A 72,089-nucleotide genomic window follows, 5' to 3' on the forward strand; every position below is an offset into this window, starting at 1 on the left:
AAGATTCTCCAAAATTTCTCTTCCACTGTCTACGTAAGGTCAGTACCCAGGGGAGGGTCCATGTGGGCCATGCTCCCCCCTCGAACCCTAAAATATTTAAATGTGAACGTATAAATAAATAAATACGAAAATAACATCGTCGATTTTTGAAATGTGTAAAAATTTCAATTTTGCTCTTGCATAAATGAATCTGTTTCTTGCGCAAAAGTCTTCAAGCTGCAATATTGGGTGGTTTTAGTTTTATAATCATTGATGCAAGGCTAGCAGACGTCCGATTTACCGATTTAGTCAGGACAGTGCGTTACTTTCAATCCCTGTCCCGACTTTTTCGAACTGCAATCGTGATGCGAAAATGTCTCTTTATTATTGTTTTTTTTTGTTAACTCACAATTAGACATGTTCTTTATTTTATGAATAATTCTAAGTACGCAACATAGAATTATCATGACTTTTTAATGGCGCTCGCACTATTTGAACTATTTTGTAACATCTGTCTGTCTGTCTGTCTCTCTCTCTGGTCTACGTCAATGACAGAAATACAAGCAATATTCTTATTTATTTTTAACGCAATTAAAGGAAAGTGTAAGCATTTAAAATAAATAAGAAAGATCATCACTGTTGCTCTTCCTTAGAAATTGTTGTTCTTCTAGTAAGAAAAATTAGAAGGATTTAGTCCAGCACCTTAACACAGTGTCCCACGAGTCTCTCTTGACTAATACTGTCAAATGTGACATGATTTTATGAATAAAATTTTCCGCCTGTTTACGTATAACGTTGCACAGATTTGGTAGTTCGCAAACGGTGTAATTATTTCGTGTTACCTTACGCAACAGCAAATACATTTCATAACACTGTTCTGGACACAATACTTGCATCAGTAAACAAGCATTTTGTCTGTTACAGTATCACAGGAAAAGAACATAGTCCTGTAATGTTCAAGCCTCTAGATATTTTCCATTAGTAATGTCTAATCACCATAATAAGTTAGAAGAAATAACTCGCATTTTCACAACTACCAATATTCTCGTTTTTAATTACTTCGAAAATTATTTCTCGAAGATATCGGTTATACTACAAGAAAGCAAATCAAAATTAAAGTAAAAGTTCAACTACACGTATACCAAACGACATTTACAATAGTAAAGGGACAGAATACTTAGAAAAAATTGTTGTTTCATTCGAAGGTAAAGGCGTGGTGTAGCGGTTCTTCTACCTGGTTTAAGGAACGAAAGCTTGTAGGGTAGTGGCTACCGTTCAGGATTGTCAATCTGATTGTCGTAGGTTCAAACCCTTCCGGTGGCAGAAAATTTTCGTAAGTTTTAGACATATCCCATTGTGTTCATTGTCCACGCCGTGTGAAACGGAATGATTCAGTTTGGAATTAACGATGGGGGGAGGGGAAATATAGAATTACAAAATCTCAGTTTCAACGAACCGAGAAGTAGAGAAAAAATTGAATAATTCTTATAAATATTAAAAATTACGTTCATTTGTTTAGTGGTGTAATCGCAGGTAAAATCGAAAATCTTACATGGAAGATTTTTAATTTGCTCTGAACTCAGCCAAAAGGCATTTCGCACCGATCTAATATATTCTCCAATACATTTCAAAATGTTATTGAATGTTTCATGTCGATAATTTTACCAGGGCATCCATTCTTGACGCTCAGACGATATTTTCTGCAACTACCTCTTCTCTCAAGTTCCTTCTCCTTCTTCTCTCCCCTCTTTCTGTTCTGCTTTTATCTCATATCGCCTTCCCTACTTTCCTCGCATCTTAACTTCATCCCACTCCTCACTCCTCTTATCTTCTTTCCTGTCTTAGATTTCCGACTCCACTGCACTCTCTTCTTTCGTTCTTCTCTTTTTCTCTCCTTTACTCTACTCTCCACTTCCCTCTTCTCGTCTCCTCCTCTCCTCTCGTTTTCCTCCTCTTTTCTCTTCTTTGTTCTTTTTCCTCATCTCTCCTCGAATCTTTTTCCATTCTCCTCACTACATCTCCTCTCCTCGTCTATCCTATCTTTCTTCTCTCCTCTACCTTTCCTCTTCTCCTTTCGCTTTCTCTTTCTCCTCTCCTTTGTAACCTTTCATTTCCTCTCACCTCTTTTCCTTACTGTAGACTCATCAGCGATAACATACTGGAAACCTATTTTTTTCTTTCAGAAAAAATTTTGTCATTTGCGATATAATAGTGATATTTTTAATAATTTTATACAATAATAATTGTTTATATTTCTTTCGTGTATTTTATAAATATCTATTGTGCACGTGGCAACCCTGAAATTGAGCCTAACTCTGCACGCAACCCACCAACGGCTTGTGTAAATTGGGTTGCCTTGTTTAAAATGTCGTTGTCCTAAAACTTTTGAGAGACACTGTACAATATTACATTTCATGGTAGGCAGACTTTGATATATTCGCGGAAACATGTTGTGAACTGAAGAAAAAAATACAAGTGCATAGCCTAGTGTAAATATAGCGTACATAAATGTTCATTTCAACTTTTCTTTTCTGGTATACACAGTACATTATGGTCAACGTACTTGGAAGATGTATCTTGTAATAAATAATAATAACAAGTGGTGTGCGGTATCTAGAAAAGTCGGGACCGGGATCGGAAAGAAAAATTCTGTCCCTATCCCGACTTCAGCAAATGACTTCCCTACTTTTCTGGATCCCGAGCAGTCGGGAAATACCGAATGGTCATTTCAAAACGGTATTAATTCTTTTCTTTTCTACATTGCAAGTGCCTGGAACTTATCGGAAATTGTTAGTTTTCATTCCAGAAATACAAGGACAATCACTTAAGGTGAAAATGACGTGTAGAATTTGAAATTTCCAGAGCGTCGGAAAATTTCGGAAATTTCCCGACTAGTCGAGAAATTGCGAATATTTCCCGTCCAGAATGACGGAATTTAAAAAAAATCCCGTTCCGATCAATAATATTCTGTCCCGCATAACAATAAGTACCTATCGATATTTATTTTCAATTTGTCTAAAGCCACAAAATGTAAATGGGTGGAAATGCTCATTTGTGTACTCGATTTCGTGTGTTCAGTTTCTGGTATGGTTTTCCTATCTGCATAGTGCAACACTAGCGCATAGATTTGGAATTCATTTCATTTATAAATTCACTTCTTACCGTCGTTTCGTCATCACGAGTAAACAACGGATTGGCCCAACCTATACTTCTAATAACCTTGGGATTTTCGTGTGGATTATTTTACTTCTATGAGTTTGCAATGCTTTCTGCATGCACGTGGTTTTGTTTACAGAAGGTCTCAGGGTTGGTGATTTGAACTTTACTGTCGGATTAAAAAATATGGATACCCTAGTTTGGACTCTATAAAAAATAAATTATATATATATATAATTAAAAATCAGCCAGTAGACCTACATGAAAATGAGTTATATCAAAATTTAGCTTATTCGATTTTGCGTTACGATATGATAACCATTTTTTTTCTAGTGGGCCTTCGATTTTTTAGTGTCGTGAGAACAAAAGAAAGTGCCGGGTTTTTTTTGTGTTTTACAAACGACCGCTCTCTTTCAAATTCTATAAATAGAAAACTTGTGGCCGATTAAAATACAGTGCAGGTGGAAGGGTTTTAAACACATTCTTATTTTTCAATTTTTAAAATCGGCCAAAAAAGGCTCTTATCGATTTTCTTTTTCTGAAACAACTTTTTCTTAGTAATTGGCATTTGTCTGTGGTATTGGGTAGACCGTCATACAAATACGATCTTGGTCTTGTTTGGAAGCTATTTGCATCTGTTTTTATATTCCTTTATCATTGTCAATTCACATTGCGAAATCGATTATATGCAGATTTTTATTCAACTGAGTAGAGATGTGTGTTGAACGTGGCAACGCTGCTCGCACCATAGTACGTCTATGGGTTCCAGTAGGGGTGTCCTGACATTCGGGACGGGAAATGTTCGAAATTTCCCGAAGCTCTGGAAATCTCGAATTCTACACGTCATTTTCACTTTAAATGATTGTTCTTGCATTTCTGGAATAAAAACTAACAATTTCCGATAAGTTTCAGAAACGTACAAGGTAGAAAACGCCGAGAATAAACGATATTTGAAATGACCATTCGGTATTTCCCGCACACCCCTAGTTTCTAGTCCATTGTAGCGAACGCCAGTAGCGGCTTCTGCCTATTCGCACGTGGACACCCAAATACATCTTAAAATCAATTCATTATTATTATGCGTACTTATTTATTGAACTCTCTCTCCTTCGAAAGATCAAGTGTTCGCACGCCGCTTCACCAAGAGAATTGGTGGAGAAGCGTGCGATCAGTGGTATCAGCCCGCTTAAGCATTTTCATTCGGATATTCACCGATGGATTCAGCGCTGAATCCATCAGATTCCACCTCTTCCAACACAAACAGGGTCGGGTGCAAGCGGTGGATTTTATGAATTGTGGGTAATTGTAGTCTGATAACGATTAGCTACAATGGCGTCGAAGAGAACAATGGAAGTGAATTGCGGGCCGGAAATCTACAGAATAAATGTGTGTGTTCTTCCACTGCACTTGTAAGTAGAAATAGATCTTCCTCTTCCTTCGTACGATCCTTAGTTGTTCTTTTAAATTCATTCAACAACGGTGTTTGCATAAAAACCGAAGCAACAGCCGAAACTGCAGAGTAAAGAGCAACTGTAGCCTCCATTTTGAAACAATTTGTGATGAAAATTCGAACGTAAGTGATGGAATAGGCGGTGAGGTCAACTGAAGCTTCAGCGCTGAAAATCCGAAGGTACTCTATGCGAGTTTCGTTCTCTCTGACGCTGTTGCAGCAGTCGCCTAGAGAACGCTGATTGGATAATCTGGCTTGGACGAAGTGCCTGGGGATGTTGCATCGTTTAGGAAACCCATGAATACAGCTGTCGGTGTGTTAGCAAATGTAGTGTTGCAACCCCATTCCATTGGAGACTGTGTGAAGGAGTCGAGGGAACCCATACATCATTGCAAATTGAGTTGTTTTTTTGTTTTGTTTTTGAAAAGGGAAGTTTGTATTTCTGTCGCGAGCAGAAGGGGGCAAGAAGAGGGGAAGGGATGGAGGCGGGCAACTGAAAGCGAAACGGGTGTTTTAAACATATCTGATATTGCCTTTGCTTAGTGTATCTTGGCCAAAATAAACGGTCACTGTGGCCCAGTAGCCGAATTATCAAGCCGCGCGGAGAGAGCGTACATCAATCAGTCAGTTGTTTTACATTGTGTGCCTGTTACTGCGTTGCAAAATTGTTTAACGCTGTCAAGAGGTCGTTCCTGTTTCAGTGCAAATTGTTTGATTTCATGATGAATAGGGAAACTCTACATAGCGAAAGCAGAGACTTAATATTTAACGTTGTTGAATTTTTGGAGGGAAGTTTCCTACAAAGTGTGCAATGACTGCAGTAATATATGGATACGGGAAGGGAAGGAAAAATTCTGAAGTACGAATCAGGACAGTGTGTTTGGACTGAGTGAGTAGTTTATTATTATTATTATTATTCTCTTGATTTCGCTTGGTTCAATCAGTCTGTCATTAGAAATAAACAACGGTTAGATAGATTACAACTGATTTCCTCCATGTGATAGTTGTATCGGCTTCTTTGGTGTACGCCAATGTTGTTATTCTCCTTGTTCATTAATATCAGCGGAGCTGGGGAGGAAGTTTTTACGAAATATTTTGCAAATAGACAATAGTATTGATAATGTGCATCACTATTTCTATATTTTGAGTGATTTTGTCAGCTGTTTGAATGCTGAATTACATATTGCACAATAACATCGCTCTTCTCGTGATTGGCTGGATAATTTCCGAAATATTTGAAATTTGTAAAAAATCCGTGTTAAACAAAATCATGAAATATAGGGTGACACAGAGATGTGTACCCATTTTGGAATGAACATTACACAGTACACCAAACTGTACTATTTTTGTTGTATAATGTGTGTGACCTATTGCCATTTATTTTACATTTATTTAGTTATTTATTGCAGTTACCATGGAGTCGTGGACGGTGGAACATCGCGTGTTCACGTATGATGCCTATGTTGCAGCTAAGAGGTTCAGCACCTGGTGGTGTCTTTGGTTCAAAATTGCTTAACCCATTTTAAGATTGTTTTGCGTGTTGGAACTGCTCCATGCCGCCTTACGTGGAAAGGCTGGCGGAATAACCTCTGAGGTGCAACCACTGAGTTGCCGTTTCTCACATAGGCATCATGCGTGAACACGCGATGTTCCATCGACCACGACTACATGGTAACTGCAATAAATAACTAAATAAATGTAAAATAAATTGCAATAGATCAGACACATTATATAACAAAAATAATACAGTTTGGTGTACAGTTAAGTGTGTATTGTTCATTCCAAAATGGTTATACATCTCTGTGTCACCTTATATAACTCTGTCATAGCCTCATTTTCAGTGAAAGGTGATCAAAACTTGGGTTGCCAAAACATTTAGCAAAAACGGGTCCGAGTATTTGACAGGGGTGGTATAACACTTCTGGACGCGAGACTGAAGTGCACACCCATAGAGCCAGACCACCAGCCGCCACTGGCGATAACCACTGCGAACGAGAATTCGTACGAATACCGCATAGCATATCTGTAGATTCTGTAAAATTTGGAACTGCATCAGGGGCGGCGCCAGAAAGTTTTGACCGGTTGGGCAGGAGCCAAATACTGATAAATTAGGGTGGGCTTTCACACACAAATATGGGAGCGATCCTTTCGCCAAAACATGTGATCAAAATCCTCTTTATCCACTCTTTCCAGAAATAAAGTACTGAAGGAACCCGATGTCGTCACCTACTGTGAAGCCGCTTGGCTATCATTCCTATTTTTCTTGATACAATCTCCCTGGTTTTTTTTTTTTAATTTAAATGTTCCTTCCCAGTCTATGAGATTCAACTGCTCACTGTGTACTTGCTTTGTACAGTGGATATTTTGTCTTATTCCTTTAAATTAAGAAGAAAATTAACGTAGCCTGTACTTTATTAGGTAAACGAAGAAGATTAGATTAATTCATTCTATTGATTTGTTTTATTTAACTTCGCTTCTCCTTCCACTTTTGGCTAATCGTGAGGTTGAGGATGAACTATGATAAGATTAAGTGGATGAAGGGGCAATCACAAACACACCTGGGCAGATCACAACACAGGCTCTACAAGGAATTATACTGGCCGTGAACCTGGCACCAAAGCCTCGTTGGTGGAGTGGTTAGCACAGCGCGCGACGACGCAAGGGATCCAGGGTTCGAATCCCGGCCAGGGCATGGGTGTTTTTGTGAGTGTCCCTTCACTTTCATCATATCATCACTCATCCTTATCGCGATTATCCAAAAGTGGAAGAAAAGCGACGCTAAATAACAAAAAACAAAGCACGCCAGAGCCTCGTTAGTCTTGAAAATGCAGTCCAGAATTGGATGGCATATTAGAGTGCATTGTTTAATCATGCAACAATTATGAAAAATATGGAAGGAATTCTTTACAAATGCAAGGTTACAGGAAGTATTTACATGTGTGAAACTTGCTCCGTCTCCAGGAGAGGGGTAAGGCCTCGCACTTCATGGAGGGTAGCAGCTTAGCAGCAAAACTATTTGAAATATAATGTTAGCGCTTTAGAATCGGAAAGAAGTTATGCCAAAATTCCACATTTACAGTTGCGCAAGTTTCAACTGGCTGCTTTATTTGACACTGTTAACGTACTTTTCAAAACGAAATAGCTTGTTTTTTTTTCTTGCAACACCACAATATTATGTATCCCGTATATTATATAGTATTCATGGATGATGACAATCACACCGACAATAGTCATGAAATCCATTTTTGTTTTCTCCATAATTCAAATGAATGATCAGGAATGTACAGTTTTTAAAATATCATGAGTTACTAAATAAAAAGAGCACTTCGTTGAGGATTAATGAACAATCCTCTTACTTGGCTCACAGATATTCCAAATTGATACACATATAATATGAATATTTGTTTTTAATTAATGTTTTGTTATGAAAGTTTTCAAGAACTTTTGTTCAGTGTGCATCAAACTTTCTTCACAGAAAAGGGACTTTTCACACAAGTATAACTAAAAGTTGTAAAAATAAAGGAATGTGTGCAAAATTAATATAGAAAAATCGATGTCATTAGAGAAGCTATCACTTGCTGAAATAAATCTTGACCTGACCCATGCAGGACAAGAGATGCTTGATATGGTTCTATAGAAATATGTATAAGATTGAGAAAACAAGTATGTTTACATGTATTGTAGGAAATAATTTAGGCAAAAGAAAAAATGAAATTTGATCATGGTAGCTATGTAGCAGTTCTTCTCTTATTCACACCATGCCTTCATACAAATGGGATTTCTCGATTTCATAGCCCTTTCAAACTCTTGGATACAGTTTCAATTACTGACAATTACCACGAGGCGAAATAAGTCATCCATTACCCAAAACTCTAGGTTATAAAAGCCTAGTCATGAATCTAAGTTCTTTTACATACCATATGGATGTAACGCAAATATGTTTCGATTTATTTGTTTTTTATATATTTTTTATCATAACCTGAATGATTTTGTACTCCTACCTCGTAAAAACTGCATTTTGACTTTAGATAGATATTGCAATACTCCTACCACAGAAATGTTAACTCGATCACGAGTCTTAGATTTCAAGTTTTAGGAAAGGAATTAAATTAATTATAAATATAGGTATTATCCGTCACCATACCATAGAATAGTTTCTATGACCATTCTTTGCTACGATATTCCCTATCTCGGTAAACTAACGTAAATTCAAAGGCAGCGAAACATCTTATATAGAAAGATAATTTGTGAGCTTTTCTAGTATCGACAATATTCATAAGAAAAGTATGCACGGAGCTAACACAAGAATATATTTTTATTGAAACATTCGAATTTTTCTGAACACTTGTTATTACTTCTTGAATTTGTTCAGGTGGGCAATCGGGTGGTCAGAGGAACTTTTGGGTGGGCGCCTGCCCACCCGCGCCGTTCCTGAACTGCATCTTAATAAACAATGACTTTATAATCATTCAAAGTGTGTATACATTTTTGGGGGACAACCCGTATTCTGCATCTGCATATCAAACCATAAAGTAGCTCAAAATCTATCAGCACACTGTCTATTTTATTCATACAATGTCACCACCACCATAGAAAAGTTAGGTTATGCCACCACACCGCCAGAACGTCTGGGCCGAGTTAGCCAGTTTGACCTGGGCAGAATGGTACGTAGGATTATTTTAACAACAAAACCATTTTTGCAAGGCGCAGTAACACCAAGGAGTTGAATTTCATAGAATTTCTCTGTCGTAAGACCGACCTTGGACAAAACATGGTGCACACGTCATAGAGTGGCCAAACACGAGTGATACGATCTAGAATGTGCAAGACTGTTCAGCTCATAGGCGGGTGTACACCGCCAACAACAAGCATGGCGTCAATGCTCACCACTGATCAGGCAGAAGAGGATGCTGCTGATTTGCAATTTCCAAAAGGTATTCCAATTTATTTGCTTAACATGCTATGTCAGTAGTTTTTTTTATTATAGTCAGGAATATTCTTGTCATATAATTATCACACATCATGAAAATACTGAACAGGAACAAGTGATTACATGCATGACAATCTTGTGTCGTGTCATAGTTTTGATGACCACTGTTATTTGTCCGACAATAATAACCGTCGTCTGTTCAGTAACTGTATAAGTATTAAGCTATTCGTTTTGGTACTAGTTTACTATCCTTCGGACAGATTTCTTCATTTCTACAGAAGAAACAACTTACCGTAATAAGTTCCTGTAGTATTGTCTAACATCTGGAAGGTGTTTTGTGTGATGTGGGAATGTTTCATAGCGGAAATTCAACCATTGACGCATAGCCCCACGAACCATTTCCGGTAAGGTTAGGTTTCACATTGGTACTTACGTATTCTGCATTCCTAAGGATTCTTGAAGGTGCCATTTCGTTTTTGGTAACATTATCGTATGAGGGAAACGGATTCCTTCAAATTTACAGGAGAAAGTACTTACGGAAATCATTTTCTTTAGCGTTGTGGAAGTTCCTGAATATAGATTTGATCCATTTTAATGTGAATGCATGTTGTTTTCTGCGAAAATCTCTGTCCGACATGCTGTTTCTGCTCCCGCCATTTGCTTTCTGCATGAGAGTGCAATGTTCCGTGTGTTAAGATGATGCAACCCCGTAGCCAGTGTTTCAGCCTCGCCGTGTTTTCACTAGAACTACGTGTCGAGTATTTTTAATTTTATTTTGGAACGCGTTTACAATACCAGACCACTCTCCAATTACTATGAAATTTCGCCTACTCACTAATTGAGACCTCCAAATCACGAATCTGCATCTAATAATTGGCGGTCAAGTATGGAAATCGATAAAAAAAACGAAATAAACTATGTTTTCTTAACGTAACCCTACCATAAGAACAGCAGCTCCACGGAACAAGCCATTTTCCCCGAATGTGTGTCACTTATCGCACAACACTGTAGCAACATTGTGTTCTGACGTCACAGGAGAGAACTTTTTCATGTTAGGCAATACAAGGTAACGCGTCTCTTAGTGAAAATATTAATTTTTCTTTGTATTTATGCTAATGGAACCTAACCTAACCACGTAGGAATTCCTCGTCTGATGTCAATATTCAAGGTTGCAAGATTGTTGTGCATAAAGGAAGAGCATTAACGAATTGCGAAAGAAAGATGGTTCCGAATTGCTGTGTATGGACAATGAACGTGGTAAATCACAAGGTTATTTTACAAGTTCTACACGTAAATGCGACGTATTAGCATAATTTCAAATCCGGGCACGAAAGTAGATATTTTCTGGTGAACGAGGTTGCAACACTGCATAAATCGACAAAACACACTCAGAACGCCCCCTAAACCAGTACGCTATCACGGCCATAATGTGTTACAGATTCGAAACAACAAGTAACAGTAAGTACTCGTAAATAGAAGAAATAGACATTATCTTAGTTAGAAATGCATTATTTCACCTTAAGAAATGTTCCGCATTCGAAAATAACACGTTAGCAATGTAAAGAAGTCCGAAATATAAGATTTGTAGGTGTTTCCCTCATACGATAATAGTACCTCGTTTTTTTCACGGAAATAATCTATATTTTCGACGTATGAAGTAAGTTTTGTTCGTTTCTTTTTCCCTTCAGTAACACGCTAAATGGCTGTCACAGTTTCACTACCGTAGTGGTAGTCGGCATGCAGTGTTTCCACCCCACTCCACCAAAAAATACCTACGTAGCCCCACAAACCATTGACGCATAGCCCACGAACCATTTCCGGTAAGGTTAGGTTAGGTAGGGTCACATATAGGTTACAATAGTTAAAAATTGGTTTCGAAAAAATATGCGTAGCCCCACACACCATTCTCGCATAGCCCCACGAACCATTGACACATAGCTCCACATACCATTTCCGGAAACGTACCTTCTTCAGTTACAAAAACACGTGTTTGGAAACACTGACCGGGATTGACTGGGATTACGTCATCACACACAGGCTACATCCACCTGGAAGTATATGGATACAAGAGCTTTCGTGCATCGGTCACACATTTATATCGAAAAATAGATGATTTACCGGCAAAATTGAATGAACAATGCGAGAAAATACTTCCCCGAACTTCCACAATTCTAAAGAAACTGCATTCGGTAAGTAATTTCTCCTGTAAATTTGAAGAAATGCATTTTGGGGATACTTAAATTTTACCGATATAAAAAATAACGTAATCCTCTTCTTGCTATTGGTGTCGAGGTTTTACAGAGAGGTCGCTATCTGTTACGATATTCTGCCAACTTCCTTCACTCCACGAAAGGTTTCTCCTAAGTATGTCGTTCACACCCTTTTTCATGTTCTGCGTGCTCTTTCTTTCGGTCTCTTCTTACCTAATACGGAACGACTTAAGATGGCCGGACCCCTCTCCAATTTTCTTCATATTTGGCATACTCACAAATTGAGGCCTCCTAATCACGAATCTGAAGTTAAAAGTTGTCGGAAATGTCTAAAAATTGCAAAATAAGCGAAAATAAGGCGTTAGTTTTTGGAATGAGATCGTCTATTTTCGCGAATTTTTTTGTTTCACAAGCAAATACTGATACTACCACGACACCAAAATTTAACTATGTTTGCCTAACCTAATCACACGTCAATGGTTCGTGGGGCTAGCGTCAATGGTTCACAATTATTTTGCAATTTCTAGATCCTGATACTACCACGACACGAAATTTTAACTATGTTTGCCGGTAACAGTTTCATAGATCGGAGACACATTAAAATCGCATATTTTGTGTTTTGCATGGTTTGTACTTATCAATTGTGTATTGCGGAACATAGTTCAAGGTGCCATTATGCTTTTTACACACAAACTTAATTTTTCATATTCCGAGTGCTTTTTTTTATTCCTTTCTTCGCTTCTGGAACACACAGTATGGCGGGCATATCTTGACTCACGTGGGTATGCAGTGTTTCAACCTTCTTCGCCGAAAAATACCTACTACCGTATTCGTCACCGGTGGAAATTATACATTATGCATGGGTAGCTGACAGATAGCCCCACGAACCATACACGGATAGCCCCACAAACCATTTCCAATAAGGTTAGGTTTGGTTAGGCAAGCATAGTAAAAAAAGGGGGTTTAAATACTGGCAGGGGCTTACGTCATCAAACGTACGCAGCATCCGGTTGTCGTAGGGCAAGCAAATGAAAGCAACGGCAATTGTGCGTCGCTGAGATATTTCTCTTGAAAAATACATGATTTCCTGGTGAAATATATTCCACGATGAAAGAAAATACCTCGACGAACGTTGTAAACCTCGGAGCAACTTTTTTCCCTAAGTAGTTTCTTGTGTAAAATTGAAGAAATGTGTCTCCGATGTATGAAACTGTTACCATATTTTCCTAACCTAACCACATGTCAATGGTTCATGGAGCTAGCCTCAATGGTTCACAATAATTTTGCAATTTCTAGAAGTTTCCGACAAATTTTAACTTCAGATTCGTCATTAGCAGGCCTCATTTAGTAAGTATGCCAAATATGAAGAAAATCGAAGAGGGGTCCGGTCATCTTAAGTCATACCCCTAATACTCTTATTCTTGCCTCCAATACCGAAGTCTGTAGTCTCGTCGCCTTGTAATCAAGGGGTCCCGGTTTCGATACCTGGTGGAGGCACATAATGGTTCGTATCCCACTTTAAACTGTAGGTCCAGTCCCGATTAGCCTTACTGTGCATCAATCAAACCAATTCTGTAGTCGATACTCTCTGGTTAACCTTCTTCATTAGCGTATACCATCTGTTTTTTGTGTTGAATTGTAAAAATTAGAAAACCCTCATAAGAAAAACATTACAGATACGGATGTTAACATTAGTGTCATTAACAATATTATCAAGGTTATTAACTGCATACAAACTGTTAATCACCAAAGTAATATCAACAAGAAAATATAATACAATGACATGCTGTATTGCAGCCTTTGCGTTTCAAACTTTAAAATACGCATTTCATATTTTTCCTATTTTAAAAATGACTCCTTTACTGTAATATGCCTCTTTATTGGCAAATATTGTAATATTTTCATTGTCATTATCAGTATTCTACTATCAATAACATATCTTGTAGAAGTTAAACGAGTTCATCCATATATTTGATGGAAAATTGGTTTCTACTCAACGCTTTATAAAACTTAGCATATACCGTCTGGCAATTTTAGAACTTCCACGACTTCCCATGCCTGTATAGGTATTCTATGTTCTGGCATTCTGCACAGGTGTCCAAATGATCTAAGTTGTGCCTGTTCAATATCCTGATGTATTAGTTTTGAATTTAATGTTATTGTAATTGTTTGATTTCGGTTTTCGTCTTTCTCACTATTTTCATCAAATATTCCATTTGTACTGTTTGGAAGTTTTGTTTTTCATTAATTATCCAGGATTTACTTCCATGCTTCAATGTTGGTGCGTAAATTGACTTGTAAACTGTTTTCTGGGTTATTTTCTTCTTCCCTAAAGATCCTTTATTTATTGCATAATATAATCTGTGTGTATTCTTTATTCTACTGTTTAAAATCCTCATATATTTTTCTCCATTACTATTGATTGTAACACCTAGATACTTGAAACTTTGAACTTGTGTTAACTATTCTTCTTCAAGGCTTATTTTGTAGGGTTTTTCTCCCTATCGTCGTCCTCCTTGGCGTGGTGGAGTCTAAGGTGCTGTGCTTTGGACTCTGACTGCGGGACAGCATGGGTTTAGTCTCTGGGTATTCTGCTTGTGTATAGGACCGGTGGCAATCCATCATCGTGAGGCAATTGGGAGCTACGGGTGAGTAACCTGGTCTGGGAAATCGCCTATAATGGCTGAGGATTCAAGGTGCTGACTCCACATCACCCCATTACTGGTTGAAGATCTCCACACCTCTAGATTGGATTGTCGGAGGGAGACTGGCAGTCGGGAGATAGGCCAAGGTCCTTCCAGAAATGTAGTCATGGGTTATTTCTCCCTATCCGTAGTACAGTTGTTTTGCCTTTATTTTCATAGTTTTCTTTGACAGAGTACTATTCATTATTTCTTTGCTGATTTGCTTGTGAATGTGCAAACAATTCAATATCATCTGCATATAGAAGTTCAGACTCTGTTACAGTTTCCAATTTTGAATTTTCTCATCTTTTGTTTTTTTATTTCTTTCAGAAGGTCACTATGAACAAGTATGGAGATAAAATATCACCTTGTTTTACTCCTGTTGTTGTTATAAACTCATTTGATCTATTACCACCAGTTCTGACATAGCATCTGTTTGTATTGTAGAAAGTTTGTGTTTTTCTATTAATTCTCTGTGTATATTGTTTTTCTTCAGTGTTTTCCATAACTCTTCCCATGCCACCCTATCAAAGGCCTTTTCCAAATCTATGAGGCATAGATGTAATTCTCTATTGTATTCTATAACTGTCTCTATGATCTGTCTTATTGTAAATACATGATCTTGGATCCATGAATGAGTGGGAAGTATCAATATTAATTACCCACATGTAAGAAAGGAGATAACGGAAAGTGTGGAAATCAGAGGTATCTTGCTACTCAGCATATTCAAGAATTCTGGGCAATAGACTAGGACAAGAAATAGAGGATAGATTAGAGTGGATTGAGACTAGTAAGAGGTATGAAATTTAAAGATTAATATAGGCTGCAAGGTTCGAGCAACGAATTATTTTTCCTGTTTTAGTTTACCAATTTCATCCTGTAACTGTCACATGTTATTTATTGTTTCAGTAGTGTGGATTATATTTTTTTCAATAAACAATAATTTGGTTAAAAAGTAAGAGTTAGTTACGTACAGTATCTTGTACTTTGGTGCTTGAGATAGCATAAATTTCAAAATTGCTACATATTGGGTGTTTAAAAGTGCCGAGGATGAATTCCAATTACCACCCTATTACCTCTTACGATTATGAAAGTAGAAAAAAATATAAAATCAATCCAATTTACGATATGGTTTTTAGTTTTCATTGTGCACAGTTTGACAAACCAAAGACAGACACACACACACACCGAAAAAAGTATATAATTATAATGAGTCATCTGAAAGGAAGATATAGGTTGCGTAAAATTGAGTGTTAAGGTTTTTGGGTACTTTAGTATTATACAGACTACACTTATGGACATAATAGGAACACTGTATTTGGTTAGGTTAGGTACTTATCATAATGAATGTCGATTACACAAAGCAATAAATCACTTGAGCAATGCAATGAGGTAGTCCATATAATACTAAAGTAGCGGTTTTTGTCTTCGAAATGTGGTGCTTTTTAATATTGCATGAATTCAAGTTAAGCATTTACAACTCAAATTTTGCATAATAGTGTACTTTTATGTAAGAGTTTGATTTTGCATATCCTGTAAAATTCTTACATAAGATTGTGCAATGCTGCAGTTGTTATGTGAAAGAAATAGGCCATAGGTAATCACAGTACTTTTTTTTTTACCATGTATCATTTCGTTAAACACTTTCATGGTTCATACATCAGTTACCAAAATTCAATTAAAATTTTTAATGCTCTTTACATTTGTAGTGATTGTTCATGAAAGTGTGAAATATGGAGAAGTAAAGCAGGAAACTGAGATTCATGTTCTTCCTTGCAGAAAACCTGACTGTAGTAGGGGAGGCAATTGGTCCAGTTTGTTCGGGATGTGCAATGGTTTTGCAGGAACCATATATACGATGTGCGGAGTGTGTACCTGTAATACATCTGTGCCTGCCCTGTTTCGCTAGAGGTGTAGAATTTGCTTGGCATGAAAATAATCATGGGTACATAATATTAAAGAACGATTTTCCGTTATTTGATGGGTCGTGGCAAGCCCGTGAAGAACTGGAGTTGCTTGATGCCATCCTGGAATGTGGATATGGAAACTGGGGTGACATAGCGAAGAGGGTGCAAACTAAATCTGCAAACGAATGTAAGATTCATTATCAGAAGATGTACATCGAGAACCCTCCTCCTGAACTTCCCAACTTCGGTGAATCAGATGCGAGCGTGACACTCCCTCCGCCTATTGAATTCTCGTTTGGTTCCGAGGAACCCCCTCGCTTTCAACCGAGCACCACTGCATACAGGTCGATGTCGGGATACAATGCAGCAAGGTCGGATTTTGAAATCGAGTACGATAACCACGCAGAATTGGATCTCGTTTCACTTGACTGGGATAGGTGTGATCCCGAGGACGAAGATTATGAACTGGTTACATCGTTGCAAGCTGCAGTTGTCCAAGGCTATAACCGACGTTTGAAGGAAAGGGCTCGCAGATACAAAATTATCCGGAATCATGGACTTATTCTCATGAGAAAGACTTTTTCCTGGCTACACACGTACGACAGGACAATAACAAAATCATTCTACCAGAGACTTCTTCCATTTATGCAGTTGATGACAGGTTTGGAATTTGATTTTCTCATGGAGAGTTTACATTACGAGGGCGAATTAAAACAGTGCATTCTTCAGCTGCAGGAATTACGGGAAAATGGCATCCAACATTTTCACAGCTGCAAACTCTTCCACAAATTACGACAGCAAAGAGAGGAACGTAAAAAGAACCGGAAAATGTATCTTCACCCGACATTGTGCTGGAAGAACTTACTAAATGTCATTCCGGGTAAAGAGACAGCATCAGTGTTGCCAGTAAATGTACCGTGCAGGAGACAAGCACCACCGTTGCAAATTATTGGCCTGCCAGGGTATGAAAAGCTCGATCCTAAGGAGCGCGAGTTGTGTGCCCTTGTGCGTTTAGTCCCAGAATCGTTCCTTGAATTTAAGTCCATCCTGGTTAACGAATGCAAAAAAGTTGATGGTCTTAAGCTGGCCCAGGCTCGTGTGTTGATCAAAATCGATGTGAACAAGACACGAAAATTGTATGATTTCTTGATGCAAGAAGGTTTGATTTATCAACCATCGTAGTTTGTTTTAGTGGTTGTAACTGTACATGTGATGCGAGTGAGAGGAACGCTATGTGCTTAATTACTTTGGTTCTCATGGAAGTACACTTATAAGTATTATCAAAATGTGATATTAGTGTTTGAGTTCATTTGTGTTTCAATTTCAAAATGTAACATGTCTATATGTAAGTAGAACACAGTGTGCGTACATAAAGCGATAACCAATGCAATATAAGGCTTAAGTGTGTATCATGTTATCCATTGCAAAACAGTTTTTTTTTTTAATCTAAGTAATGCATTCTAATTCTTGTTTAAAAGATTACATATAACATTGGTTTTTGTTCCCATGGCAAGTTTTTAAAAATTTATGTATAAGTATGTGAAAAATAATCACAAAACAAAATAACGAAAAGGAAACATCGCCATAAACGAGTTGGTGAGCTCAGTCAGGTTGATGAAACTGTCTGTCCATAATTGTGCAGTCTTTTCAGAAGAACATTGATTTTTCTGAGTTATTTTTTTAATGGCAGTTATGCAGTTATATAAAAAAATATTTGTTCTTGTAAAATAATTAGCTTGGTATGTTTGTCTATTTGACAGTAATTGAACGTCACAAAGACCATTCTGCATAATATGTGTGTTGCAAAACGTTAAAATAAAAGGAAAGACTGAACAAACAGAGTTATTGTTTTAAGTTTATTATTTGTAAAACTTCCCATAGCACTAACACATGGAGTATTTTACAGATAACTACAAGTTATATTAAAATTCATGGATTAGTTATGTACAAATTATAATTATGTACCCAAAAGTGGTGCTGCACATAAGCATAGCTACGCTGGATGAAGATAACTGGCAACCATCTTGCAAAGTTCACAGCCTTTCTTTATAGAGAGAAGATACAATCTCCAAAGTTTTCCTTGCTATCTTTTGAACTGCAATTTTCCTGCATCTGGTATTCAGTGGAAATACAATTCTGAATTATTTTTCTTGTAATTCATAATACTAAGAGTAATTGTTTTATGAAGGGAGTGTGTGTGTTCTCCCAGAACGTCACATCGAAAATTGTGTGTTTGTACTTGTAAGAACCATAAACTACACGAGAAATGATTCTACAATGCACACAATATGTACATTCAAGAAAAACATTGCATTTCAGGCAATTACTTATATGTAGGACCCATTTGTAATCTATCTATACTTACAGGGTTGTTATGTAACTGTGAATTTTTGCACATCATCTGGGATGATTTTGGAGTCAACATGAGAACAATTGCAAAATTACAAGTGAATCATTTCTACCTCCTAATTCGGTTCTTGTGATTCCACTCCCCAAAAAGATTCAGTTCAGAAACTTGAATGTTGATAGTAATTTGATGTTTAGTTAGGTTAGGAATGTTGCTTTGAAGTGGTGAAAGTGAGCGATGAATTGGACATATAGTGGTGATACGTCAGTACTATATATTTTATTTTTATTTATTTTTCATTGAATATTATTGTACAGGGTGGGAAAGAACCTTTTGCTAGGGGTCTGCAGGAAAAAGTAACAACAATTAAGGAATTATGGTAATACCAAATGTTTACTACGACAATTGTGGTCACAAAAATAAAATTAAAAGTTAGTTCACGACAAAGCACCTTGCTTCAAGGCAAATGCGAAAACCAAGACCTTCTTCGGCGAAGTGGCATTGACTTCTTCAGCAGTTCTGAATGGCCAGGTGCATCACCGGACCTGAATGCAGCGGAGCACTTTGGGGCTATTCTGAAGGACGCAGTTGAGTCCTTGATGATAGTGGAACGCGGACCGGACCGCTATTCCCGGCCAACACTCCTTGCACATCTGGAACAAGTCTTCCGTGACATGGAATGGAATACGGACTGTTTGCGAATCTTTTGAGCTCCTACCCTGATCGTCTTCGTGCTGTGAAAGAAGCAAACGGCGGACATACTAACTTTTAATTTTGTTTTTGTAACCACAATTGTCGTAGTAAACATTTGGTATTACCATAATTTCTTAATTGTTGTTACTTTTTACTGTGGACCCCTAGCAAAAGGTTATTTCCCACCCTGTAGGTGTTATCTAGTAAAGCAAAGTAAAATAAATTAAATCAACCAATCAATGAATGATCACCACTCTGAAAAACCGGAATATGAATACTGCATTAGCCAACACTTGATAATTGCGTACTGTCATTAAATGTGAGTTTAAGGTTGTAGAACTAATATTGTCAATGTGGTAGGTAGGTTCTCTATTATTATCATGGTACAAGTGTCAGTATTCTTGTACATGCAAAAAACATAAACAGGTCATCTGAATATATGACTACTTCATATTGTAACTGTTATTTCCACTAAAATAACTTTTCTGCTAGTTTTGGTCATTACATTTCTTACGATGACGATGAATGGCGATTGGGCAGGAACAAGTAAATGCACATAACAGGACTTGAACATGGAACAATCAGCGATTTAGATTACAAGTCCGTGCCTCCCCGATGGCACAGTAGTAGTGTTGTTGCCTTGTAATGAAGGGGTCCCAGGTTCGATACCCGGTGGAGGCACATAGTGGTTCGGATCCTACTTTAAACTGTAGGTCCAGTCCCGATTAACCTTATTGTGCATAAAGTGGACTTAAAACACCAAATCAATCAATCAATTGCAATTAATAATAATATCATAAAACAAGTAAACAGTTAAAAAAAATATGCAATTGGGAAACAAATATTTCAGCTGATAAGTGCTTCGTGGCGCAAACAGCTTCTTGTGTGTCAGTTCTGCTTTATGGTCATATTGGCTTAAATTTACTCTTACAACCACAGTTCCTGCTGGAAATTTCTAGATAAACCCTTGACCACTCACATACATGTTGTATTGATTGTCAGAAGGCATAATCAGTAATAATCTTAGAACTCTCTGCTCGAGTAAATCCTGTGTTTGCTTGGTGTAATCAATCAATATTGTTTTATTTTTTTTCCTTCCAGGTAAAGAAAGTAAAGTTCTCTGAGCATATAGCACCCATGAAAATGCATACAGGGGATGTGGGGGGTAGGGCCCCGCACATTCTCAATCTCAGACATTTTAGAAGTGATGTGATCAGCACCATCCTCCAACCACCTTTACCCCGCAGGGTTGCCCCTAGGTACCCATTGATTTGAGGCTGGGTGAGACTTGGAGCTGCTTTATGAGGGGACAAGGCTGGAAAAATTCCGACCCACGTTAAAAATTTTAAATTAGCATTACAACTATAGCATTTGATATTTTTATGCAAACACCATTGTGAATAAATGTTATAAGTCATTTCTGTGAAAACCATAATGGTATAAGTGACATTTTTTCAATAAAATGCTGTCAGTGCACAGAATGGGCTAATACGTTTGAATGAAAGTCAAGTGAGTACCGTCAAGTGTATTGTATATATTTTTTTTATGGCAACCGTAATTTTACATAAGCATTCAAAAAATGTTTAAATGAATTCTAAGAATACACGAAATGTTACTTATACCATTATGTTTTTCACCCATTCATTTACTTTTAGTATGATTTTTCATCCGTGTCAAACAGTTTTCATCAAGTATCTGATAAACAGGACCCTAACTCAGATCTTGAGCTGGTTATAGGTTATTTTCAATACCCCCCTTTTTATTTTAGTGCAATAATCACATTGCCTGTGCATTCAGAAATAACTGGGAATCCATACAGTTTAACACCATATGCTGATAAACCTTTGCATCATGTAATTCCTTGTGAATTTTGCTATTACATGACTGAAGAGAAATAGAAGTAGAATTTTTAGGATGTCTTTTAATGATTCCATAACTTGGTAATTTTCTCCGCATTTATATGAACTATAGAAATTACACCAGAGTATTGAAAATCAAGTATATGAAATTGAACCTTTGCAAACATATGACGTTTTCCCAAGGTAAGGAAACGTGCATGCATGCAAAAGTCCATTCCCCTCCCTTTCCTAATTATTTCTCACATGATTAAGACTGAAAGATTTGAAGAAGTGCCAAAAATACCAATAGGGGAGTAGCGAGACTCATGGGACTTCCAGGGCAGATTATTCAAGTGGTTACCCCTAGTTAATGTTATTAGTGGCTGGATCTACGATTGGTTGATTAATTTGCTTTATTTTACTTCACTTTTTGACTAACTTGCAAGATGTGTACGAGTGAGGCTATTGATGAATGGATACTCATAAACATCCATGTAGCCCAGTCAATAAAGGTTTCATGGCGAGAATAATTCCGTAAAAGCTGAATTTTGGTCAGTTGTTAGAACACTACTAGTAGTGCAAAATCCCAAAAGTCCCCGCCCCTCCTCACGGTGCTTCCCCAAAAAAAAAACCCAAACCCAAACCCCCCAAACATCAATTTCACAGACTCTCAGTTATTGACCTATATCTCCGTAACCAATGGTCGTATATATATTTTATATGTCTTGGGAAAGGTGGCACCTGTCAACTTCAGGATTTTTCAGAAATGCTCCAAATAGTGTAAACTTATTTTCCTGTAGTTTACGGTCATTACAAGCATAAGAAAACAGTTTCAGGAGAACACACGCTCCTTTCATCAGACATTTATTTTCATGAACAGGTTTGTCAACTCATATCATCGAAGAGAAGCATTTGATTAAAAAGAGAAAGGTTTTAAAAAGATTAAGGGGAAACACAGAGTTGAATGTCTGGGAAGCTTCGTTCATTGCAGAAGAACACTGGAATAAATTAAATAATGAAAATGGTAACATAGATCCAGTATGGAGTTTTCACAAATGGAGTAAGCCACCATCTTTAAAATTTAATGTAACAGAAAACATCAAGAGACTTTGTGAAAACAATGATGAATTTGAATTACCTGATGATATTTGGGAATCATAGTTTTAAAATATTCTGAAATAAAATAAAACAGACTACTTTTTTCACAGTTAAGTTGCTATATTACAACAATGTAACATTGACAACATCCATTATATAATGGATTCATTTTGTTTAAAAAATTACTAACCATTGTAATAACTGTATCTTTAGTCAAAATGAAAATATTTGGCTGATGAAAGGAGCGTGTGTTCTCCTGATACGTCACAAAGAAAAACTGTTTTCTTATGCTTGTAATAACCTTAAACTACAGGATAATAATTCTATAATGCAAGCAATGCGTACATACAAGAAAAACTATTGTAAACTTTCATGATATATCAATAAATCTATTTTTGAATAATTAAAATAGTGGTCTCAATATAATGCTTTATGTGAATAACTACAAGTTAAAAGTCTTAATAATTCTCTAAACCATACAATAGTATTGTGTATTTGGTAACATTATGAAATGTTTGTTAGAAGACTTTAGATGAACTGAACCCTTAAAATACTATTTCTTGTATTTATAAATTTACCTTAAATAACATTTTTAAGAGAAATACAAGATATATATATATATATATAACCCAATTTGATTTCTGAAAATGTGAATGAAAGAAAGATGCATTTTCATTGTAATTGATGATACGAAAATAGTGAAAATTATTTAGAAAATGTTTTGTTATGAATTTTTGATAAGTTTGTTTCCCTTCTTTGATCAGATGTTAGAATCATATCCTTCACATTCACATAATGTAGTGGAGGCAAGATTTTCCATTCAACACTTGGAACGTCAAGTTCACTGTTAACTTGGAGCGTATTTTATGATTTATCTCTAGTTATCACCAGAAAATACTTACATACATTGTCAGCCATTGACGTTCCCAAGGACATCTGTCGCTCTTCCATCAGAAATCAGCAGAGCTGGGTTGACAACAAAGCCACTTAAAAAGATACCAACCCTATGGCTATAAGTGCTGGAGGTTCTTTCATGATACAGAAATGTTATTATTCTAACATCCTCATGTTGACAAAAGTGGATCACAATATTCCATTCTAACCATGTCAAAACGAGCAAAAACGATTGGAATATTTTTCAATAACTACACATTTCCAAATGGCCTTAAGCTCAAAACACATTTCTCTTCATAAAGTTTTATCCTCTCACATAATATCTATTGTATTTATAAATTTACCTTAAATAACATTTTTAAGAGAAATTCAATTTATGTACAACCCAATTTGATTTCTGAAAGTAGAAGTAATTGAAATTCTATTAAATTGTTTTATTATTTGAAAGAAAAGGCATTCATTGTAATTGATGATACGAAAATACTGACATTTGTTTTACAAAATATTTTGTAATGAATTTCTCATTACATCGGTTCCCTTTTCATCAGGTTTTAAATTCAAATCCTTCACATTTGAATAATGTAATACAGGCAAGATTTCCCATTCATCACCAAACAACTATACTCTATCCTGGGAATCTCTGGAGCAATCCCGCGCATAACACAAAAGAAGGGGAGAAATCGAGCAAAGCAGTACACGCTGATGCATGTGTACTGATGGGCATGTGCTGTTTTCCTCACATGTCAAGCTTTACTAAATAAATCCCTTGTACCAAATAAGAAGGAATTTTGGTTTGCTCCAGAGTTTATATCTAGGCTCCTCCAGTAAGAACACCACCATGCATTTTACGTTGGTCATTTCAAGGTGGAGGAGCCTCCCAACATGATGACTCTCTTATCGTCTTCGTATAGTTGTGGCTAGCCGAGTGCCACTGAACCCAGTTCGATATTTTTAATACATGTATATGTATGTATAACAGTATATTCAATATCAATATGCAAAAGTTGGAACTGTAGTGTTTTCAGAAGATTTATGGTTTTTTGAGGGACGTCAAACCCATGTCACATCATTACGACTTATTTAGTCATTAAGAAACAAAAACAGTAGTGCTGTTACATCACGTGAGTGGGTTGAAGTTTGGCTATCCACTCATTGCTATTAACTCATCTACTTCATAACATGTCAGCAACAGTTGGTTTCTTTACTTGCAAGTTCTTAATTCATCAGATTTTGAAGGCTCAAAGGTACTCAGCTTAAGTAACTCACTCACTTTCTAGCATTTCTAAAGCCGAAGGTTTATGGCTGCAGCAACACAAGCCCTCCATCTGTCCCTATCCTGGGAAAAATCAATCCAATCTTTTCCATCCTGACTGATTTCCTTTAGATCCATGTCAACGTTATCCCTCCATCTTCGTCTTGGTCTTCCCGCAGGTTTCTTACCATCAGGTTTCCCAACAAGAATCCTCTAAACTCTTCTTTCCTCTCCAATTCGTGCTACGCGAACTGCCCACCTAAGTCGTCTTGATTTAATTATTCCAATAATATCTGGACATGAATAGAAATTCTACAATTCTAAATTATGTAACCATCTCCACTCACCTGTCTCCTCATCCCTTTTAGGTTCAAATAGTTTTCTAAGAATTTTATATTCCTCTTTTAATGCAATGGACCAAGTCTTAAATTCATATAATACTACAGGCAAAATTACTGGGTTTTTTTTCTTTTTTGTTAATTTGAACTTTGTTTCATAGATATTATGTGAGAGGATAAAAGTTTATGAAGAGAAATGTGTTTTGAGCTTAAGGCTATTTGGAAATGTGTAGTTATTGGAAAATATTCCTATTGGTTTTACTCGTTTTGACATGGTTAGAATGGAATATTGTAATCCACTTTTGTCAACGTGAGGATGTTAAAATAATAAAATTTCTGTATCATGAAAGAACCTCCAGCACTTATGGCCATAGGGTTGGTATCTTTGTAAGTGCCTTTGTTGTCAACCCAGCTCTGCTGATTTCTGATGGAAGAGCGACAGAAGTCCTTGGGATCGTCATTGACTGACAATGTATGTAAGTATTTGCTGGCGATAACTAGAGATAAATCATAAAATACGCTCCAAGTTAACAGTGAACTTGACGTTCCAAGTGTTGAATGGAAAATCTTGCCTCCACAACATTATGCGAATGTGAAGGATCTGATCAAAGAAGGGAACTGATGAAAAATTCTTAACAAAATATTTTCTAAATAATTTTCACTGTTTTCGTATCATCAATTACAATGAAAATGCGTCTTTCTTTCATTCATATTTTCAGAAATGAAATTGGGTTATATATATATCTTGTATTTCTCTTTAAAATGTTATTTAAGGTAAATTTATAAATACAAGAAATAGTATTTTAAGGGTTCTGTTCATCTAAAGTCTTCTAACAAACATTTCGTAACATTACCAACTTTTAACTCGTAGTTATTCACATAAAGCATTATAGTGAGACCACTGTTTTTATTATTCAAAAATAGATTTATTGATATATCCTGAAAGTTTACACTATTTGGAGCATTTCTGAAAAATCCTGAAGTTGAAAGGTGCCTCCGTTCCCGAGATATATATAATCAAAAATATCCAATATGGCGGCCATCAGCATGCAGATGGCAATTGGCTACTTGACTGAACATGTATTAAGTGGTATAACAATTGATTCTACCAAGTCCCATGCTTTTATCGAAAAGTCAATGATTCTGGTCTTGACCGCCGGACTGTGATAAAGACACACTTTTCTTGGTGCTGTCTTTCACTTGGAGACACATTTTTATGGCACATCTTTCATTAAAATTTATTAAAACTGATATCGTTTTAAAGCTTATAAATTAGGCTACAACTTTTATTCGAAACAATTTTTTGTCATTTAATTTGTTCAAGAGTTAAAGGCAAAAACTTCAGAAAGTACTAGAAAAAAATCACATTTTGAAGATTATTTTTTAAATTACGGCAAAACCACCATCATCATCGAAAAATTTAACATTATCTTTGTTGTAGCCCATCTAATGAAGAATAAGACTAAAAAAAGAGTACCTGCCTACGACCATTGGTTATGGAGATATAGGTCAATAACTGAGAGTCTGTGAAATTGATGTTTGGGGGGCGCTGGGGGGGAAGCACCTTGAGGAGGGACTTTTGCACTACTACTAGTGTTCTAACAGCTGATCAAAATTCAGCTTTTACGAAATTATTCCCAACGTTGGCCTTTTTTTGTCCTTCATTGACTGGGCTAATGCCCAGGCTGGGATTTGAACCGGGAACCCTGAGATCGTAGCTCGACGTGCTAAACACTCTGCCACGGGAGCCAGCACTGGACCTTCAAATACAAACGTGTAAATTTTAGCATACTGGGTGGTAAATATTATTATTTATTCTGTTTATAACAAATCATATAAACTGATAAGTCGTGTTATATATATATATATATATATGTACTGATAGGTGTTTCCAGCCCCAGACAACGCCAGTCCATGCTTGAGTTCCTGCTGCTCCTTTGTCAACTTGTACAAGAATATGTTTAATTTCAGCTCATATTTTGTAGTAAAAAGTACACTATCTACCAAAAAGTAATCGGGCACATGTACAAAATGGTTGTCTGGTGGTGCGAACCCTGTTAGAACCTCGTGGAGACACCTCTTGCTGCTATAACAGCAGCCACTCTGTCAGGCATGCTCTCGACTAGTTTGTGGAGGACGTCCATTGGAATGTGTCACCATTCCTCTTGCAAGATCTCACTCAGTTGGACAATGGAATTTGGCCGCTTCTCCCGAGACCTCACCCTCCAGTCCAATGCCTCCCAAAGGTGTTCTATGGGATTGAGATGAGGACTCTGTGCAAGCCAGACCAATCGGTGAACATTGTTGTCGGCATACCACTGCATAGTAGCCTCCGAAACAGCCACCTAACATTGTCATCCTGGAAGTAACAGGGGTCCATTCCGTAAAAATGCCACAAGGTAGGGAACATTTCATTGTCTAGTATTGTACAGTATGCCTGTGAGTTCATTGTGCCACGAACAACCACCAATGGCCCCACTAAATAATTCAAATTAGATACTAAATTAACCACCATCATAGGTGCCCAATTACTTTTTGGTAGATAGTGTATAATAGGTAGTAGAAAAGGATCTTCCAGTTTGATTTTTGTCACTGAGGAACAAGTGACAGATTGTTTATTAAGAGCCAGATATATGAACGTATAACCCTCCCTGAGTCAGTGACAGTGTTGGGAAAAGCAGGTTTTTCATTTTGCAGAAATTCTTCATCAGGACCTCCACCCCTTTCAGATGATTCAACTTTAACACATTCTTCCTTTGTAATATAAACAAAAACAAATTAAGAAATATGTGTCAGAGTAACAAAATAAAACAGAATAAGTAAGACTTTTATTGCAATATATAGAAGCTCTTTCACTGTTGTACAACATTGCATGTTGTAATCAAGGAACAATATTTATTTCTTAAAATGTTACGTCAAAGTTATTTCATAGTTGGTGTTTAATAAATAATGTTCTTTAAACAGTAGGACTAAAGTACTAGATTTTGTAAAGATTATTTCAATGGCTTGCAAGAAAAGTGCAGACATCACTTAGGTACATTATTATCCTACTGTAGAAACTGAGATCGGTCTACAGCAAAATTATCCCAAAAATAAGAGGTAATACTTCCATTGCGGACAAGAATTCATGCCATGAATTAATATAGTGGGATTATGTTAAATAAGCATTTTATGAAAGTAGCACAGTACGTACAGTTTTTTTTTTATTATTTGTTTTTTTTATGTGAAAGGTGTGTTCTGATCAACCTTTCCTTTCAATACAATACTGCATATCAAAAGAACTGCTGATGGCAAAAGACTGCCTCCTTAGTTTCATAGGATTTAGTGGTTTTCTCAATGTAATGCTGTGTCAAAAAGGTTAAGTCTTGTTTCAGCCCTTTGATTTAGGGGATGCATTTTTATCTCTTATATTGAGATTGTTTTATTTCATCTTGATTACACAAGCACCTCTTTGGTAATGAAACTCCATAATTCTTTCAGTAACTTTTCGTCCAGTAAAAATAAAACAATTTGAATGTACTGCATAATTGTAGCTTTAAACTTAGTCTTTGTAACTGAATTCTGGCGATGTTTTAATGATGATTTGCAAAATATTATCAGCTGTCATGGTTATTCATGCCATTCATTATTTGAAGGGCTTGGGAGTGACATTTCAGTCATTAAGAGAAACGGTTAATAAAAGCCATATTGTAGATAAATTGGTTTCATGTTGTGTTTACCAATTTCACAAGGCTTCACTGAGTCCAATGCAAATAGTATGAAATGGCAATTTCACTCGAAAATTGCAGGATGGCCAATTTTACTTTGTAACTCAAAAATGACCAAAATGTCACTTACCATCAGTGCTCGAAAAATCTTCTTCACAGCTAGGTGCCAGCTCTGAAAATCAGGCAACAGGAAACCACATAGCAATTGTGCATACTAGAAGATGCTAAGCTGCCCCCCCCCCCTGGTAGAGTGGTTAGCATATCACGCTACTACACCAGGGGTCCCAGGTTCGAATCCCAGCCTGGGCTTGGATGTTTGTGAGTGTTCATTCATCAATTTCATTATATTATCACACATCCCCAACTTTTCAAATTAGCCAAACGTGGCACAAGAAACAAAATAAAATAAAGCAAATCAATCAATCTATAAGAAGCTGAGCATCACCGTATTCAAAACATCGCTAAATCATGTGAGAAAACTGGAAAGGGAGGTTGTGGGACAAAGTGTAAGAAATTGTAACTGATTCTATGGAATGTTCACAACGTTGACAAGAAAATCATTTGCTAACTTACGCTGTACTGCAATTGAACTTAGAATCTTCAAAATTTTGTACATGCAAACTTACATGCATTTTGAAATTATGTTACAGAATTTGAAAATGCAGAGACCCTTCTTATTTCCGAGGTCCACATGTTGCTAGAGCACAGGAAGGCACAGAATGAAAGTGCGGAAGAGGAACAGGAGCTCTCCGAGGTGTTCATGAAGACACTCACTTACACCAATAGGTGCAGGAAGTTTAAGAACAGGGAGACCATTGCAGCAGTTAGAAGGTATGTTTCCTTTTAACAAGACATATCTCTGGTTAAAATCTGTTTTGAATGTTAGTGATAGTTTTGGATTTTTAGTAAAGGCATATTTCAGAGACAGGATATTCTTGTCGGTTTAGAACGCGGACCTTACAAACTTTATTACTTGCCTCATCTTGTGGAAAGTTAGTAATGTTCATATATTATGTAAGTAGGCTAGGTGACCCAGGTTTGGTGCTCTTACATAATTATGTTCCTACGTGATTTCAGTATTGCTATTTTATATTGTGAGTAGGTTAGGTTAGGTTTGATTGCCATAGTATTTTTTTTTCCTATTCTAAATTGCTTTCACATAATCTATGAACCCAAGTGCTCATAAGTAATGTACAATATAAAATTGCAAACATTTCTTGAACATGGATAATTCAATCACATCCTTAATTAATGTATGTATGATATTCAGTGAACAACTTCCCCCATAATTCATTGCACCATGTTTCAGGCAAACAGATGTTCCGGGTAAGCATTGTGCATATGTACTTTGCAGAAGTGATTCAAGTATGATTATCATGATCATGTGAGGAACGTGTACTTTTTAGCTTTTCTGAAGGACTACAGAAACAGTGAAATGTGGTTAAATGTAAATTTCGTGACTGTATGAAGGCTTCTCATGTGCTTTCCTTATTTCCTTAACATACTTGAATCTGTTTGCCCGATTTCTTCCCAGTGGACACTGTGATGGCATCAAATTGAATATCATCCATTGCAGTGGGTTTTGCCTTTGAAAGACAAACTGCATATTTCAACATTTACCGTATTTGATGGTGTATAAGATGCACTTTTTCCTTTCAATATAGGCCTAAAAACAGGGTGCATGTTATACGCCGATGCTCATTATGCCAGAGACCTGGGTTCGAGTCCTGTTCGAATGCATTTTTCGCTGAAAATTCTACGTAGTACATCTCCTGTGTGTGCCTAATCTTCAATATAGATACCATAGTTCTTCGAATCTAAGGCTCAGGTTTTTGTCAGATTTTAGACGTCCAAAATTCAGGTGCGCCTTATATTCGATGTATGTACTACAATGTACGTATTTCATGCACGTACAACATAGAATGTACTGCTGTCTCTAATACCGGTATTTACAAAGAGTAAATATATTTTTCTTAACTTTCATTAAAATTACCGGTAGCTGCAATACAACAATCAACATTTCGTTTTCCTGATAAGAAAATGCTCAACGAAATTTTTCCCCTTTAAATTTGCTGTGTTGGGACAACAATGAACATTTTACAACAAATAGTCATTCAATTGTTACCAGTTTCGTAATTGGGAAAGCGCAGGAGATAGAATCTTGATGTTTTCCAGTACATACCGGTAGTCAGGTTTCGTTGACGGGACACACTTGTAGTAAGGTATCGGTAACAGGATAAATATGGAGAGGCAAAAGCGCCACCGCAAAGGTTAAAATATGAACGTCTTTGTGCATATTCCTGCACCTTAAATTCAAAGCATTTTTTTTTTTCCTGGGAAAATGAGGCAAAAATTCAGGTGCACCTTAGATTTGCAACATGCCACCACTCGTAACTCCAGGGTATGGAGATCCGAATTGGCAACACACCGCTCCTTGCTCCGGCTGGTCAGTTTGGAGCACCAGTTCTCACCCAGGGATCGGGATTAAGACTATCCACCCTTCCTCCAGGAAGGAAACCACCGAATTGCGACACGTGACAGTAAATAAAATTTAAATACTTTATAATTAAAATGTCCAAAATCTTTAATCACAAATCGCGTGCATACATACTGATTCGCACAAGTTAAAATTATAATTTGTTTGGTCATGCATGCTCGTAGGCAGTGATAAGCAACTTATTTAACACGAGAGTCCGCGCGAGATGCAGCATAACAGATTGTTCTATCTTACAATACTACAAACTCATAACATAAAATAACACAAGAAAAGCTGATAATTTATATAACCCATCAATGTTAATTAGCGATAGTAAGCTTAAAGTTCAGGTTGGCAACAAATAAAAAATGTCAACGTGGAAGTTTTTACATCGCCAAAAACATGTAGCGTGGTTCCCCCACTCCTAACATAACAGCCAATAGGAAAATTATATTTTATTGAAAACAAGGGAGAAATACTTTGCTATAATATTACAATATTAAACTATATAGAAATAACTAAACTGATTTTATCAAATAATTCATATTTGCCCTTGCACATAAAAATTATTAAATAAACATAGATTTAGTACATGAATTTATAACGAAGACAAATTACTTCAATCTTGTACATTGTTGAACAAAATTCGATATTAAGAAGAAATGTATTTAACTTGTGCTTAAACAACAAAATCTGTGTGAAAGATAGTAATAATCCTAGCCATTTTGGATTTGAAAAACAGTGAAAACGTTGCATATATTATTTGGGATAATTAACCTATAAATTCTGAATAAATGTTGCAAAAATATGCTAATAATATTATAACATAAGATAAAACATAAATATATACATGAATTATGAAAACAATTAAGTATAAATAATTTAATCCAAGTTCTTAACTTGAAAGTATACAAGTAAGATACATGCCAATATACGACTGAAATCTGCCTAACATGGCGGTCGTTACAAATTTGATGGCATCTTTGATTCAAAGAACTATGATATATGTTTTTTTTATAGAAAGGCTTTTTCTAGTAAACGGCCTGTAAAATATTCGAACAGTTTGATTAAACCAAGTAAGAATATATATGTAAATATACATTTTTCTGTTTCTAATACTGTCAATACTGTGGAAATGTTTGTTGAGTGTTAATGAAACTATATTAATTTCAGTAACTTTTCTTCCAGTGAAAATGAAACATTTTGGATGTACTACATAATTGTAACTTAAAATATTAACTTAAAATATTTTTTTAGTCTTTGTAGCTAAATTTTGGAGATTTTGTTAATGATAGCTTGAAAAATGTCAGCTGCCATGTTTATTTACAGTTTAATGAGAATGATACTATTTACGGTTAATACTATTTATAGTATTTTGTGTATTTTTGTTCACATAATGTTTGCTATTTTTGCCTATAAAATTTACTGAATTTCAAATCAAGAGAAATGTGTGTTTACATTTCCTGTCGTGTGAGCTTTACACCATCAGTACATGTAGTTTATTTCCTTTATTTTCCTATCTTGGAGCCTAATAAACATCATTAAATGATTACGAGATTAATGTACTTTCACGAAAAGTGATTCTGATATCTACAAAATCCTTATGTACATTATTCTATAAATTATTTATTTAAAGTGATATCCTTGGAAAGATACCACATTTCACATCCATACAAAACTATAGGCATAATTACCGTCTTGTATCTTTAGATTCTTTTATATACTAGAGAGGATAAAGATTTGTGGATATGAAAATAACATGCATTACCTAAAGTAAATCTTCTTTAACTTCCCTTGTTAATATAGTTACTATCTATAATTAGTTTTTGATTATTACCTAACACTTGATATCAACCTGTAAGCATGTGGAATTTTGAAACAAAAATTTACTTTCTTATACATTAACAGTTAAATAATTCTTCCTGCCGAAAGCTGCTGATTCCGAAATTCCTCCAAACTCTCCAAAATATAAAAAAAAGTACCATAACTAGACTGTGTGGTTCATTGCAATCATTTAAAACAACTTATGTCCAGAAGGAAAAGCTGAGAAGAGGGAGAAGATGCGACAAACACTTCCAGTTGTCACCGTGCCACATGCCATGGTTACAACAGGGATAGGCTCATCATGCTGTTTATCCTTCCGTTAGGCATGTGGGGTACAGGTGTACCTTATCGATATTCATTGCAAGATTGCAACACTGTGAACTAGACTGCACACGAGAGCTTTTGTGTAGCTAAATCTTCTCCCTTTTTCTTTGTTCTAAGCACAGGTGCGCAGTTCTGCTTCACTTCTAAGCCATGTAATATTACAATACTAACGTCACTTGCTTGCTTTGTGTATAGTTGTCCCCCACACACCTAAATACATAAGACAAATAATATACGGAAGTGGGTTAGTGAGGAAGGGGAGAACATGTAGGTATGTGTTAGTGCCAAAAGTGAACATGGCATGCCTCAGCTGTTTCCTATTTAGGCATGTGGGGGACAACTGTGCACCAAGCATGCAACTGGCATAAACTTCATAATATAATGTCATTTTCAAAGAGCAGCATAAAATTGCAGCCTAATCTGAGAAGAAAGATGGGGAAAGAACATTTTACATGCATGATCAGTAAAATTCCAGGTGTATTTCATATCTTAGGCTCGACTAGACGTTTGGCAGCTGTCAGGGCAAATTTTTTTTCAAATTTTCCTCTCCATTCGAAAAACCTCTTTCATATTCCAAAATATGAAAAATTACGTACGCTTAGAATTCCTTCTAGAGCACCGACATGAATTTTCGTGTAGTTTTCTTTCACTGTTATCTAGATATTATCAAAAGTTTCGTGATTATGTATGTCTATTAAACTATTGATAATACAGGGTGGCTACTTGCCGGGAATTCTGCGTGAATTATTAGGTCAGGGAATTCTGTGTGAATTCTACGTGAATGTTTCTCCGTAGACGTGAAAAATTGCAACTTTTTTTAATCCCAGTCCCATTGAATTTATACATATATATAAATGCTCTGAGGCAAGTGTTTCACAGTATAGGTTTTATTTTTATCGAGGATGGAAAGGAAAGCTGCGGGGGGGAATAAAACAGAATTCTCTCAATCCGTTTACTTTTTTAGTGTCTTTTGCAGAACAGTCTACCTGACAGACGAAAGATTATTGCAAGAGAAGATATCCTAAAGTTGAATAGACAAATTTGAGTTTGAAGTTCTTGTACAATTAACAATTTTTTTGTAGATTAGTATATCCCGTAACATCTGTCACTTGTGTTTGAAGGTGTATTTCGAGTCTGAATGTAAACTCCGTACCTTAAATTAAATATTTTGAATATATGTACCATTTAATTTAATTGATTTAGAATTTTTGGATACATTGGAATCACACAGACCCTTTACGTTGTTAATATAATTTATGTGTGCATATGTGTTAATGGTGAGATTCGTAATACGTTGATGTAGAGAAAACATCAACTTGAACGTGGTCTGTTAGGAAAGTAATGAGACTGGCAACACTGTGCACTAACCAGCAATGCTGCTGCCCCCACCTTCACACTGCAGGTAGGTGAATGTTTGCCGTTGACTCAGTACAAGTTTCAACTTGCTACAGTTGCTACACGATTGTTGAGAGCGTCTGACGTGAAGTTGTGTTTGTGAGGTGAGTTACGAAAATGGACTGGCAAAAGTTTGAACAACGTTGTGCCATCAAATTTTGCGTTAAGCTTGGCGAATCCGCCACTGTGACTTATGAAAAGTTACAAAGGGCTTTTGGAGAACATGCACTATCTAGGGCACAAGTGTTCAGATGGCAGAAGTCCTTTTTAGAAGGCCGAGAACAAGTGGAAGACGAACCTCGGGCGGGAAGACCTTCAACCTCAAAAACGGATGACAATGTGGAAAGAGTGAGGTCAGATCGTCGATTAACGGTGATAATGATCAGTAGTGAGTTAAATTTGAACGTGTGTACCGAATGAAGTCCTTGCAAGACCAAGGAAAGGGTGACCAGACATTGCACGCACTTGGATGCTGCACCACGACAATGTAGCATGTCACACGGCAGTCTCCATCAATGAATTTTTGGCAAAAAAAAGCATTCCTGTGGTTCCTCAGCCCCCTTATTTGCCGGATCTCAGTTCCTGTGACTTTTTTTTATTCCCCTTGCTCAAAAACCACTTGAAAGGACGCCATTTTGATACTTTGGATAATATCCAAAAGAGCGTAACCGACGAGCTGAAAGGTATTCCAGCAGAAGCCTTCCAGCACTGCTACGAACAGTGGAAACAACACCTCCATCGCTGTGTAGCTGCCCAAGGGAACTATTTTGAAGGGGATAACCTTGATTTGTAAAAATAATGAAATTCATCGTTTACAGAAAATCAGTCTCATTACTTTCCTAACAGACCACGTATACCCTTGAATTTTTGGAAAGTTCACCTTGAAACCTGGAATTATACTTGAATTTTATCATGGTCCTAGAGTGGCCACCCTGTAATATCTAGATAACAGTGAAAGCAAACTACACGAAAATTCACGTCAGTGCTCTAGAAGGAATTCTAAGCATATGTAATTTTTCATATTTTGGAATATCAAAGCAGTTTTTCAAATGGAGAGGAAAATTTGAAAAAAAATTTACCCTGGTGGCTGCAAAGGTTCAATCGAGCCTTAAAGATTAAAGGGTTGGGGGACAAGTGTACACTGCGCCTATGCATGTTACAGAAAATGGTTAAGTATAATTATTTTTAATTTATTGTATTTTTTAGCTTTATCTTTATGTATATATTTTTGTGTAGCTAGGCACTTTTGTTATCTGAAAAATCCAAAATATGGTTTCTGTAATTAGAGGTTTATACCTCAGTTGATAGACAAAGAATAAATAATTATCCACCACTCAAGACAGGGACAAATCTTAGTGTTTCTGCATGCAATGTATGTGCGTCTATCTCATGTTGAAGCACATGGTAGCTTTTCTGTGAAGTAGAGCCCATTAGAGCCTGCAGTTCTTCTCCAACATTCCGCCAATGGCACCATTTTACATCTTCCAAGGGATTAACTATTTCCTCTAGAACAACACCATGAAACAAAGCAGGTGTACCTCATAAATAGTGCAAGAGTGTGGTAGAATTTCGAGGCCATCGGAGTTACTCAGAGACCGTGCATGACCTGCACTATGGGTTCACCGTTGGTGAGAAATGTTGGCAAAGAATGCATTTCCTGCAGTGTGGACTTTGGGAGGGGGAAGTCGAACCTATCCATTGACTCCTTCTGGAAATTGACATGGTTCATTTCAATTTATAAAAATGCATAAATTGTTATTTTTATTGTTAGTAGCATAAATAGTGTTCAGTTAGTATATGAACAGAATAACCAAAGTAGAAACTGCATTAGATTGAGAAAATTGAGTGTAAATACAATAACCAGTATACATTTTCATATTCTACCATTGAATCCAAGGAATAAGTGGTACCATGGTTTTCAAAATTCCAAAAATGAGTGAGATTTGATTTGAAACATTTCCCCCTAACTTTTTACTGCCTTTTTCTTGAACAAGGTGTATAAAAGTTAATAAGAAAATAGGATGACTATGCATTTCAGTTCAGTAACTGTATGAAATATAAAAAAATAATGGAAAACAATTGTCCTGGTGAACTGGGTAGAAGACTCATCAAGGGTGCAATAATAATAACAATAATAGTTTTGGAACAAAACTAGATTAGTTTTATTGTACAATAATAATCATAATCATGATAATAGGTATTGTTATTTCTACTATTCAAGTTGTCAAATGTTGCATAATTGTATATTACTGTTCTACGTGGTCTTACTCTTTCTTGTAGCTTGCTAATGCAGAAGAAACTCCATAAATTCGAGTTGGCATCTTTAGCAAACTTGTGTCCAGAAACTCCAGAAGAAGCCAAGTCCCTTATTCCAAGGTAAGTCGCAGCATCCTCTTCTTTACTCAAGCAGCTCTATATTTCTCAGTTTGTTTCTTCCGTACACCAGTAAATTCATCACTAATTATAGTAACTACAGGATGGGTGAAAAGTCTGATGTAGAGTTCAAGTACCACAATTTTAGGAACTTATAGTTATTGCATCTGTACCTAATGATGAAACGTGATTTACATTTTTCCAACTGAGACAGAAAAAAATGTGATTGGTGGTTATGCCGCTATGTCAATTAAGTGATAATATTTATTAAATGTTACATATACTATGACTATAAATGTGATGAAAAGAGAAGAAAGTGAGACTAAATATCAAGAGACAATTCACTCTAATCTATCTCCCTAATCAATCACTTACATAAATGTCCTCGGTTAAATATGAAGTCTTGATTGAAACATCATTTTATGTACTAGAGACGTTCAATATATAAGTTTCCCTGTGCTATAAAATATTGTATAAAGCAATGCCATTAAAAAGAAGCACATGGTTGACAAGCGCCATCCTTCGTCTACAAGGAACAATAATCGACTCGTTATCAGACGTGAAGGCGCATGCGCTCAAGGGCGAAAAGTAAATGCTTGTTCGGAAAACGCGGGCTCGCGTCATAAGGAGTTCAGAAGCATGGATGCTAAGGGCGTTCTGCTTATAGACTTTTTGGAACGAGGAAGAACACTTAATGCTGACCGTTATTGTCAAACATTGGATAAACTGAAAAACGCAATTCCGACATAAGCGACCAGTTCTCCTGTCAGCTGGTGTCATTCTTCTTGACGATTACACTCGCCTCCCACTCAGCAGTGCAAACACAACACAAAATTGAAGAATTGGACTTTGAACGGATGCCCCACCCTCCATACAGCCCCGATTTAGCACCGAGTGATTTCCATCTTTTTCCAGTGTTAAAGTCAGAATTGAAAGGTTACCGTTTCGAAACAGACGAAGAAGTGAAGCGGAATGTGAGAATAGTGCTCAATAGCCAGAGCCCTGATTTTTCTTGCAAAGGGTATGGACAAATTGGTGCAACGGTGGGATAAATGTCAGAATCTCTATGGGGATTATGTGGAGAAGTGAGGAAGGATCCTCCTACACATGTATGTATAGTTTTCTAATGTATCTTAAAAATAATTTTTTTTACACCATACGGAAACTTATATATTGAACGACCCACGTATATACCTGTCAAAAATTCAAAATCAATGTTATAGCTCAGTAGGAAGCTATGGATATATGTTGAGAAGGAATACCTGCTTACATATGCTGATGAATAGTGTTTATGTTCAAACAATAATAAATATTTTTATAATTATTATATTGATAAAAAACTAGAAATAACAAAAGTTACAACAGCATCAAATTATGCATTTGTTAACAAGAACATTTATAACATATAAATGTTATTTATAAGAAGAAAATATTTCTTTATTATCTCCTTTTGAGATAGAGTAAATCTTTGTTTTTTATAATTAAGCATGCGTTCATTCTACAACTGAGTATATTCAATATGCCAATTTCTTCATCCAGGTTTTCTACAATCCTGATCTTCAGTTTTCAAAATTCAGCATCTGGCTAAATCACATTCAAATGTAGAACATATGTGTGTCACTTTATGTAACTTTCCTCAAAGCATTCATTTGAGGAATTGTAACATTTATAAGCTTGCTTGTTAAGCAAGATGAAAGCAGATACTTATTAACTGCTTCAAATTCAACATGGCATATTTTATACATATGAGTGCCATTCCACAACTTTTGAATCTTTTGAAAGATTATATCATAATCAAAGTTAGTTCAAGATTCATAAGAGGCTTCTATATAACTTAACTCCAAGTTATTATAAAATGGCAAAGTTTAATGCTTTAAAAGCAACAATAACTGTACAAATATATATTCATCCCCTATTGCTATATCTGTACTTATCTTTGTTCCAGCTTGAGATTTCTTTACCACGTCACAGACAACTAGTCTCAGAGTAACTAATTCAAGCCCAATTTTTTTAGTATGTGTTATCTTCAATTGTTTTTGTTTTATATTTTTTGTCAACAAGTGCTTAACATCTTGAATGTTAATGTAGTAAATGTACATATTTGTTCTGTTACAGCTATATTACAATGTATATCACAATATACTTATCTAATGATTACAATTACCATTTTTTGAATGTTGATACAAAATACCAAGAATGACATCATATTATACATTGAACAATTTTTAAGAGTTGACCTTTGTATATAAACCTTGATGCCAATGCAAATGTACACAATTTCAATAAATTTAATTATAAATTTGAATGTATCCTATCTTTCTTGTCTGAAAGAACACATATGATTAAAGATATTTGTTTTTCATATTGTCAATCAAAAATAACTGTTTTGAATATGAATTCAAAATATTGCACAATTTGATAATTTTGTCATGATATACAAATTGGCTTTTTTAAACATCATATTTAATGAGATTAGTTTAAATAGTAATTTCAGACATTTAATTGCATTATATGAATAAATTTTGAGCAATCATATGACTAAATTATTATAACTATTGCACAAATGTGGAACTTTGAACTTAGCCTAACCATTTTCAAATGTTTTTATGCCAATGTATTAATTTTATTGTCATAATGCAGTTTATATTATTTTATGAGGTACTTAATCTGGAGTTGTGTTATGGTGGGAGTTTGTTTTAGATTATATTTTTCATGTAAATCTGCTGTTCACATATCGGTAAGAATACATATTTCAGATTCAATTCTGTGTATGTAATGACATTTCAGTGTTATTGTGGAGAATTAGTGTCAATTTTGATATGTAAACTTTACACATTTATGCATAGACAAAATTTCAGTTGTGATAGGCATTCATAAACATTGCAAATGATAAGGGCATTAAAATTAATGGGCATGTTGCTACAAACACAAACGTCAATGCCCAGGCTGGGATTCGAACCTGAGACCCCTGGCATCTTAGTGTGATGTGCTATTCACTCCGCCACGAGGGCCGCAGAAGCAGTAGATGTTGTATGAGAAGTGGGAGAATTTAACTTTTTGTTTGGAAATGGGGGGGGGGGGGTAGTGTGACGTAAAACACTAGATTTGAATGTACATGTATGTACCAAAATTCACTCATTTTGATATGGTATAAATACTCATTAGTAACAACAGAAGTTGTTTTCAAAAGCCAGAACACAGCAGTAATGGGACTCGATGAACTGACCACTTATCACCCAGTAAAAATCACCTGACGCCTCTTGCTCCTCAAAGACTTGTTCCACCACTGAGTTTTATAACAAAGCATTGAATAACACGCAATGATGCTTTCACATCTTCACACAGATACATAACAAGCAATCATGTTCCCCTGCTGGTCTCTACTGAATTATTATTTTAATTTTTATTAATTAATGAGAAATGTTCTTGAATTCGATATTCTTGTGCAAGGACATAGTGTGAGAATGATATATTGTTGCATTAAGTTCATCACTCTCTTTATGCCGAGTTTGTCATATTGTTATTGTGCAATGCATCGATTCTGTCTTGGTTGTATTGGGAGGTGTTTCAGTTTTTCTCTTATATGTTGCATTCCACCTCCTGCGTAATGCTGTGTTACTGTTATACCAGTTGTTTTAAGTTGAGCTTGGATTCCTAGGAATGTCCTGTCTTTTTTAATAAGCATTTATATGCATGGCTGTTGGCATTTTGCCTTTCAGCAATTGCTGGATGTTACGTTTTGCCCTCACCAATTGTTTTTCAAGAACAAGGAGATCTTTCTGGGCCTGTTTTGTCTGGCCATGTTTTGTTGGCTCTATCCAGAAATGTCTTATTTCTCGTTTGAGATCTGCTTGGCCATCCTTGAACTCTTTCGCTGCGGACTTTTTCAAGCGAATGTGGTCTTCGCTGCGTAGTTTTTGAGGATTTTACAGAATTTAAAAAAATTGTAAATAATTATTCTAGAACCCTACTACGTATACTACTTCTACAAAAGTAAATCAGTTTTCTACATAAGTACACTTTAAGGTAGATTTTAATGAAAAAATGATGCTTATGTTACAGTCTAGCACTGACAGGTAGCTTTGAAGTTCTTTTTTGTGTAGTAGATCTCCAAACTATGAACACCACCATTTACAGAATCACTTTCACATTCTGAACATGAATCTGTACCACTCACTAACATATCGTCAATACAGTCACTTTCTCCATCTTCTCCAGCACTAATTACATCTGATCCACTAAATTCACAATCTGAAATAACATCCAAAAGCAAAGTAAAAAAAAAAAGTAAAGTGCTCCCCTGTGCATAGCACCACGCCATGAAGGTGTATAGGGGGTGTGGGGGTAATGCCCCACACTTTCTTGATCCGGTCGTGAGTGGGGGTGATGTGATCAGCATCACGCCCCTGACCGCCTTTACCCCCCAGGGTTTCCCCCAGGTACCCATGTTATTCGACGCTGGATGGGCGCCGGGGCCGTTTCCTACGTTAGAAAAGTTCCCGGATTTGAACCCGGGGATCAAACCCGGGACCTTTAGCATGGTAGTCAGATGCGTTACCGACTGAGCCACCGCGGCCGTCAACATCCAAAAGCTCTGTTACTCATCTGTGATCTGAGAGTTTCAAAACCTTACGTGCTGCCATTCTTGTTTTCATACGCACGGCGGTACACAAAGTTCATTTGTTCAGAAAAGAAGCACGATTTGTCCTTGAAAACTAATTGGAATGAAAGCCGCTAGGTGGCAGCATCATCCAGTAATGCTTTCGTTACGGGGCGACTTCACTCGACACCTGCAGCGACGAGAATATTTCAAATCGACTGCAGTCGCTTTCCATAAGTTACGCATATTGAACCAAAGCGACTCAAGTCGCTTCCCGCAGCGAAAGAGTTAAGCCATGCGGTGTCTTCATGATGTCATTCATCTCGGGTCCAGGGTTTCCTTCAGTTCCCTGTGTCAGAAACATGATTATAATTAGCTACAACTGCTACATAAAATATGGGTTTACTTACATGTGGCTTATAAGTTTCTTTCAAAAACCAACATTTCGGATCCATCGCCGGACTCTTATTCAGCATGTTTCAGTAAAATCACATTAAAAAGGTGCATGTGCATATGCAGAGCAAAGCCAGTGTTGCAGGTGGTAGGCACTGACATTCATTGTTAACGCAAGACAGCTGACGACTATGAAGCAGTTTGTTTTTAATCAAGTGACTTTCATCCTTTTAGCCTTTTTCTTTCTGCTTTTAATGTGATTTTATTGGAGCACCTGAACATGGATCCTGCAAGACCCGAGATGTTAGTTTTAGAAAGAATCTTATAAGTCACATGTGAATTATAATGTAATTAACATAATTGTAAGTAGTCCCGGTAATACAATCACACTTCCCACTCAGATAATATTCCAATCCATTTCCACTAGCGCTGAGCCGTTACAACCATTTTCCGATACCCTGACTGATTCTCACCAGTATCAATACTTGTATAATCCCAGTTTAAAGTAACAAACGCTAGTTACTCATCAAATCACATACCTTTAATGACATTAAATAACTCCCAAATTATTTTCATGTAGCATTTTAGCACTTAAAATGTCTTGCGACGTTTGGTAAAAAAAAATTATTTGAACTTCTTTCTAGACCCAGGCGATTCAAAAGAAAGAAATTTTTGAAATGTTGCATGCCTTTGTAAAGCATTGCAGTTGCACCCAAAACTTAATAGATTGTGTCTCTTCTTCAATATCATGTAAACACTTTTCATTCTTGTTTGGGTTAACCTGGATAGGAAGAAAAGCAACGTAAAAATGTATACAAATACAGTTATTAAAATAACTCTAATTGGGCTGGTTCTGGTTATACCATGCTGTTCATTATTCTGTCATTTGCAATAAAAACATGTCACTTCGGTATTGCTATCAACTTATACCAGGAATCTCATACAGAAGTCTTGCACAAGAAGAAATTGTTGAATCCACAACCCTCCGTCCCCGCTTGAACATAAATAAAACAAATCCTTTTCCACATCAACCTTCATCCTTTTTGCAAAGAACTCTGCAATCGTCTGGTCTGGAATCAGCCCAGCATGATAGTAATGCTGGTTTTAAAAATGTCCACGTTTCTTACCCCACAAGAAATGATTTATGTTATTTCCACACAGCCTTTAACAGGCAGTTACATGCCTTCTAGGTCAGTTTGGGTACATCTTTCACTTTACTCATGCCTTTTAATCTTGTCATCTGATTCTCAGGATGGTGGGCGTTTATCCAGCATTTCTAGGAAAATCTACATGGAACTTCTTGTGCTAGCTTTCAACCTGTCACAAGGAAGGATGAACGAACCTTTGCAAAGGACAAATGTTGCTTTTGGTTGCGCCTCTAGCCACTCAAAAACAATAGTATTGGTATTGTAGCTTTCCGGGCTACGTGATTCACTCAAGTGTTCTCGGGTTGCCAGTCAGGTTAAGTCTGTGTTGGCTTCCAATGTTTCGAGGGCATACATTGCTCTCATCAGGGAATATAGAAGTGGAGACCAGTGTAGGGTTAAATATATGACAATTATGATGCAGAATTTGGATTCTGTCTTATTATTGGCTCGCTCTGGATCCTGTTGTTCTTATTGGCTGCAGCTTTGTTTTTACGGAGGAGTGAATTCCAGGCGTGACTGAGCTGGAGTTCTACGTCCCTGTTGAGATTGGTACTTTCCCGTGATATGGCAATCGCCTGGAATTTGCTCCTCCGTAAAAACAAAGCTGCAGCCAATAAGAACAACAGGATCCAGAGCTAGCCAATAAGAAGACAGAATCCAAATTCCGCACCATAATTGTCATATATTTAACCCTAATTTAACCCTAACGAGGCCCAACATAATATATGTTTATTTTGGGTCATTGTAGGCCAGAAAAGGGTGGGTTTTATTTGTCCTTTTTTGCCTTTTCGGCGTTTTTTGGCTTATTGATCTTTTTTTAGCCTTTTTTTAGGTCTTAACGGCTTTTTTTTTTACAACTTCACCTTCTTTCGACTACGTTTTTACTGCCCATTCTCAATTCGAATCATCATCAGGTCATCACCATCACCTCTTAAACATCCTTTCTGTATTAAATAAATAAATAAATATATTTGAACCATCCCTGAAACGAGAGAAAAACATTTTTGGACGACTGAAGCAGGTACGGTACAAGATCGTTTAACCTTTTGCCGCCCAAGGCCTTTTTCACAAGTAAGCCTCTATTGCCTGAGGCGATTTTGAGTAAAATGCAGAGTTTCAATTAAATGAGTGTAGATCGGAGGCTAATTGCCCTAGAGAGATGAGTGATATACCGTTGTACGCAGAATGAATCAGAGATTCAGACTATATGAAATTTTTGAACATTCGGCGTATATGTGGTGGGGGGAGGGGGCTAACTCAAAATTCCAAAATTTCGGGAAAAAAATTTGGTTCCCCCACCCTCTCCCCAAGAAAAAAGTACATGACAGTGTCGAGATGCACATGGAAATTATCGCTGACATGTAAGGAACACAAAAATATTTGCATTATTATCATATGACCAATGTAACTTGAGTTGTACCCCCAAAAGGAATGGTCGGCACGCCACTGATTCAAGCTTCAAAATGCAGCGGTACCTTGAAATGACTATAGCTCAGAAACTAAATGCCCTAGAGATATGAAAGAAATACCGTTGTAAGCAGAATGAATCACAGATTTAGACGATATATAATTTATGCACATTCGGCATACATATGGAGGGGGAAAGGGGGAAAATCCCCTGAAAATACTTTTTTTTAAAAAAAATGGGGTTTCGCCCCCCCCCCCTGCCCTCCGAAAAAAGGATATGAAAAGTTCAAAATGCACATAGAAATTATCGCTGGCATGTAAGAAACAGAAAAATATTTGCATCAGTGTCGTATGACCAATGTAACTTGAGTTGTACCCCCGAAAGGAATGGTCAGCACACCACTGATTCAAGCTTCAAAATGCAGCGGTACCTTGAAATGACTATAGCTCAGAAACTAAATGCCCTAGAGATATGAAAGATATACCGTTGTACGCAGAATGAATCACAGATTCAGACGATATATAATTTATGCACATTCGGCATACATATGGAGGGGGAAAGGGGGGAAATCCCCTCAAAAATACTTTTCTTAAAAGAATGGTGTTTCCCCCCGCCCCCACCCCGAAAAAAATGTCAAAATGCAAAATTTATGCAAATTTGGTGTATATATGGAGAGGGAAGGGAGAAAACCCCCAAAAATTATTTTAAAAAATTGTCACCACCCAAAAAATGTCCTCGCACTTGGGCACAAAATGACACCTACGCACAACATTCACGGACGAAAAGCTAGAACGTAGTGACAAATGAGCGCCTTGCAGCTGCTTTTAATTCTATTTTTAGACAATGCTGGGTAACCCCTGTTGCCACTTGTGCTAAAAAAAACAAACAAAGGTTTCCTTCAGCACGCTTCGAAATTCCATCCTCACAACCCAGATTCAACAACCAGTCTCCCCCCCCCCCCCTCCCTGCTTGCACCCGGAAAACTTTCATTTTTACATTGGATACTGATAAACAAGCTTCCTTCGAATGCACTTAGCAAGAGGGAGTGAAAAAGCATTGCTTTAGAACAACAAAGCTGGTCTTCCTTTGTCGGCAAAAAATTGACCTTGAAAAGAGAAGCAAAAGAGAAGTCCCTTTCCCCACCTTTCCACCCCTTTCCCCCCTCCATTTTCATGAAGACAAAAATAAATGCAAAAAACCATTTCTGTTAAATACATGTGTTAGGAACAATATAAAATAATAAAATCGAAATTCTAGCCAAAAATAGAAAAGTTATAACGTAAAAACTACGACCTTGACACAGCGTCTCGATCGAGACGCTTGGTGTCCTCAGGGTTACTTTTGGGTATCTCGTTCGAGACGCTTGGGCACCAAAAGGTTAACCGTAACTTGTCTGGTAGGTCGTGCTGTAAGTGGCAACTTTATCTTGTTTTGATGCTTTCAGCACGGTGTGTATGACCAGACAGCACACGCCTGCAAAGATCTCAAGGTGCTGCGCAGAGGGAGGGGTGGGGAGGTTAAAACTGAAGTTATTAATTAATTTGGATCACATTTATACGTCCTTTTTTTCCATTTTTAGGTATTTTTATAGGTCTTTTTTTTGGCAATTGAGTGAAGTACACACAGCAGAACCTTTAGTTCCAGAACCTAACTTGACTGAAGTTAAAGATGCTATTAAAAGGCTAAAGAATAACAAAGCACCTGGCATTGATTTAATACCAGCTGAGTTAATTAAATATGGTGGAAATTCATTAATATGTCAAATTCATAAATTAATTTGTTTAATATGGAATAAAGAAGAAATCCCTCAACAGTGGAAAGAATCCATAATTGTTCCTGTGTTTAAAAAGGTGATAAAATGAACTGCAATAATTACCGTGGAATTTCTCTACTCTCAACAACATATAAAATATTATCTAACATTATTTTAACAAGACTAACCTCATATGCTAATGAATTTATAGGTAATTATCAATGGGGATTTAAACGTAACAGATCAACTACAGATCAAATTTTTCACATCAGACAGACACTTGAAAAAAAGTGGGAATATAATCAAAATGTTCATCAGCTATTCATTGATTTCAGAAAAGCATATGATTCGGTCAAAAGAGATAAACTACATAATATATTAGTAGAGTTTGGAATACCTAAGAAGCTTGTTAGTATGATAAAAATATGCACCAGTGAAACAGAAAGTAAAATTCGTGTGGGTATTAATATGTCTGACAAATTTACAATTCATGATGGGTTAAAACAAGGAGATGCATTATCTCCATTGCTCTTTAATTTTGCCTTAGAATATGCTGTTAGGAAGGTAAAAGAAACTAAAGAAGGACTAAAATTAAATGGTGTGACTCAGTTATTAGCATATGCAGATGATGTAGACTTACTGGGGGATGATGTGAATACAATTAAGAATAATGCTAAAATATTTTTCAAAACTGCTAAAGAGATAGGTTTGGAAGTTAACAAAGAGAAAACTAAATATATGCTTACAGGCCAAAACCAAGTGTTAGGTAATAATCAAAATCTAATTATTGATAACAACTCGTTTGAACCAGTTTCCAAATTCAAATACTTAGGGAGTAATATTAACAAATGAAAATTATATTAAAGAGGAAATAAAAAGTAGGCTTAATTCAGGAAATGCATGTTACTTCTCTCTTCTTGTTTAATATCTAAGAAACTAAAAGTTAAAATATACAAAACAGTAATTTTGCCTGTAGTATTATATGAATGTGAAACTTGGTCCCTTACATTGAAAGAGGAACATAAATTGAGAGTATTTGAAAATAAGATCCTTAGGAAAATCTTTGGACCTAAAAGGGATGAGGAGACAGGTGAGTGGAGAAGGTTACATAATTTAGAACTACATAATTTGTATTCATGTCCAGATATTATTAGAATAATTAAATCAAGAAGACTTAGGTGGGCAGGCCATGTGGCACGAATGGGAGAGGAAAGAAGAGTTTACAGGATTCTTGTTGGGAAACCTGATGGTAAGAGACCTGTAGGAAGGCCAAGACGAAGATGGAGGGACAACGTTGAGATGGACCTAAGGGAAATCGGTAGGGATGGAAAAGAGTATATAGATCTTGCTCAAGATAGGGACAGATGGAAGGCCTGTGTTGCTGCAGCCATGAACCTTCGGATTTAAGAAGGCTAGAGAGTTAGTTAGTTTAGTTAGTTTTTTTGGCAATTTATAGGTCTTCAACTTCGGAGCCCTAGTGATTATATTTCAACCAATAGATACTTGTACTGATAAATGGAGTCTTGTCCATTGATCTATACTGATATCCATCTAGCAACATAGGATTTGTGAGAGCGAGTTCTATACACACTGGGGAACTCAACTGAACACTATGTTGTGTAAATATTATTAAGGCCACATATTTATGGTGAATAAAAGATGAAAATTACGATACAAAAGCTGGGCACAAAGTGATATACATAACAGAGCATTTTGGTGTTAAAATTGTGAATATGTTGTTATTTACAAAACTACACTTAGTACACAAAGTATTTTTTTTTTGTAATAGCACATTTATGCAGTTATAAGGGTATTAAGTTTATTCCTGGTTAAAGGAATCCAATTTTTGCTTCTCAAATAATTCTATCAGAGTTAATCAAGTTTCCGTGATTTGCAGAACTCTCAGGATAATTCTGACCTGAGAGTGTCGCATCTGTAAATAAAGTGTAAATGTTGTGTTTAATATTTTATTTCACATTTTGCAATTCATTTCTCGTCATTTTGTGACAAAACATGGTAGGAAAATGCAGCTTGCACCTTTTTAAGAACATGAAAAATTATCATTGTAGCATGTTATATCATGTTTCTGTCAAAAACTGAATGTGCATGCCTCTAGTAATTATACATTTCATGTTTTTGTTAAAAACGAAATAACCATTCTTAACATGAAGTTACATCTCATTTCGATTTCACCTGCAATGAAAACCCAATTCATATAACCATGGTTTGAAATGACTGCTACCTTCCCAGTTAACTTACTGCTTGCTCCTAAATTTACAGCTTCTTGTTAAATTTATTGCTTGCTGCTATTGTTTTATAGTGTGTAAAGAAAAGTTTGTCTTAATGAAGATCTTGGCATTATTTTCCTCGGTATTTATCGTGTTTTTCTTTTATTTTTTTCAGTCTGGAAGGACGTTTTGAAGATGAAGAGCTGCGGCAGATTCTGGATGATATTCAAACAAAACGAAGCTTGCAGTATTAAATTCAAACATACTTGGTAAATTGTCCAATGTAATAAGTCTCATTTTTGTAATAAATTAATAAAATTTATATTTTTTTTACTATGTTTTAATGCACATAGAAAGTTGGTCACACTGTAAAGTCTTGTTTCCACATTAAAAACAGTACAGGTGCTGACCAAGTTTGTTTTATTATAAACTAAAAACACTACATGTTGCGTTTCCACCATATATCAGGGCCTTCTTTCTTCTAGAACAGTGGTTTCCAACTTCAAAAGGTCCGAGGGCCAAAATTATATCCAGCAGTTGATTGGCGGGCTGCATTTATTTTGGGGGCGGGGGAATTAAAAACTACAAATATTGTAAGTACTGAACAGAAAATTGAGGCCGATTTGCTTCTTTCATTAAAGTTGGAATGTCCACTTCAATTTCTGTATTTGAAAGTCTCGGAAGGTGAAGCAGTGAAGAATCTTCCAGTTGGCTTCTGTAGCGGTTCTTGATGAACTTCATTGAAAAAAAAAAAACACTTTCACACGTGTATGTACTGCCGAACATCGATGTCATTATTTGGCCAAAACTACGAAGGTTTGGAAAGCGTTCCTTTGAAAGGTATTTGAAAAACTCGGGGGCCCTTTTCTTGCCTAGTTTGAAGGAAATCGCCTTGCAAATCACACAATTCAAGTAGGAGAGAAAAGCTTCTTGTTCTTCGATGTTAACGCCAAGAGGATTGCTAAATAGCTGGATTCTGCTTTTAAGTTCTTCAAAATCTTAAAATCTGGAGTCAAACTCGTCCATTATTTCTTTAATATTTGCACTGAATTCAGAAAAGTCCAGTGTTTCTTCATCTTCTGCTAGCCGCCAACAGCTTGGAAAATGGACCAGGTTATTCCTCTCCAAAGTAACGTTGAAAATCATCAGTTTATTACGATTCCCTGTTCCCTGCAATTCCGCATAGCGAAGAGGTGGGAAGCGGGCAAGTTCATTCTGCATAGCGAAGGGGTTGAATGCATGGTGTGAAGAGAACGTTACGTCACTTTAGATTCTTCTGATGATCATTATTTACTGCAAAATCAATTCTACCTGTGATATTTTCTTTCTTCACAGAGCTTCCGTTCATTTAACAGCAAAAATGGAATGTATTTTAATAAAATTACATGAAATTAATGTATTTTGCAAACAGGCTTCGCGGGCCACCAGTTAGAAACCCCTGTTCTAGAACAACAACTAAACTAAAAGTCAGTATAACATGTTGAGTTTAGTTCTCCATCTGAAGAAGATCCTGAGATAGGGTGGAAACATAGGCCGTGTCCGAAAGGTGCAAGACCGTACTTGAAGCGAGCATCCTCCGAGTATGGTCTTGGAGTGCGGTCTTCAAGTCGTGAACTGGAAATGAAAGTCTTTCAAATTGCACTTCGACTGCAGCGCCAAATACGATCAGTAGATAGAACTGAGGACATGTTGTTTCCCTCACGTTTTAAACGCTTGTTTATAACCATAGAAATCACATATCATTTTCAAATGTTCGTACACATACATTTTCACTTTAAGCAACAACTTACTGACCCATAACACACATTTAACCCGGGTTGCTGGCTTTCTATCTCCGCGATTCAAAACAAATGAGCAATGAGTGTGGATTCATGTGACCTAGTCACCAAGCATCTGTGCTGAGAGCTGCGTACTTGTGTGCTTCTGTTCTTGGCGCTTTCGAACTGTACTAGGTGATGTCACTTCCGTCAAAACCATACTTCAAGTATGTACTTGCACCTTTCGGACAGATCCTTAACGTGTAAAGTGTTTAAATTTTATAATATATAGACATTGGATTTTAAAGAGAATTCCTTTTTTTATATTTCAACACGGATCATGGAATAAATAACAACAGTGTTGATAATTATCTTCCACAAACAAGATTACATGGTTTTGATTTCCCTCTTTCCCATTTTTTCAGCCTACATTCCCTTTTTTTCATTTTAACAAAACATCTTTCCTGGTCCCTTTATTGACAAGATATCAAACATTTTAACACCATTAAGCCTCGTTTCCAAAAACTCGATATGCTGACCAAGGCAGAATTTATTTTATTTTAAAACTTAAACTAAACGTTATGTTCCAACCTTCTACAAAGGTCTTCTTCAGACTCTGTACCATATACAAATGAAATATGGTATGAAGCAGGAAGACACAAAAGTAACTCCACTCCAGACACAAGATTATTAGAAAGTTGTTTATCTGGAACATTCCTTACCAGGTGTTCCAGCAGGTGGCCTTCTCCTGTCAACTTATTTCACCTGACAGGCGATTTAGATAAACATTTCCTTTCATGTGGATTGTGGTTGGACTCCTTATCTCACACTCTATTTCCTTATCCTTTCTTTCTTCATTCCTCTTCCTTCTTTTCTCCTCCTTCGCTTTTGTCCTTTTCACTCTTTCTAACACCTTCTTCCATTCTTTGTTTATCTTCAGTCATCCATTCCAATACATTGCATCTTCTTCCCCATCTCTATTTCCTTAGCCTCCTTCCATTTTCTCACTAGTATTCTCTTCTCCCTTCCTATCTGCTTAGCCTCATCCCACTCTGTCATGTCATGTTTCTCTCGTGTGCTTAAATATCGCATTTCTCTCTCTTAAATTGTACATCATTCCTATGTTCTTTCAACCTGTCTTTCAGCCTCTTTTTTGTTTCTCCTATGTACACACTCTGACATTCTTTACACTTCACTTCGTAGATAATCCCTTCCTCTTCTCTGTTTTCCTTTTTCTTAAGATGCTTCGTCCTCCCTTCCTGTAAGTTTTGATGCCCACTTTCTTAAACACTTTGCATATCTTTTCTGTGGTCTTCCCCATACACCTTATGCCAAACCACTTCTCTTTTCCTTTCTCTTTCTCTTCTCCCCTGCCACTTTTCTTCCTATTTCTGTTTATGTCCAGTCTATCGTCCTCGTAGCATTCTTTTCCAGCTGTTTCCATAGCCTTTTTTTTTTTCCTTTTTCACATTCTTTCGTGCATATTTCTTGATTCTGTCTTCCATATTCTTCATAAAATTTCTTTTTGCCACCTCACTTACATCACTTCTTTTGTGACACACTTCTTCTGATGCCAAGTGGTTTCAATTTCTTGTCCTCTCTCTTCCTTTTCATCAATATATCTAGGTTGCTTATCTTGTCTTCCTTTTCTATTTCGAGTTCCAGCAATATCCCTCTTTCTTCATCTTGTATTTCTTTGCAAATATGTCAAGCTGCCTGCCTCTTTGTTCCCTTCCATATGCTAAAACAATCATCCACATATCTGCAAAACAGAATTATTTTGTCACCTCCTTTTCCGACCACTTTCTTTTCCTATTCATTCATTACCAATTCAGCCAATGCTGGGCTTAGGCTAGAGCCTATATTCAGTCCTTCACTCATTAACATTATTTTATCCCCCATTCTACTGTAACCATTATTCCAAATGGTTTCCAGCGCCTTCACTACCCTTTCACTGTCCCATTTTCATTCTAACAATGTCCAAAATGTGATCCCTCTTGATGCTTGGGAACATACTTTTCATATCTAAGCTAAACATTGTCGTCTTCTTCTCATTCAACTTAAGTCCTTTTATGAGTTCCACCACTTGTTCATTGTTCCTCACTGCTGTGCTTTCTTGCTCTCTTACTAACACTTCAATAACTTTCTTTAATTTCTTTTCCAAGGGTTTTAAAATATTGTTTCTGCAGTCCATTACGGGTCTCAACTTTATCTCCTCTTTGTGTATCTTTGGAAAGCCTTTCAAACTGGGCAGTCTTACTGTCTCCCTTATGCACTTCTTGAGTCCTCTCCTCCTACAGTCTTGTATGACCCTTTCTCTTATAGTTTGTTCTTCATCTGTTCCACAAATCTCCTCATATCCGTTCTCTTTTACGTCTTCATACTTCCTCTCGTACCATTCTCTTTCCATCACCACAATGGCTCCTCCCATATCTGCCTCCTCTACCACCACATCACTTCTTGTCTTGATTTTCTTCATGCCTTTCCTTTCTCTTTGACTCAAATTATCTACTTTTCCATTTCTTTGTTCAATATGGCTGCTGTTCTCCTTCTAATCTTGTCTCTTTCTGGTTCTTCTTTTATATGGAGCACTGCTTCTTCAATGTCATATGACTTCTTCATGGTGCACATTTCTTTATTTAACTTTAAAACCTCTTCCTAGTTTTAAAAATGCTTCCTCTTCTTTTGATAGTTCTACATTTCCTATTACCACAACTCTTCTTCTGGTATCCTCCTCTTCTCTTCTTTCCATCCTAGTCCCTCTCCTTTCTTAAACTTCTTTTTATTTTCTCTGTAAACTTCTCCTGCCATCTTTTCATTTCATGAAATGTATATTCTCTTGTAAAAGTGGTGAGCCCATCTTCAATAGATTATTGTATTCTTTATAATATTTTGTACGACTGTATTTTCCCTAAACATTCAACAATTGTCTATTTGGTGCAGTTTCTAGGAAAGAAAGAACAAGCATCTTCTTTACCTTGCCTCCATGAGTGTTGGGAGTACGTTGCAGCGATTGTGGCAACAATTCGATCTGGGCTTAAGCAGTAACAAGCACATTAAATTTCTTGCATTTTTACTTTGCTTCACACGAACTTTCAAATATCCCTTTTTATACATGAATCATTTAAAATAAAAAAGTGCAAAAATAAACTGTACTTCTTTTTCATTTCCTTTTTTTTTGACAATAATTTTCACCTTTTTTTTCTCTGTTTTTAGAGTAAAATTTTTCCCTTTAAAATCCGGTTTCTAATACTAAAACTGCCTAGGTGAGCACCTGTAGTGTTTTCTATAAACAAAGTTGAAATTTAATCTGATTGTCTGGTATTACCTTCTCCCTTGGTCTTTTCACTTTCTTAGGGTAATGGTTGTAGGTTTTCTCCAGTCACTTTTTCCTCATACGAATTATTCATTCTACATGTGTTCTTTATCTTGATTCCTTATTTTCCATATCTTCATGTCTCCTCCTTTGTGTGAGGTCTGATCCACATCCATTCTCGTATGCTTATTGCCAGTGCAATTATAGTTAGTACACCTAGAACAAAGTACGAGGGTGGTTTGAAAAGTTCTCGGAATCACCACCAGATGTCAGTGCTAGTACAACGAGGTTCCCGCATAGTAATAGGCCATCCTTTATTAATAAACACGTGGTGCGTCAGTGTTCTGGGTAGAGATCTGTGGTGCGGACGTCACTTTGTAGTTGTTCCCGTGCAGTGCTTTGTGAAGATGGAAAAAATCGAGATTCGAGCGGTGATTAAGTACTTCGTAAAGAAAGGTATGAAAGCAAAGGAAATTCATGCCGATTTTCTGAACACACTGGGGGACTCTGCTCCTTCATATTCAACTGTTGCAAAGTGGACAAACGAGTTTAAATTTGGTCGGGACAGCTTAGAAGATGATCCACGTAGTGGTCGCCCAAAATGTGCTACTACCCCAGAAATTATTGAAAAAGTGCATAAATTGGTCATGAGGATCGCCGACTGAAAGTGCGTGAAATTGCTGAAGCTATAGGAATGTCATCCAAACGGGCGTATCACATTTTAACAGTTGAATTGGATATGAGAAAATTATCTGCAAGATGGGACCATAAACGCATCAGAGTGGACATTTCCGAACAATGTTTGACTCGTTTTAAGAGAAACCAAACAGATTTTTTGCGCCGGTTTGTGACGACAGATGAAACGTGGGTCCACTACTATACCCCAGAGGCAAAACAACAGTCAAAGCAGTGGAAACATGTTGATTCACCACCACCAAAGAAAGCAAAGGCAATACGGTCAGCCAGAAAGGTAATGGCGTCAGTGTTTTGGGATGCGAAAGGGATTCTGTTGATCGATTATCTTCCCACTGGTCAAACAATTACGGGACAATACTACGCTAATCTCCTCGACCAACTAAAGCATAAGGTACGGGAAAAGAGGCCAGGTTTGGCAAGAAAGAAAATCATCTTGCATCAGGACAATGCGCGCCCTCACACAAGTGTCGTTGCCATGGCAAAAATTCATGAACTTGGTTACGAATTGTTGCCACATCCGCCTTATTCACCTGATTTGGCTCCCTCAGACTTCCATCTTTTCCCCAAACTCAAAAGTTTCCTCAGTGGACGGAGATTCTCTTTAAAGGAAGAACTAATAGCCGAAGTTGACACGTATTTCACAGGCCTGGAGGAATCTAATTTTCGAGATGGGATCAAGGCATTGGAACATCGCTGGACCAAGTGCATTAGTGTACAGGGAGACTACATTGAAAAATAAAAATAAAAAATCACTGTTGTAAGTCGTTTCTTTCTATTCCATTCCGAGAACTTTTCAAACCACCCTCGTATGATGGTAAGTTACTCATAAAAGTATCATGTTACTGTTTGTTTACTTCCAAAAGTAATCCATAAATCAGCGATAGCTTCCAACATTTCAAGAGTGTACATTGCTCTCATCTTCAGGGAATGAAAAAATGGAGACCAGTGTAGGGTTATATATATGACTGATGGAGTGGAGCTTGGACGCTGTCTTCCTATTGGCTTGCTCTTGATCCTGGTGTTCTCATTGGCCGGTGTCGTGTTTTATGGAGGAGTGGGTTCCTGGCATGACTGGGCTGGAGTCCCACATCCCTGATGATATTGGTGCTTTCCCGTAAAATAGCTATGGCTTCCTTTACTTGTTGGTTCCAGTAACCAGCACATTTGGCTATTATTTTGGTGACTGCAAATAAAACCCTGTGTCCCTCGGTGATGCTGTGTTCCGCAAGTCCTGGCTTCTCTGGTTGGAATAATCTGATGTTGTGCTGATGTTCATTACGTTGCCGTTTTGCCTATATACGGTGCCCCACACTCACATTGTATATTTTATACTCCTGGAATGCGGAGTTCCAGGTCGTCTTTGACTGAACAGAGTATGGCCTTGGTTATGGTGAAAGGTCTTCACCTCGTACCTGGCTAGAATTCTGCTCAACTTCCTGGAGGTCTGGCCCACGAATGGTAAAACACCTACAGTGGGGAGTTCCTGTCCTGTGTTGCCACTGGTAGAGGAACTGTGCGGTGCAGAATTGGTCCTTGTAAGGGCCTCGTCCTCATGGTCAGCTTTTCTGGATTGTGAAGAATCCGCAAGTTAATAATTATTGCATGATTGTTGCTATTTTGATCATGCTTTCACTAAATTTCTATGTTCAAATCTTATATTTCTAAATAGTACAGTAGATATATGCAAAAAATAGCTGATAGGTGGAACTAATTCCCACAAAGACGGGGATTTAATTTTTTAGTTCGTTGTTGGTATCTTTTTGACATACTAAAAGTCTAGAAAAATGTGAGTGTGCGAAATGCATTTTTTTGGTCGCCATCTTGAATTTTTTTTAAAAAATCATAAGAAATCGTGTGTAGTATCAAATTACGCAAAATTCCATGCTGAAAAAGATTATGAGATTGGTTTTAAAAAATAAAAATAAATAACAAAATAGTGGCCGAAACACTGAAAGCTTATGCAGTGTTGAAAATCATATTTTTAGTAATCGAAATTCATTTTATAATACAAATGCATATTTCATCAATCTTACATCTACATAAGAGAAAAGCTAAATCTAATAATCTTCTTCAGTTTCATCTAAATCACTTTCTTTCAGTGCACCATTTGTGCAATCTCTACAACATGGTCCTGGGTTCGATACCCGGTGGAGGCACATAGTGGTTCGGATCCCACTTTAAACTGTAGGTCCAGTCCCCAGCCTTACTGTGCATAAAGTGGACTTAAACCCCAAATCAGTCAATCAATCAACAGTTACAACATATCTCAGTACATTCCACACCATAACGTCGACACGTACATCAACCACTACCACACGGCTCATTTGCATCCATTTTGCAGGTGCAGCGGATCATGTGTAGTAATAACTCTGGTGCAGGGCTCATTTCACATGTTATGGGCTGTAGTTTGTCTCCTACTTTTTTCCAACCCCACTCTTCGGGATTGGCAATATTGGTGTTCATAGTTTTCCAACAAAGACATTGTAAATGTACGCGGAGAAGATGATGAACAGCAGCATATTCTGTAGGTGGCAATCTTGCAATATTAAATTCACTTTTCGCAGTTGTGATTTTTTTCAAGTAGAGATTATATCGAAGTAGGTTCAGAGTCTCTGTCTTTGGATTTCCACCGTACAATAATACAGATGCTTTGGTGCCAATATCTGTGAGTTCCTTTCTGTTTGCATTTTCTGATCCAAACAGAGTAGCACAAATGCTAAATTCCTCACATTTCCAAAAATGTCGATATGCTGCTGATTTACTTTTACCAAATAAGGAGCTTGTGGTATCGCATCCAGTTAAAGCATGTGAAAAGAGAATAATTTTGCATCCCTTTTCGCCAAGCACATGTTGCATCGATTTAATATCACGTTTATCACTGAACGTAGATGACTGCAAACAAATATTTCATGCATTATGGTAAATCGAAAGTACAAGAATATCGGTGTCGTCAGCAACAACTGTTACATGCTTTTCTTCTGCCAAGGTCAGTGCTGTTTTTACAATAACTGTGTCAGCATCATCTGTAGCATGAATCACAGTGTGGCCATTCGCTTCTAAGTGTTTCCCAATCATGGTTATAAAGCACTGTTTATTTTCATTATTAGAAAGAAAGGGTCCTTTGCCAATAAGAAATGGCGAGCTCTCAGTAAATTTCACTGTTCCTGATGATTGTTTTGTGCGTATCTGATGCTCTACATCCTTTGTACTGAGGGCCTTCCCGATGGCGCAGTGGTTGCGTTGTCACCTTGTAATAAAGGGGTCCCGGTTTCGATACCCGGTGGAGGCACAAGTTGTTTGGATCCCAGTTTAAACTGTAGGTCCAGTGCCGATTAGCCTTACTGTGCATAAAGTGGACTTAAAACACTAAATCAATCAATCAATCCTTTGTACTGGAGATGGCGTAGCCATCAAATACAATTGTCACAACTTTATATTGCTTAGCAATATGACTGCTATATAGTTGAAACACATCTGAAAATTTCCCAGTTTTTGGCCATGGCAATTTGTGTTGTAGTGCACCCCCGTCAAGAACATACGATGTTTACTCAGGTAACATGTAATTTAAACTATTTGCTATGTCATCCAAAGTTCTTGCCAATGCTGATTTGTCACTTTTTCTCAATAACTTAGTTTCTGGATCAAATAGAGACTGAGGAAGTATAGATAATTCATAATTGAAGTTCTCCTTAAATTTTTGCATATCAGGATTTACAGACAAACATACCAGCATTCTCTGGGTGAGGAGTCCTGTATCAATATGTTGAATAGCTCCGTCAATGACAATACCTTTTCTTAATATCTTCATTGTGACAGCTTCATCCTTTATAACCATGGTAACAGAGTTGAAAGCTTTTCCAGTCAGTTTGGATTGGATGCGAAGTCCAATTAACTTAGCTTCATCTGCAGTTACCTTGTGTTGACTGTCTACTAACCCACTGAAAATATTATGTAGCTCAACGCATTGTGAATCAAATGGATTGTGATCTTCCAAAAATTGAAGTAGTGTAAGAAAATCCTTCATATCTCTAGATTTTCTAGCATCAGATATTTCAATGTGTTGTTCACTGCTAACACGGGAGACATCAGTGAGATTGCTCATAGCGAAAATAGCTTTGCAGCATGTGGGTGGCTAAATATCCATGAAGCTCGTTGACTATCACCCATGCTTCTTTCACGTGTTAACCCACCTCGACTTTTTGTTGATCGCATTAAGGTTTGTTCAATGTTGGCTGACCATAAATCATTTCTGGAGCTACATGCCTTCATAACAGAATTTTGAAACATTACTGTACGGACCTGTATAATGCCAGATTTAACCCTTTTCTCACTGTCAGTAATAAAGCGACCACAAAACAGTGTTCTTTAAATGTAAATGTTGGTATATCCGACCGTAATACTCTACTGCAGCTGGCTATTGCTTCATCCTGAGTATGCAACTTCAATTTCATATCACTTTTGATATTATTGGGATTTGTGTACAGACGGCAGCATTCGACATGGACACTCACAGGGTGAACAGGAAATAGTTCAAATAACTCATGGATATTGTCTTTTTGAATTTTTCTTGCACTGATGATACCTTGTATAACTTTAGTAGACAACTTAACACACTTTGAAGTTTCGCTTTCACTTTCAAAGCACAAGATACAGTTCCTTTCTGCCATTTTCAATTTCTTAGAAGACGTCAATACTTCAAGAAGTCAACTGAAAAAAAAATGGAATTTCAATATTTTTACACACCTACTTCATCTTTGTAAACATTTTACTTCTAAAAACCATTATTATATTATTTTCCAGCATGAAATACCATGTAATTTGTTACCACACATGACTTTCTTTAATTTTTGATGTTTTTTCAAGATGGCGGCCAAAAAACGTATTTGGCACACTCAGATTTTTCTAGACTTTTAGTATATCAAAAAGATACCAACAACGAACTACAAAATTCAAACCCCGTCTTTGTGGGAATTAGTTCCACCCAAAAACCTATATCCCCTGTACTAAAAGCACAAGTGCTAAAAAGAACTAAATTATAACTTCTAATGGAACCTTTATTTGTCTTGGTATAATGCAGTCTAATTGAAAAGTAGATATTCTTTTGGCCACAGTAGAAGTAGGGAATTTGAGAATAATGATATATCGACAAACCATTTAACTTCAGCACTATTTATTTTTGCAGAGCGTTTTCGTAGAAGACACTTAAATATGCTTTCCGGAGCGTAGATTCTGATGACACCACTTCTTTAGTGTATTTCTCCAGGAATGTCCCCTGTGACTTGTGTAAGATTTCGGCCAGTGTATGGGGCCAGTGGATACCCACCATCGTGAGGAAATTGGGGAGCTACAAATGTGTGGCGTAACCCAGCCATGGAAACCTACAATGACGACAACTGGTGGTTCATCATGTTGGTTACACATCACCCTGTAACTGGTTGGATGGTTGCCCACCTCTGTTAAGGCATGTGGAAGTGAGGCTGGCAGTTTGTAGGTAGGCACTGGCCATCACGGGCTGTTGCACCGTGGAATATTATTATTATTATGTGCATAGTCAGGGCACCGATTCCAAGCATTGCTGTTTTGTGACTTTCGTGATTGGAACCCACTTCTTTTCAAGTACACTAGACTCTCGCTAATCCGGCCCTCAATAGTCCACCCTCTCAGTAGTCCGGCCCACATCTGGCCTGTAGTCACTCAAGCAGAAATGACGCGCACAACAATGAATTATCCTGTTCAACAATGTTGTTAGTTAAAAATGTTAAACAACAAAAGTTAATGAACTATATGAAATAAAACCGTCATAATTTCTGAACGGTTCGCGTGATGACGTCCAAACTGCGTGGCTGGCCACAGGGCATGATGGGAATTTGTATGCGTATGCGCACGCAACGTGTTGATGTCGGCCATTTGCAAGTGAAAATGTCCTGGAGGAGTATTATGGGGACCGCATTCTGGCTCTGGGGTACCCAGGCCACTGGAAGGGGGCTATGTTAAGGACAATGTGTACAGAAATAACCCCAAAACCATTGTCGAGCTGAAAACTGCCATTCAGGAGGTCATCGATGTTTCGACACTTCAGCAGGTCATGCAGAATTTTGCTGTTCGTCTGCCCCACATCATCGCCAGAGATGGCAGACATATCGAACATGTCTTAACCTAAATCCGAATGTCTGTAGTGCCGTTTACATGTGCAATACAGTTTGTGTACTACGTGGTTTGTCACTAATTTCTGTTTTATTTCATATAGTTCATTAATTGTCACCCTGTACGTACAGTATTTGAAATTGTGACTTTCTTACAGTAAAGTTCAGTACATACTATGGCTTCGAAAAGGAAACACGTAAAGTACAGCCTGTATAGTCCCTATGTGTTTAAACTACGTACATAGTAGTACATAATTTCCGACCCTCTCAATAATCTGGCACTTCCGCGAATCCGGCACCCATATGTGCAAGGAATGGCCGGATTAGCCAGAGTCTAGTGTAGTTACACAATTGTCCTCGAGACACTAGGTCAATGCCAAAATTTTGGACCTCCCAACAATCTACTTCAGGACCTCTCTCACCTTTGGCGCTATCCATTTAGCTGCGTGGGTTACCTTCTTGTTTTATTATTTAACCAAGTTTAATGGTTCTGAGAGAAGTTGAGAATTGTAACCTGGTTAAATTCAGCTTGCAATGATCTGATAGTGTTTAAAATGGCATCTTGCTTTACCAAGTTTTTGCATTTTTCTTTTTATTGCCTGAGCAGTGGCCCCATCGAGTGATGTGTGTGGATTGTTTGTAGAGCTGCTCACACTCCTCTAAGAATCCAGAAATGTGCCGCTTGGTAGGAATTATCAGCGGCACCACGTAAAGTTGCGAAAATGAATTCAAAGGATAAATCTTTCCTGCTTTTGCTTCTAATAGTGAAAAGGAACAAAATGCTTATGGAAACATGCAATTACTGCTTCTAAAGCATTCTCTTAGTATTTTGTTTCTGTAATCATCACTTTCTCTGCCCCATATTGCACAATATCTTCATTTTAATTTAATTTTAAAAATCTGTATTAAATTCCATTACCAAATATAGAGGTAATTTCTATTTTCAGTCAATACTTCAAAAAGATTAATACAAATTGCGCACTGAGAATATGAGTGTTCTATGTCAAATTATTCAGGAGAGACCTTTAAAAGTTTGATGAACCCTTGCTGAAAGTTTGTATCATTGCAAAGCCTGATATTTTGAAGCCTCTCTAAATAGAATCACTTGTTTGGTTAGGTATTTATGCTGTAATTAATTATTGAAATTTCAGATAGAAATATTGTGCCAGTGTATTATCTAGCAGATAGAGCACTGCATTTTAGAAATGAGGTTAGGTACTTGTTCTGTAATGAAGATGAAACAATTCCATTATAATTTTGTCAGTCAATCAACTACTTTCATTCCACTATCATTTGCAATTTTTGGAGTGATTCGTTGGCTGTTGGAGTTTTGTAGATAAACCAAAAACACACTCAATATATCAATATTGGTTGTATGTAGGCATCAGACGATAGCAGAGATGAAACAATTGCATCCTAAATAGACCACAGATAGATTCAGGATCTCCAAGAATGAATGGTGGGGTTTCATGAGGTCTCTGTCAAATATGTCTTATGCATAATGGATTGAAAGTGGTTTAATTAATTCAGTCACTCAAAAATATTACATTTTTATTGTATTTTTATTTTATGTCATTGTTGTTGTAATAATAAATTCATTGTTAAATTTATATATTAACTCCAGATTGAGCTATTTATTACACCTCTTTGGGGAGCTTAAAGACCGAAGTGATAACATGTGTTGCTTGTCCCTTTGCGTGTCATTCAGACTTATTAAAGTGCATCATTTTGGAACCACTGATTTAAAGTGTACAGTAACATCTATTCATCATCGTCATTAGCATATTTACCATCCTTAATTTTATACATTGCACAAATCTAATCGTTCCAGAGGCAGTCTTTTGGAAGCAAGTCACTTGCATATGTGCAAATGCTAACAAACGCCCAGGATGTGTCTGCCCATCCATGCATTTGGGTGAATGGATCAATTAAATGTACTGTGCGATGAAAAAATATTAACTGTAACAATTCTCCTTTAGATATATTTATGGGTCATTCCATGTCAAATCTGGCAGGAGTTGACCCTTATAGTCACCGATTTTGATTATATTTTTACACAGCTTTGCTTGGCTCCAAAACCGATACCTGTGAAAGGATTTTGCTGAAATATGATTATTGCGAATTATATGAGGGTTGTTAAAATGTCATTTTTGAGCAACATGATCTTTTCAATTAAGTATATCTTGGGACGAATGAAGATACAGAAGCGTTCTTGAGCTCATCGTAAAGAGGAAAGACGGTTGCATATTATGAGATGATCAAATGTTCAAACTTAGTAAAATTTGAACACACTGTTCAAATTTTCAAAGTTCAAGTTTGAACAGCTCAAAAACCCCCCCCAATCGATTTTTCTCATTTTTGGATATTTTTAATACTATCCTTCCTCTTTATACTGAGAAAGTTTTATCGAGGTATTTTTTGATATAAGGGAGAAAAATGAAGTTGAAATTTGTCCTGCACCAGCAATGAACTCATCTGCAGCGTCCCTATAATGAGACTTTTCATTTGTGTCACATACTTTGTATACATACTTACTGTTCAGAGACAGATGATATTCCACTTGATAATTGGCTACCTTTTGTGCTGTTATTGCCAATTTATACGTTACTGTTTCCATATTTTTAACCGCGTTCGTGGAGACGAAATGTGGGCGTGTTGTGAATATTAGTCAAAGAAATAAAGGTGGGGGACTACTAATGTCGGGAAAAATTCTGTAAAAGATCGATTTTGGTCAGTTGTTAGACCACTACTAGAAGTGCAAAATCTCAAAGGTTCCTGCCCTTCTCCCCTGTGCTTCCCCTCACGCACCGGATTCACAGACTCTTAGTTTTATTTATGTATTTATGCTTGTATTATCCTGTTGAAAAACAGCTGACGAGCATTAATACAGCAGTACCTATACATGTAATATATAAAAGTTACAAATTCATAGCACAAAATTGGATAATAAAAATGTAAATTTAGGAGAGAAATACTAAATACATTAAGAGGTACAATGAATTCATTAAAATACGATTGATCTTTAGTATCCATGAAAATCATTATAACTACTGACTGTAGAATTTAGAAAATAGTTATATTTATAATCCTTACATGTTGTCAATGACAATCCTTTGGTTCCTACTCGATATGGCATAGCTCATATTGATATTTTGGATAAAAGCGTTGGGACAGAGTAGTAATCTTCTAAGATTTTTTGAACAAATTTTTGATCATTTCTGTTTCTTCTTGATGAAAGGTATTCAAGTTTCAATTTGTTCAATAGGTTGTCATAACTATAAAATAATTGAAACAATTTAAATATAAAATATAAATAGGAAAGACATTTCTTTTGTATGTTCTCAATCCTGTCATTTTTTTCCAACACCACAGGAAAAATGCCATGTACATAAATAAAAGAAGGTGGAAGTTGTTCAGACCTTGCCATTTGTTTACGACCCAACCTGTCAGTTTTCTACTTGTTGACACCATATGACAGTGGCGTGCGGTGACGTTTAGACTAGGGTACGCAAGAGAAATACGTAAGTGAAATCCTTAGTGGATAATTTACCAAACTTTGAAAACAATACTAGTGGCTGTATCAAATGCATTCATGTGCACACAAAAAGAAAAGAAAGATTTCTGCCGCATTTTTTGTTATGTTAAAGGAAGCAGAATTTAAGCTTCCTTTATGCACACTAAAGCTGATTGAAGTTAGTTGAATTGAAATGGGATCTAATTCAGGATTTTTTTATATAAGATATAACCTTAAAACGCTACCGGAGAGATTCAGATGTAACACGATAAAACATTTGTATGATATTTTATGTACTTGCTTCGCAAATATATTCTCAAAAAACGTGCAGCCCAACAATTCAACCTTGATTAGTTTCTTCATGCAGCGCGATGCACATTGAACGGGAACGAAATAACAGACAAATGTTTAAATAAGTAATATCTTAATTAAGGGTTGAGGAAGAAATATACACATAAGTAAGTTTTTTCCTGAAAATGCCTAACTGCTTACCATCCTTCTTAACTCCAGCCTGAGACAAGTCCTCCAATTCAGGAACAGGCCTCCCATTTCGGATTATTTCCACTTTCTTTTCATAACTATATGACGAAAAACCCCTCTCCAGAACGTCATCGACAACTCCCGATTCCATATTATTTCTATTTCACCTCTTCACCGCAATGACAAAACAATAATAAGAACGAAACACTGCAAATTTCACACGCAAGACGGAAGAAACAAAAAACGTCAATCTCTCGCGGTAACAAGTGTCTCCTTCCTCGAAATAGCCACTCACATTTGTAGATGAATGGATCAGGGTTGTCAGTCGACGAGATATTTTGTAGAATGAAGAAATTACGGACTCTCGTAGAAAATGCATCAGAATAGAATGGTATTAATCCCAACACACTTCAAAAGCTCAAATAAACGTTGGGCAGGGTTCGAAGTCCTGAGGGGGAATGGAGGGATTTCCCCCCACCAATAATATTGGCCACAAAAATACCCACACCAAAATTTCCCCGGGGGGGGGAGAGTTTTTGTTATAACAATGAAAGATGAAGGATAATATTGAAAACATACACTACCTCTTCAAGAGATATTTAACAGATCTACACCAATAGCAAAATATGTACAATAGAAGTAAAATAAGAATGCAAGACAAATATAAATATGATGTTAATAGAAAAACTATTGCATAATAAAGCGTTACCCCCACACCCCCTATACGCCTTCATGGCGTGGTGCTAAGCACAGGGGAGCACTTTACCTTTTTTTTTTATAATAAAACGATTCCAACTATTTTTTGTAATTTATTGAATTAGTTGTAATTAATTTATTCTTTAACCCGTTAGTAAATGAATTTGTTTGCTACTTTATAAATATCTCGTGTATATAAAAGTAACAAATTGATTTCTTTCTATGTATTTATTAATAATGCATTTTTAAATATTTAGAAATTCATTATTTTTTTATATGGAATGACATTATAAATATGTATATCATAATTATATTATGTGTATATGTAATATATGCGCGCGTGTGTGTAGATTGAGATATCTCCCCACCCCACCACCACCAATATGATGTTGCACCCTTATGTGGGGCACAATGTAACGTCCATTTACATAACTTTGCAACGTAAGGGATCGGGGGTACATTCGAATCCCATAGTAAGCATTGTGTTTCTGTTTTTTCTTTCGTTCATTTATATCGTCGGGTCAACAGTCAACACCCATCCTTATCATAAGCTGAAATGCAAAGTGACACGAATACAATTTTGATCTCTAGAATGAGAAAGACAGATACTGAGAATGGTGTGAAACATGCAAATTGTCCATATAATTTCCCTCTGACACATTGACATGACGACGCCGAAAAGTGTTTCAGGTAAAACGCAATACTCAGTCGATCACTCCATTTCCCTCACCTCCCGATAAACATTTTCTTGCCTTCCGCTCCGATTTGTATGTCAGTAATCAATTTTTATAACGCATTTTTATTGCAACCAAATCACAGGGATTAATTTATCTAAGCGTGTCTGTCCAATGTTAGTAAACTAAACATTCCAGAAAAAATATATGTTGACTACTACCAACACTGCAGACGCTGCCAAAATCTTGGGTACCCTGGCTTCTTAGAACCATGTGCTTTGAACAGGAAAATGCACCGTGGGATGAGCGCGGGAAGACCCAAACATATGGTGGGGGTTGATCGGAACCAATGAGGATTGCCCTCCGAATTTCTAGGGTACCCAACAGAGGCAGCAGCTTTTGCTCGTGGAAATCGGCAGAAGCCACGGTGGATGGGGTGGGTGCGGGCCACACCGAAGGCACAATCGGGATCATTCGGGCAGACGTTCGGGACTGCCTGGAGGGCCAGGCTACTCGGGCAAGGCAGCAGCGTTCTCGGACGGAAGATAGAATTTCTGGCAGTGGAAGGGGTTTCGGAGAGACGATAGTTGAATTTTCATGCTCCGAGAAGGTGGGGAAAATTATTATTTTTTCTTACGGTGTTGTGGGTACGCAGTGAGTACCTTGCGTACCCAGAATGCACGCCGCTGCCATATGATTAAGATGCACCTTAAAGCTAAGTTTCCTGTCAAAAATAACTCCAAGATCCTTAACATCTTCTACAAGACTTAGATTCACATTGTCTATGTTATAATTGTAGCAGGAATATTGTCTCTTGCGTGAGAATGTCATAGCGACTGACTTGGACAAGTTGATAGAGAGTTGATTATCATCTAACCACTTCTTAATTGAATTTATATATTTGAAGTTTATAATGGTCGTTTACATCATTAATCTCTGCATACAGTTCGAAGTCATCAGCATAAAAAATACATTTCGAATACTTCAACATCTTCTATATCATTTAGAAATAAAATGTCAATGGTTTTCACGTTATGTGAGAAATTATCTTTTTAAAAAAGACAATTCTTCCTGTACTTTTAGAAGTTTCTCCATTCGAATAAATTCAGCGATAGAAAATTGTTTGGAATAAAAATTATAGACTAATTTATAAGCAATAAACTGATATGAGTTTAATTGTATTTAATCAAAGAATCGCCATAAGATGTCTCTCCAAACAGAGGAGGACTTCGCACCCACCATCTTGATCACTGTCCAGCGGCTAAGTCCCTAATGATTGACAAATTGTTACACTTTTTGATAAAAGCAAGAGACTTGGTAGTTTAATTGTCATGCCATTTAAGGTATTTTCAGTCGAGGAGCCAATCGCTATGTGCGTGCTAATGTCTCCCATGTTGAAAAGGGTCCGCTGTATTGGATACTTTAGGTTTGATATATCTCTGGAACGTTGAATGTCTGGTTTTATCAGAAGTGCTCAAAATAGTATAGACTTTCACACTAAATCAATAAATCAATTTTTTAAAAAAATAAACAATTGTTTTGTGAAAAACCAATTTTAAAGCATTTTGTGAGAATAACTGCAATGGAAGTTATGTTGTTGGTTATCTTCGTACATTCAGTCATATAAATTAGAGCTCATTCCAACATCTCGAAATGAGGTCTCAAGCAATAAAATTTTGTATAATTGGCATTTGTTCAGTAACTTCATAAATATAAAAAATACAATTTTAAGTATTCAGTTCATCTAAAATTTAAATTAAAACTTCTAACAAACATTACCCAATATTACAATATATATAATACTATTGCTTGATTCGGAAATATTTTTAAGACTGCTAACTAGTAGCGGCGATTTGATGCCGTTCTAACTCACAGTTATCCTCATAAAATATTATAAGTAATGATTTTTTATAAAACATTCCCGCCATTCGTCGTTCCCCCTCCCCCCTTCATTTTTTTTGACTAACACAGAAATTTTCACAACACACATCTCATCCCCATGAACACGCTAAAAATATAGAAACAGTAACGTATAAATTAGCAACAGCACAAAAGGAAGCCAATTATCAAGTGGAATATGACCTGTCCCTGAACAGTAAGTATATATATCCTTTAATGCGACACAAATGAAGTCTCATCATAGACAGCTGAGTTCATTGCTGGTGCAGAACAAATTTCAACTTCATTTTTCTCCCTTATATCAAAAAACACGTTGATAAATATTTCTCAGTATAAAGAGGAAGGATGGTAGTTAAGAGAAAAATCGATTGGGGGTTGTTTTGAGCTGTTCAAACTTGAACTTTGAAAATTTGAACAGTGTGTTCAAATTTTATTAAGTTTGAACATTTGATCATCTCATAATATGCAACCGTCTTTCCTCTTTACAATGAGCTCAAGAACGCTTCTGTATCTTCATTCGTTCCCAAGATATACTTAATTGAAAAGAGCATGTTGCTCAATAATGACATTTTAACAACCCTCATATAATTCGTAGTAATCATATTTCAGCAAAATCCTTTCAAATGTATCGGTTTTGGAGCAAAGCAAAGCTGTGTGCCAAATATCATCAAAATCCTGCCTGATTTGACATGGAATGACCCTTATATATTTTTTAAATGTATAAATCGCGAACAAGACAACTTTCTGATTTGCGGCTAAGGAACATACACTGCACAGGCACTTTCATTTGCTTAAAATCCACCAGGTTTTTGACTTCTCGCTCAAGTTTGCAACTATGTAGCGCAGACCTTTTTGAGTACCCCTAGACATACCTTGCATATGCTGCACTGTGGTGCTGAATGTGGGAAGTACTGTCGCTTGCATCAGGGTTCGCACAGCGAAGTGAACATCTGCGGAATACAGTGGCCAACAGCCCCTTAGCTGTCAGTTTTATGCAACATGCACAGCAATTGTGTTTTGTGTTCAACATCCTCGGTTGAACACCATGGGAGTCAGTGTTAACAACTATCTAGAAAAGTTATCAGACACGAAAGAAGTTGTGTGTATATACTAGAGCATCAGCGCATTTTTTTTCGAATAAATATATGTGTGTGTGTGTGTGTGTGCATTTAATATGTACGTAATTTAAAACATATACATGAGTGTTCACGTGCTCATGTGAACATTATCAGGCGATGTGCCTGCTTCTTTGTGTGTTGTTTGTGCACAGCCCCACTTTGCTAATCATGTGCAAGAAGAGTTGAATTGAATCATCGACTTCCAGAACGATGGATTGGCAGAAGTGGACCCATCCCATGGCTTGCAAGCAGTCCTGATCTTAATCCATTAGACTTCTTCCTCTGGGGCTATGTCAGTAATGCGGTTTGCAGTGAAAGAATTGAAATCTTGACCATCTCAAGGAAAGAATCAGACAAGCATTACTCCAGACGTTCTTGCCAGAGTGGGCCGAAATTGAATATCGCTATGTCGTGTCTCGTGCTGTTAATGGTGTGCATATTGAAACTCACTAATGTTGTTCGTAATTCGAGGCGCATCCAGAAAGTAAGTTTCCCTATTTTTTAAAAAAAAAAACCAACACAGTTTCAGGAAACCATTTATTGGCAACAGGTACAGCAAAGGTTCAGCTATTTTTCAACATAGCAACCACCAGAATTGAGACACTTGTCGTATCGTGGTATCAACTTTTGAATCCCACTGTCGAACTCTGCCACCTGTGAATGGAACCAGCGTGTGACAGACGTCTTCAGCTCTTCGTCGTTGCCAAAACGCTCACCGCAGGACAGGAATTTCTTGAGGTGCAAGAAAACGTGAAAATCGCTGTGAGCCAGATCAGGACTGTAAGGTTGATGATCAAACAACTCCCAGCCAAATTCCGTCAAAACAGCTGCTGTGCGCCGAGCCGTATGTGGACGAGCATTGTCATGGAGGAGCACAACACCTGCAGTAAGCATGCCCCGCCTCTTGTTTTGAATGGCACGTCGCAATTTCCTTAGTGTTTCACAGTAATTGTCAGCGTTCACCGTTTCACCTCTGGGGAGGAAGTCAATGAGCAAAATGCCCTTCCTGTCCCAAAACACGGTGCACATCACTTTCTGTACCGACAGCGTCTGTTTGAATTTCTTCTTGATCGTAGATCCACTATGCCGCCAATGCATTGACTGCTGCTTGGTTTCCGGGGTGAAGTGCGAAATCCACGTCTCATCACCCGTGACGATCCTGTCGAGGAAATCATTGCACCCACCTGGCACACAATTTTTTGAACAGCAGGCGCTGCGTGACAATCTCGTGCAACACGGATCGCGATATCTGCGGAAAAAGGCTACTCAACTCCGTAATCGTGAAGCGACGGTTCTCTACGATGCGCTACCGCACCAGCTCAACCAGATCATCAGTGATGAGGGACGGATGCCCACTGCGCTCTTCATCATGGACACTTTGACGACCTTCCGAAAACTGTCGACACCAGCGACGCACCATCTGCTTACTCATAATGTTCGGCCCATAGACCTCACAGAGCTGACGATGAATGTCAATTGGCGCAATGCTTTGTGCATTCAGGAACTTTATCACCGACCGAACCTCGCATGCGGCGGGAGAAGGAATACGAGCTTCCATTTCGGACCACTGCTGCCTCGCTACTGGCATGCGGTAGGAGAAGGAATACGTGCTTCCACTTCGGACCACTGCTGCCTCGCTACTGGCGCCGGGCAGGATCTGTCCGCCTTTCATATGATTGATACGTCTTAGCTCTGCTGCGCATGCGCAATTTACACGGCTCATTATGTTTACTTTCACGGGAAAAAAAGTAGGGAAACTTACTTTCTAGATGCGCCTCGTATTTTTGAGTGACTGAATAAAGTGATAGCACTTTCATCCATTACGCATAACATATTTCACAGAAACCTCATGAACCGCACCATTTATTCTCCAAGACCCTGAGTCTCGATTTGTTTACAATTTGGAGATGGAACATTTACATTCTCAATGGACAAATGTTTATCCTTGCATAGTGTTATTCTATCATGCAGTCCAGGATTTTTTATATAGGACTAGAGGTGCCACTCACCCATGGTGGATGGAGTGAACCTACCATTCAAGGTATGCTTTGGCTCGACGGAGCATCTGCAATTGCTCTTGCATGACATACAATTGTCTGAAGATAGATCATACTACTATCTGTGCTCATCCTGTGGATCATTTGGTGATTACTGTGTGACTCCGTGAACAGGCTACTAATGTGTCACTTGGTGGAGGCATGTACGAGAAACATTTTTTGTACAATTAATTATGAAATGAAACACTGTTGATTAAACATAACTACCCTTAGAATAGTTTTCCAGATTTATAGCTATAGGTGAATATTTTTTTGTCACGGGTGGGACCAATAAAGCACTTTCTTTTAATGTCTGTGAATTTTCAAATGATGAAAAATAAATTATTTCAGACAAAGAGAGGAGATAATTAACCTTTGAATATTGTAGTGGAAGGTAAAATGTAACAATTAAAGGAGAAATTATTATTATTACTATTTATTTTATTTCTTATTATATGGTATCACAGGTGGGACAGAATAGAAAACAAAAGTTAAACAATATGCCTTCTGCTATTAATTGAATTATGTATAATACTCGAATTTCTATCCAAATGACAATTTTATATTGCTGATTCACATGATAAGAATAAAATTACAACATTGCATTTAATTTTAAAAGTAGAGATTCAGGAACTCTTTGCCAAGGAATGTCCATATACAGATAGAATCCAGTGTGTGCTCATAAAAGATGCCATGTACACTCCATTATTATTAAGTTATTATTAATTGCATTACAGTATAATAATACAACGCGTCTATTCTAGAACGTTTCAAGTACTTTTTACATATAAAATGTTTCTGATCTTGAAGTATGTGTTTATTTTTTAACTTAAGGCAAGCCACCTAACCACACTAACTGAGCGTTGCAAGTGTTAGATAGGCCTACATTCTGACTTGGGTGCCGCAGAAAAATCTTGAAATAAAAGGAAAAAGTTTGGGAACCACTGAATAAATAATTAGGGAATCATGATAGTTGCTTATATACTGCCCTTGCACAGGCCATGCATCAAGTACACAGACTCCTCTCACAGGGATGTTGTTAGGGAAAGACAATATTCACAGCACAGAGAAAAAAAAACACATTACCGCAGTATATATAAACTGAAAGGTTTTATTCTTTATTTATTGCAATTATAATGCAAATATACTTGAGGCAAAGGCGAGGATTTCACTTTGTCAATGAAATGACTCAACTAAAGATGCATAAACTCAATGCGTGGCTATCGGCATGCCTATGATCACATAGACCTAGCTTGCGCCCCGAACTACCACACCAAGAGATATGCAATAATAACTGAGCCAATATTTGCTCTTTAGCCTTTTATTTCCAAATTAATCCTTAGGCTAGCTTTATT

At 36.9% G+C, this 72,089-nt stretch overlaps 1 protein-coding gene across 2 annotated transcripts; it reads left to right on the top strand.

The window, feature by feature from the left end:
* Positions 1-9,424: 9,424 nt before the first annotated feature.
* Positions 9,425-48,734, top strand: LOC145981288 (DNA-directed RNA polymerase II subunit Rpb4-like). 2 transcript variants are annotated; one of them, XM_083114463.1, is made up of 4 exons: positions 9,425-9,519; positions 29,134-29,314; positions 36,783-36,878; positions 48,581-48,734. In XM_083114463.1, the coding sequence occupies exons 1-4, from the start codon at positions 9,456-9,458 to the stop codon at positions 48,657-48,659; spliced, it is 420 nt and encodes a 139-aa protein (XP_082970589.1). In that variant the 5' UTR covers positions 9,425-9,455; the 3' UTR covers positions 48,660-48,734. The 2 variants fall into 2 exon arrangements, with proteins under 2 accessions (XP_082970589.1, XP_082970588.1); XM_083114462.1 differs by lacking the exons at positions 29,134-29,314; positions 36,783-36,878; positions 48,581-48,734 and adding an exon at positions 16,189-18,151.
* Positions 48,735-72,089: the final 23,355 nt, after the last annotated feature.

The sequence above is a fragment of the Lepisma saccharinum genome, chromosome 29 (genome assembly GCF_977018435.1).
Source record: "Lepisma saccharinum chromosome 29, izLepSacc3.1, whole genome shotgun sequence".
Taxonomy (NCBI): Eukaryota; Metazoa; Arthropoda; class Insecta; order Zygentoma; family Lepismatidae; genus Lepisma; species Lepisma saccharinum.

Coding starts and splice junctions, on each gene's coding strand:
- LOC145981288 (XM_083114462.1), top strand. CDS start 9,456: ATGGCGTCAATGCTCACCACTGATCAGGCAGAAGAGGATGCTGCTGAT. Junction 9,520..16,188: donor TGATTTGCAATTTCCAAAAG/GTATTCCAATTT, acceptor TCTTCCTTGCAG/AAAACCTGACTGTAGTAGGG.